Source organism: Panonychus citri, unplaced genomic scaffold (genome assembly GCF_014898815.1).
Source record: "Panonychus citri isolate SS breed McGregor unplaced genomic scaffold, ASM1489881v1 Contig00141, whole genome shotgun sequence".
NCBI lineage: Eukaryota > Metazoa > Arthropoda > Arachnida > Trombidiformes > Tetranychidae > Panonychus > Panonychus citri.
Genome location: NW_026515546.1, coordinates 800,292 through 872,380, shown reverse-complemented (window position 1 = coordinate 872,380; position 72,089 = coordinate 800,292). Strand labels below are relative to the sequence as shown.

Sequence of the window (72,089 nt, the reverse complement as noted above, 5' to 3'; positions counted from 1 at the left end):
ATATCTGTATGTGTTTATGATGATAAAATTGGCTTTTTGTTAACTCAACTTGATAATCTCATCTATTGATATCTTATTGACGAAACAAGAGTCAACTCTTTTTGTGCCCTCTTGTCTATTAAATCTCATGGGAAATGAAATATTCTGAGGTTCAGTTTCAATTTTATCACTTATCTCATGAGGCTCATCATGAAAGCTTAAAAGCATCTCTCTGATTATCTTTACTCTTTTACTGTTCACCAAAATTCAATAGAAATGACATTTACATGATGATCAGTGTGAAAGATGAAATTGAAAGCTCATTTATTCAGATTTTTCACCATGATAATCAGTATTCAAATTCTAATCAATAACCTCAACAAAACCTTTATTAATTAACCACATCGATTAATCATTTCGTTCAATTTTTAATTGTTCATTGATAACAAAATAAATTCTCATATCTAATCAAGTTGATATTTCACTTTAATCACAAAACTATCATTAGATTACATCAAGAATCTGAATTCATTGTAATAAATAATCAGATCAAAGAAACGATCATGAGGATTAAATTTTTTTCAGTTAAAAGTTTGATCTAATCAATTACTACAATGTGTACGTTTTCAATGAGCAATTTAATTAAGATTAATATGGGAAGGATTATCATGAATGATTTAAAGACTTGGATGATGGAACTGGTTCTGATTGAATCATGATCACAATTAGAATCCTCTGAGTATCGTCAAGGTTACAGGATTGATAAAAATTATCTCGAATATCAATTAGTGTAGGTTAACCTTTTTTTCATATCAAATATTAAGTGTTATGTTGAGAGTGCTATTAGTTAAGATGATGACAAAAAAGACAGTGAAGATGGTAAGGAAGATGATGAAGAGTGAAATTGAAAGGTAAACAATTGAGGGTTAAATTGGATAAGTGGTTATGAAATTGTTACCAAATTGATTGACGGGCTTGAGGGTCTCTCTTGCTATCTCTTCTAGTTATGAAGATGATTATGATGATAATGATGATATTAGAAAATAGAAGAAGAAGAAGAAGAAGAAGAAGAGAGAAAGAGAAGAGGAACTTTATGGGATGAGAAGTGATGATGTGCTTGGGGCAATAATATCATCATCTTGATCATCATTTTCTCCATGATAATGAAGTAAGCAGATGCTAGTGTCACATAGTCTAATGGATGCTGAAGCACATGAGATGTGAGATGAAGAGGATAATGTGGAGGAGGAAAATTATAAGAGATGAGATAGAGCAAAGGTATGTGAAGATAAGAGAGTGAGAGAGAGAGGTAGAAGATGAGAATAAGCCTAAGGTGATTAATGTTTTCCCCCATTCTCTCTCTCTCTTTCCATTTGCATCTTCATCATCTTGGAAAACCTTAACCTTCAAGCTCCAATGAACCTTGATTAACCCTTTCTTTTGTCATCCTATCCCTAATTTCATCATCCCAATTAATCTTTTCATCATCTCGGCTCTGCCATTACCTTTACTCTTCTTCAACATCTACACATGTACATCCTCCATTCATCTCATTGTCTTCATCTAATTCAAAAGTAATACATTTACATGATCATGTGGGGGAAAATTTGAGATGATGAGGTTTAGATGATCAATTAGATCGATGGATTAAGGTTGAGACGAAACTCAGATTGATTGAGATGAAACTCGGATGGATTGAGATGAAACTCAGATTAAGTCTTTAGGCTTGGAAGGAAACAGAAGATTTTCGGTCCCACAAATTTGAATACAAGATTCTTTTAGGATTGTGTCACTTCACTTTACTTACTGATCTATTGATCTCAATGTTAGCACTTGCATTTAAACTCGATAATTCTTTAAATTCAAGGTAACAATTAAACATTAACTGTTAAAGATTTAGATGGAACTTAATTGAAAATTTTTAATAAGAGTACGTTGTAGAGAAAATAAGATCAACTTGAATAGTTGGGAAAATCACAACGACTAAAGAACAAAGGGGAAAATTAGTTCTTTTTTAGAATAAAGAACAAGGGGGTAACAATTTAAAGGGGAATCAATTAATGATGAGGAAGGGGTAACAATTAAATTGGGGGAACACAATTAAATCAAATTAACCAAATTAATCACATTAGTGATGAGGTTAAACAATTGTTACAAAGTAACTTTTTTGTCTTATGTCTCGACAATGATGAAAAATATGGTTAACCGAAATGGTTAAGATAAAGATGAACTAAAGATAAGCTTGTAGGCTTAACAATACATCTTCCTAAAAACAAAAAGTAAAAGAAAGATAGAGAAAGAAAATCGGGTCTCTTACTTTTGTAACCAATTTTGGTCATCTTAAGATGAAGAGATTTAGTTAATACAATTAAGAAAATTAGTTAATTGTGTTAAACTAATTCCATCTATAATTATATCTTGAGATATAGATTAAGATTTTTGATTAATTATTATTGGTTAATTAAGTTGGGATATTATAATCTCTTAATTATTTAGATCAATTAATTAGGATTCTAATCAATTTGATTTGTTGAGGTTAACAATTAAGGAAATTATAACTATAGTTATGGGAGTGGGTTAACCAATTTAACAATAGAAATTTTAAATGAAAAAATTAAAAAGCACAACAATTAACTAATTGTTGAGAGTGAGAATTAAAATTAGAAAAGTTTTTAAATTGTTTCCAAATCATAATAGTGATGAAAAGGAAAGACTGAGGATTTCATGTTTTTCTACCCTTCAGTCCCCAGCACTTTGATGAAGATACTTCTTCAGGGTTTCCTTTGGAATCCTATTTTGATTTGGTGGTGATGGATTCGGGGACGGGGTAATGAACCGGTGGGTGTGTAATGGAAGAAGTCGGAGTAGTCGGGCTTGGTGGGATTTTTCCTTGGATCTTGTGAGCTGTTGAGAGAACCAAAGGTTGAAGGTGGATCAGAGATTAATGAACTAATTTGAAAGTTCTTGTCTAGGGCTGAATTCGGAGAAGATGATGATGAAGATGAGATTGAAGGAATTTTCGGTGAGGGACTTTTCATTTCCTTGGTTGAAACCAATGAATAAATTTTCTTATCATTTCCGAGCTGATAGGCTACGGGGTTTTGGTTTCCTTTCCTTGGTTGATTCGGAGGGTCTACGATTTTGAATAGGGTGAAATGGGATTTTGGTTCATCGATTGATGAAGTTGATGATGAAGATGATGATGATGATGATGGAAGAGGTGATGGAGCGGGAGAGACGCAAGTGAATTCTGAGTACTCAGGGGATTCTCGGTGATGTTGGAAATAACTCCAATCGATTGGCCAACGGGCTTTCCGAGCTTTGACTAGATCACTTAGTTTTCGGTGGAGATATGAAACTTTATCGTTTCTCACATAATGTTGAATGGATTCATTATGATTTCGTCCAGTCTCCAGAACTTTTCTTCAATGTCTTGCCAGAAAAACATATACATTCTCATGGCGGTGAGAGCTTCGATGGCGGGTGAATGAGGTTGAGCTCTAATGGTGTAGCCTGAAAAGAAATGAAGGCTAGGAGAGATATGAAGCGGGTGAAGTTCTGTAGGGAGAGAAGTAAATAGTGACATCTCGCATCTTTGGTCGAAGAATGTCAATTTCGTCGGGGGTAAGGTTAAGACTTTTGAAGAGGGTTATAAGACCAGCACCAATGATTCTTCGGGCACAGGCGAGATAACAGAGAACTTGATCTCTAACTGAGGAAAGATGCTTAGCAAATTTCAAGTCTTCCTTTTTGAGTCCATGATAATAAGTATCCATGGAATGAACGTCTTTGTAATGAACAAATGTTTCATAAACGGTTTCACAATTTCCGTCAATTATTGTGATCCATACTGGCTGATGAACGAGTTTTCGAACTCCTTCTGGACTGAATCTGTAGATTCTTACGTAGGCAGCATTAATGGAATAGACGTTGGATGGATCAGGGTGGTCACGAATTTGTTTGGTCAAAAGTTCTTGTTGACCAGGGTTAAGGTCTTCAACTTGTTGTTCCACTAGGGAATGAAGATCACGGCCGCTTTATTTTCCTGTTGACTCTGTACTCGAGTCGGGCAGGTTGGATGTATTAGAGTCTTGGGTGAAGGTGACCAATTCTCGAAGAGATGGAAACCATTCTTTGATTTTATTTTTAATTTCTTTTGCTCTTCCTGGTTAATCTAGAAAGAGGGTCAATTGTGGTGTGGGGTGATTGGATGACCAGCATCAGGGGAAGTTCTGATGGGTGAACAAGGCAGATCGCGTTTTGCCTTTCCTTCTCGTAACTTTAACCATTCTTCTGAGTCGGTGAGAAGGTAATGAGGGATTGGATTTTTCTTGGTTGACCAAGTAGTTCGAGGTCGGGATGCAGCGGGTGCATAAGAGAGAACGGGAGGGAAGCCTACTGAACGGACGAATTCTTCATTTTCGGATAGGGGAAGAGTGGGGTCTTTTCTTTTATTAAAAGTTTCCCAAAAACCTAATCTAAGATTCGCATGAGAACGAATGTTAGTGTCCGATAAGAGAGGGTCATTTGGATTTTCTTCCTTGTTTACTAGTAAACAAGCGTACAACTCGAATTTCTTTTCGAAATCAAACTCATGAGTTGAGTACGAGATTTTAGGTTGAGGTGCTAACTTAACATGAGGAGGGATGAAACTAATTAAACGCTTGGGAGTGATGTTGGAAAGTTCTTGTACTGAAGAACCATGATGAAAAGTGGGATAGCGTTGAGATCTACTTCTCTCTGAATAATCCTAACCTGCATCAGGTTCATGGGCTTCGAATAAGTTTGGACTGAGCTGGCTAGTACAGAGGTGTATCGGCAATTGAATTGCAACTTCGATAATTAACATAAGTTTGAGAATAACAAACGAATCCATAAGTAGGGTAATCATCTAATGATGCGAAATTCTTGAGACAATTGGGAATAGACAGATGAATTTGGTTGGATGATTTGGAGGTGATAGTTTAAGGTTGCAATTAAATTTTGGATGAACATGATACATCTAGTGCAATACCAATGATTGCAGAAATTGCATTCGAGGAGTGAGAGCGATTTGTTCATAAAAGTAACGAACTTCATCGATGAAGGTGTCTAAATTCTCATGGGTGATTGAATTTCTTGAAATACCTTTAGGTATCTTTGGTAGAGGAATAGAATAAATTGATTCATCTTGATAAAGATTCAAATAAATCTTTTCACGAATCATTCCTTCGAACTTTTCTTTAATTGTTTTAAAAGTTTCATTTTTCATTTGAACCGAGGCTTTAATTTTCATGAATTTTTCAATCGAAGCATGAGAGGGAAGTTCTAACGGAAGAGGAGCAGGAATTTCATTACTGTAAGTTATTGGGTATTCAAAGGGTTTCGGATATTTATTAGGAAAATCAGAAGAAGAAGAAGAAGAAGGTTCAGCATGAGAAGTACTTGGCAAAGAAACGACCTTACCTTTATTTTCTTCCTCCATTGGATTCCTGAGAGTGATTTTCTTTAATTGTTTGGGGTGAGATGAGGCGATTGAATCCAAAGATTCTACGGAAATCGAACGTTTTAATTGGGGTCGATGATGAACAAGTGGAGAACGGAAGGAAACAACTTTGAGATCGATCTTTTTTCTGGGTGGAGAGTCAAGGTTAACAAGAGGAAATTCTGGTTGAGGTGTATTGTCTATTGGGCCTGGAACATACCAACAATCTGGATCACTTTCGTAACCACAATTAGGAATCACTGATCTAAGGAGATGAGAGTTGGCACGTTGATTGTTGAAGGAAGCGGATACACTAGAAGGTGTGGGTGGTGAATTAGAATTGTTGTCCATTTTTATCACGAGATTAATTAACGTTTTAAAGCTAAGATGAGATGGATGATTAATTAGAGTTTGATGGAGATGATTAAATTGGTTGAAGTGGAGGAAACACTTTGAGTCAATTGACCGAAACACTTAACAACACTGATGAAGGGCGATTGATTGTTTTGGTAGATGAAGAGATGAAAATTTTGATTGAAACAATTAACTGAACTAATTAATTTTCACAATTAAAAATTTAGGTGAGATGAAGAGATGAAAACTAAATAAATCTAAAGATTTGATCAAATCAGACGATGAACAATTTTCAATGTTGAAAAGAAAAATGAAATCAAGTGAAGAGATGTTAACTCGATGTGACCAATGGGTTGACTGAGATAAGAACAAAGAGGAAGGCGGGTAAAGGTAATTAGCGAAACTAACGCCTTCGGTGGAGATGGTTAACTTAAAAAAGAAAAGGTTTTTCTTTCCCACAGATGTTGATCTAATTTCGAATTTCGAAAAATTAAAATCATTAAAGTGATTGGGTTGATCAAAATTAATTTTCTGAGAAAATTTTTGATTTTTATCATTATAATGATTAGATTGGGAACAACAATTAAGATTAATTAGAAAAATATTTTCATTATCTTCTTCTAACAATGACAATTTAAACAATACAAAAACTTTTTTGTTTTTTTTTTGTAATTGTTGTCGAGTTAAGATTTTTTCTTGATTGTTAACAATTAACTTTGGCTGATCAATAATCTGTTGATCAGATGTTCGGTACTTTCTTTTTGGTTTCTTGAAATTATCGATTAATATATCACCAGAGTGATCATTAATCAACTGATTGTTACAATTTGAATTGTTAATTAGGGAAAATTGGTCATTTGGTTGAGGAGAGTTTTGGATTAGTTCATTTAGATTTTCATCTTCATTAGGGTTAATTGAGTTGTTTAAATCTTCATTTGAAAGAAAATCTGGTTCTTGATTTTCATCTTGATCATAATTATTATCACTGAGTGATTGAAATTGGTTATTGGTAATTAACTCAATTTCTGGGGAATTGAAATTTTCATTTTCTAAAATGAGTCAGGATTAAAGAAATTATCTGAGGTTAATCATTGCTGTGGTTAGTTTACCTGAATATTTCTTAGTGTTAGAAACATTAGCAATGAAGAGATTAAAGCTTAAGGTATCTAAGAGCATTAGTGCACCTTTCTTTAGACCACAAACTAAGTATGGACCATGATAGCGATTACGGGTTTTTGGAAACTGATGAATCCTGAGATTCATTTTTACTAACAGATAATCTCCAATAGCATAAGGAGAGTGAGGATGAAGGTTTAGTTCTGTTAACTTGGTAGAGTTGTTGAGAATTAAGCCGTGCATAAGCAATTTTCGAGCTTCATTTACGGTCACTGGGAATTGTGGTTGATGGATAAGTAATTGTCAAGGGGTTTGTTTGGCTCATGACCAAAAACAAGAAAATAGGGGCTGAAGCAGTGATTTTGTGGATGGATGAGTTAATTGCATATAAAGATGCTTGGAGGCGGATTAAATTTTTTTGTTCCTGAGTACAAACATATGTACAGAAGTCTTTCGGCAATAGTCCTATTACTCCTTTCGACTATTCCTTGGGATTGAGGGTGGTACGGGTACTTGTATCATGAATTATTCCGTGTTTATCCATGAACTTTTGAATTCATCTGAGGTGAAATTAGTACCTAAGTCGGTTTGTATGGTGGGGAAAACCGAAGAGATGAAAGAAGGAGAGAAAGTTAATTACAGTTGAAGCTGTTTGATTGGTGGTTAATTTCGCGTATACGAATCGCGATAAAACATCGACAATGACGAGGATGTATTTCTTTTGATTTCCAATGGTGATTGGCCCTTGAACGTCGAGTTCAAAGCGGGTGAAGATTTGTTGAGGGATTGGTTTGATGGAGGGATCAACATAGATGATGTTGGAGGGTTTCGATAGATTGCAGACTAAACAATTTTCGCATAACTTTTTAACTTCATCATATAAGAATTTACACCAGAATCTTCGGGCTATATTCAGATATGTTTTCTCGGTGGCGAAATGTCCACCTAATGTTGATTCGTGCTCTAATTTAAATATCTCTTTTAAGATCTCGGGGTCGATTACAAGTCGAGTACCAAAGGGGTTCGAGAGTCTTTTCGATAGAAGATTGTCTTTGAACATATCGTTTAGAGACGATTGAATTTGGATTGGAGTTGAGAGATGATTGATTGAATATCAGGTTATTTTTCTGAGAAGTTCTAACTTTTCTTTCCATAAGGAAAATTCTTGAGGAGATGATTTTGATTGAGGTTGAAGATGAGCGATTTCTGAAGAGATGGAATAAAGAATGAGAGGAGGTTCTTTGATTTGTTCGTAATCAAGGAGGTGATTCGAACGATAGATTGATGAGATTTAATCCAATATCATGATAGTGATGATCGGATGGGTCTTCGATGTATTCATTAAGAAAAACTTTATCTAAAAATTCTTCCTCGGGGTCAATTGTTTTTCTGTGGTCCCATTCGGACTGATAACGGGAGAAACAGTCAGGGGGATGGGTTAGACCTTTTTTGTAGATCACCTTAAAATTATAAGATGAGAGCATAATAGACCATCTTTGAAGACGAGAGTTTTTGAAGTTAATTTTTGGAAGCTGACACAGGGCATGGTGGTCAGTCTCAATTAGAAAATTTTCACCATCAAGATAGTGACTGTACTTGTACACACCGACAAGAATTGCTAAAAGTTCTTTTTCTGAAACACTGTAATGTAGTTGGTGTTTCAATAATTTTGAAAAAGAATGAAATTGGGAGCCAATGGCTTACGGTTTCGATGGGATTTTCAGGTTGAAGTCTTCGGAATTTTCGTCTTCCTGTAATAGGATTCCACCAACGGCAACATCAGATGCGTCAACGGAGATTTTTCGACGGAGTTTGGGATTGAAATGTACCAAGAGAGTGGTATTGATGAGAGATGATTTGAGAGAATCGAGTGCTTGTTTATCAGCAGGGAGAATTTTGAATTTTCTTTCTTTGGAGATTAGACGGTAGAGAGGGGCAGCGATTGATGAATAATTTTTGATGTACCTGGAGAAGTAGTTATAACATCCTAAGAGGTTGGAGTTCACGAACAGTTTTAGGGTAACGGAGATTCACTAAGGCTTGAACCTTTTCGGATCGGGACGAATTCCTCGCCTGAGACGAGATGACCTAATAATAAATTTCGGTTTCACCGAAGTGGCACTTTTCTGGTTTAACCTTTAGGTTATATTTTCTTAATCGATCTAATACCAATTTAGTATTATTGATGAGATCGTAAAAAGTTACACCAACAACAGGGATATCGTCAAAGTATCCAATACAATTGACGTACTGAAGTCCTTCCAGAACTTTATTCATGAAGCGTTGGAAGATAAAGGGAGCACCGGCAAGTCCCATAGGGAGTCGCTTATATTGGTACTTACCATCGGGTGTTACAAAAGCGGTTTTCTCTCGTTCGGAGGGAGGAAGTTCAATTTGATGGTAACCTTGTGCCAGGTCAAAAAGGTTGAAAAATTTACCACCGCGGACGACTTCAAGACAATCGTCTATTCGGGGCATACCTTTGGGATTTTAGTGAGTCTATTGAGTAACCGGTAGTCGGTCACCATTCGATGGGTACCATCTGATCGAGGAACCAATAATGAAGGGGCACCTCCGAGAGCATCAGAGGGTTCGATCAGATCATGTTCGATCATGTCATTAATGATCTCACGGAAAACTCCACGACGATGGATATTACAGTTGTACGGTTTTGGTACGGATGATTTGATCTTCGAGATCAATTTTAACTGGGCAAACAGTTGAAGACAAATCCAAGATCATTTTATGTTGAGAGAAAATGTCTTGATAACTTTCGAAAAGTTTTAAAGTTCATCTTGTTGAGAGGGATTGAGATTTGGATTGATTCTCGACTTAATTTTGTCAAGAAGAGGTTGAATTTTAGATTCGTTAAGTTCAGATTCACTAGTTAGCATACACCGCGCAATTAGTGATTGTTGAGGAAAGTTTTGAATTTTGATTATCAGGGTGAATGTTAATTGTTGTTAGATTTGGATGATGATTGGAGGAGGATTAATTGTTGAAGCCGAATGAGATGAGGGAACTGGATTAGAATCAAGATGTAATCAAACAGCATTACCAGTAACTTTAATAGAAGTTTCGATGATGAAGTCAGTTTCATCGGGAGTACAGAATCGGAAGTAAAAATCGGGATTGGTTAATTCGGGAGAATTGGGGTTTTCTTTCACTGAAATGTTATATTCATTTCCATCTGAATTTAGTGTCATATAAAAAACATGAAGAAAAGCATTTCCTAATAAGAAGACAGGCTCAAATTTGTCACAAATTTGGAACTTGATGATTCTTGATTCATCCATTCCGTCATGCTTAAAGATAGCGTAAGAAAAACCAAAAGAGTCTACATAAACTCCGGATGCAATTCCTTTTAGAGTTCGATTTACTCGAATAACATGAGCTTGAAGGTAAGAAGCTAAACCAGCATCAATCACACAAGCAGAAGCGCCAGTATCAACTAGAACTTTACCTTCTTGAACTCGGGATTTATCGGGGAGACAGAGAGTGAGATTAACTTGGGGCATGTGGGCAATTGCGGTATTACCGAGTTGTGAGATTTGCTTGATATCCTTAGATATGGCAAATCCAACATTACCACGGAGTCCACTTTGCATTGGTTCGGGAGGAGAGGGAGGACGGTAATCAAACTGAATTGGGTTAGTAAGATTTTGGGGAACGGTAACCATTGTATTAATCGGTTGAGGAGGAAGTTGTACCTGAGGAGTTGGTTGATCTTGACCTACTAGGGTAGCGAGATTAGTTTGAGTAACGGTGGGATTGAATTGTTGACGGGGGTAATTCTGATCTTTTCTTTGGTAAGGGGGTTTAATTCCTGCAGCTTCTTGAGCTTTTCGGTAGGCTAATTTAGAGCAAACATCAATAGTGTGGTCATCACCTTTACAATAGTTGCAAAACTTTGCATCTTTAGGTGCGGATGATGAACTGTTTTGGGCTCTTTTATAATTAGAGTTAGAGTTAGAGTAATGGGGATTGTTAGTTTTTAACATTCGAGCAACTGAAGATTTTCATTCGATTGATTTGAGTTGGGATTTTCGAGGGATTGATTTCTGAACTTTTGGCGATTTTGATTATTTTGTAATCAAAATGGATGCGAGTTAAATGATTATAAATTCTTGTTTTATCATCATTTATGAAATATAAATATCATCTCTGATATTTCGAGGATGTGTTGGAGAACAAGATTGAGAAAGAGGGAATCGTTGGTTGGACCAAACGCTTTGGTTACCAACCTTCGCATGTCTGAGAAGAATTTTTCAGGGTGAAATTCGGGATTGTAGCGACAATTTCTTAATTCGAAGTCCGCTGAATATTGGCTTTCAGGGGTCTTTAGCTTTTCGAAGAGGGCATCAACGTATTCCTGGTAATTGGTAATATCGTCTAAACCAGTGGCACTTGTTTTTATCTCATGGGCCATAGACTTTTGGAGAAGTCGTAATCGGGTTTCGTCATCCACGTTTTCTTTGGATAAACGATCTTTAGTTTTGACCAACCATGAATAGGGGTCTTCACCAGAACGGAATTCGGGTACATGAGGATCCGTTTTCAACTGCTTCATTAACTCGAAGAAAGTTGAAGGTGTTAGATTGTCATTTGAATTGACAGATGGAGAGATTGATGGAGGTGATGGATCGGTAATATTTGCACCGAGTGAATTTAAAATGTTTTTTATTTTTAAGAGAACACCAAGAGAGAGAGGGAGAGCATAAAGTTCTGAGTGGGAGAGATTGAAAATAATTTCGTTTTCTCTTCCAATGTTTTTTATGAAATTTTGGATCTCTGGCTCAGAGAGATTTTGAATACGGAATTCAGTTAACCAATTTGGGAGGTTTTGGCTTTTTATTTCCTCAATAGGAAGAGATTGAATTTCTTCGGAAGTGAGATTTTCTCCAAGAAGAAGAAAATTAGTTGACACAATGTCAGTAAGTCGTTTCATGGCAAGAGAACGAATTGGAATTGGAACATTCCAAAGACGGAAAAGTTCGAGAATCTCGTTGAATGTGAGATCTCTGAGAGATTTGGGTTTGGAAATTATCGTAGAAACACAGTGGGTGGTCGAGGTTGACCGGGGTTTGAATATCATTAAAAGATGGAGGTGATGGGATGAGAGTTTCATCCTCAGAAAGTTCAGGTTCGGGTGTAGTAGTAACACGACGAGTAGCTTTCGCAGCTTTAGCAGCACGAGCAGCAGCAACACGAGTAATAGCAGCGATTCTTGAACGCTTAGGAGGCATTTTGATTGAAAGATGGATGGATGGATTAATTGAAATTAATTCAATAGAATTTTGGTTAAGAGTTAGATGGAAAGATGGATGGATGGATGGAGATAATTCAGTAGAATTTTATTTAAAATTTAGATGGATGGATTTGTTGAAATTTAGATGGATGGATTGAATTTAATTCCGTAGAATTTTTGATTGAGAGTTAGATGGATGGATGGATGGAGATAATTCAAAGAATTTTGGATGAGCAGAAAACACAAACACAAAACACTGAAACAACGTTTTCACGCTGAGTAAATCAAGAGAATAAGCAAAGGGGAGAAATGAACACAATCCTGCCTGGGTCGCCAATTTGTGGGGGAAAATTTGAGATGATGAGGTTTAGATGATCAATTAGATCGATGGATTAAGGTTGAGACGAAACTCAGATTGATTGAGATGAAACTCGGATGGATTGAGATGAAACTCAGATTAAGTCTTTAGGCTTGGAAGGGAAACAGAAGATTTTCGGTCCCACAAAATTTACCGAATACAAGATTCTTTTAGGATTGTGTCACTTCACTTTACTTACTGATCTATTGATCTCAATGTTAAGCACTTGCATTTAAACTCGATAATTCTTTAGAATTCAAGGTAACAATTAAACATTAACTGTTAAAGATTTAGATGGAACTTAATTGAAAATTTTTAATAAGAGTACGTTGTAGAGAAAATAAGATCAACTTGAATAGTTGGGAAAATCACAACGACTAAAGAACAAAGGGGAAAATTAGTTCTTTTTTAGAATAAAGAACAAGGGGGTAACAATTTAAAGGGGAATCAATTAATGATGAGGAAGGGGTAACAATTAAATTGGGGGAACACAATTAAATCAAATTAACCAAATTAATCACATTAGTGATGAGGTTAAACAATTGTTACAAAGTAACTTTTTTGTCTTATGTCTCGACAATGATGAAAAATATGGTTAACCGAAATGGTTAAGATAAAGATGAACTAAAGATAAGCTTGTAGGCTTAACAATACATCTTCCTAAAAAACAAAAGAAAGTAAAAAGAAAGATAGAGAGAAAGAGAAAATCGGGTCTCTTACTTTTGTAACCAATTTTTGGTCATCTTAAGATGAAGAGATTTAGGTTAATACAATTAAGAAAATTAGTTAATTGTGTTAAACTAATTCCATCTATAATTATATCTTGAGATATAGATTAAGATTTTTGATTAATTATTATTGGTTAATTAAGTTGGGATATTATAATCTCTTAATTATTTAGATCAATTAATTAGGATTCTAATCAATTTGATTTGTTGAGGTTAACAATTAAGGAAATTATAATTATAGTTATGGGAGTGGGTTAACCAATTTAACAATAGAAATTTTTAAATGAAAAGAAATTAAGAAAGCACAACAATTAACTAATTGTTGAGTGAAATTAAAATTAGAAAAGTTTTAAATTGTTTCCAAATCATAATAGTGATGAAAAGGAAAGACTGAGGATTTCATGTTTTCCTTCAGTCCCCAGCACTTTGATGAAGATACTTCTTGGGTTTCCTTTGGAATCCTATTTTGATTTGGTGGTGATGATTCAACGGGTAATGAACCTGTGGAAGAAGTAGATGAGTCGGGCTTGGTGGGTTTTTCCTGGATCTTGTGAGCTGTTGAGAGAACCAAAGGTTGAAGGTGGATCAGAGATTAATGAACTAATTTGAAAGTTCTTGTCTAGGGCTGAATTCGGAGAAGATGATGAAGATGAGATTGAAGGAATTTTGGTGAGGACTTTTCATTTCCTTGGAAACCAATGAATAAATTTTCTTATCATTTCCGAGCTGATAGGCTACAGGGTTTTCCTTTCCTTGGTTGATTCGGAGGGTCTACGATTTTGAATAGGGTGAAATGGGATTTTGGTTCATCGATTGATGAAGTTGATGATGAAGATGATGATGATGATGATGGAAGAGTGATGGAGCAGGAGAGCAAGTGAATTCTGAGTACTCAGGGATTCTCGATGTTGGAAATAACTCCAATCGATTGGCCAACGGGCTTTCGAGCTTTGACTAGATCACTTAGTTTTCGGTGGAGATATGAAACTTTATCGTTTCTCACATAATGTTGAATGGATTCATTATGAATTCCACGTCCAGTCTCCAGAACTTTTTCTTCAATGTCTTGCCAGAAAAACATATACATTCTCATGGCGGTGAGAGCTTCGATGGCGGGTGAATGAGGTTGAGCTCTAATGGTGTAGCCTGAAAAGAGAATGAAGGCTAGGAGAGATAATGAAGCGGGTGAAGTTCTGTAGGGAGAGAAGTAAATAGTGACATCTCGCATCTTTGGTCGAAGAATGTCAATTTCGTCGGGGGTAAGGTTAAGACTTTTGAAGAGGGTTATAAGACCAGCACCAATGATTCTTCGGGCACAGGCGAGATAACAGAGAACTTGATCTCTAACTGAGGAAAGATGCTTAGCAAATTTCAAGTCTTCCTTTTTGAGTCCATGATAATAAGTATCCATGGAATGAACGTCTTTGTAATGAACAAATGTTTCATAAACGGTTTCACAATTTCCGTCAATTATTGTGATCCATACTGGCTGATGAACGAGTTTTCGAACTCCTTCTGGACTGAATCTGTAGATTCTTACGTAGGCAGCATTAATGGAATAGACGTTGGATGGATCAGGGTGGTCACGAATTTGTTTGGTCAAAAGTTCTTGTTGACCAGGGTTAAGGTCTTCAACTTGTTGTTCCACTAGGGAATTGAAGATCACGGCCGCTTTATTTTTCCTGTTGACTCTGTACTCGAGTCGGAGCGGGTTGGATGTATTAGAGTCTTGGGTGAAGGTGACCAATTCTCGAAGAGATGGAAACCATTCTTTGATTTTATTTTTAATTTCTTTTTGCTCTTCCTGGGTTAATCTAGAAAGAGGGTCAATTGTGGTGTAGGGAGTGATTGGATGACCAGCATCAGGGGAAGTTCTGATGGGTGAACAAGGCAGATCGCGTTTTGCCTTTCCTTCTCGTAACTTTAACCATTCTTCTGAGTCGGTGAGAAGGTAATGAGGGATTGGATTTTTCTTGGTTGACCAAGTAGTTCGAGGTCGGGATGCAGCGGGTGCATAAGAGAGAACGGGAGGGAAGCCTACTGAACGGACGAATTCTTCATTTTCGGATAGGGGAAGAGTGGGGTCTTTTCTTTTATTAAAAGTTTCCCAAAAACCTAATCTAAGATTCGCATGAGAACGAATGTTAGTGTCCGATAAGAGAGGGTCATTTGGATTTTCTTCCTTGTTTACTAGTAAACAAGCGTACAACTCAATTTCTTTTCGAAATCAAACTCATGAGTTGAGTACGAGATTTTAGGTTGAGGTGCTAACTTAACATGAGGAGGATGAAACTAATTAAACGCTTGGGAGTGATGTTGGAAAGTTCTTGTACTGAAGAACCATGATGAGAGTGGGATAGCGTTGAGATCTACTTCCTCTGAATAATCCTAACCTGCATCGGGTTCATGGGCTTCGAATAAGTTTGGACTGAGCTGGCTAGTACAGAGGTGTATCGGCAATTGAATTTGCCTTCGATAATTAACATAAGTTTGAGAATAACAAACGAATCCATAAGTAGGGTAATCATCTAATGATGCGAAATTCTTGAGACAATTGGGAATAGACAGATGAATTTGGTTGGATGATTTGGGTGATAGTTTAAGGTTGCAATTAAATTTTGGATGAACATGATACATCTAGTGCAATACCAATGATTGCAGAAATTGCATTCGAGGGGAGTGAGCGATTTGTTCATAAAAAGCAACGAACTTCATCGATGAAGGTGTCTAAATTCTCATGGGTGATTGAATTTCTTGAAATACCTTTAGGTATCTTTGGTAGAGGAATAGAATAAATTGATTCATCTTGATAAAGATTCAAATAAATCTTTTCACGAATCATTCCTTCGAACTTTTCTTTAATTGTTTTAAAAGTTTCATTTTCATTTGAACCGAGCTTTAATTTTCATGAATTTTCAATCGAAGCATGAGAGGAAGTTCTAACGGAAGAGGAGGAATTTCATTACTGTAAGTTATTGGGTATTCAAAGGGTTTCGGATATTTATTAGGAAAATCAGAAGAAGAAGAAGAAGAAGGTTCAGCAAGTAGCAAAGAAACGACCTTACCTTTATTTTCTTCCTCCATTGGATTCCTGAGAGTGATTTTCTTTAATTGTTTGGGGTGAGATGAGGCGATTGAATCCAAAGATTCTACGGAAATCGAACGTTTTAATTGGGGTCGATGATGAACAAGTGGAGAACGGAAGGAAACAACTTTGAGATCGATCTTTTTTCTGGGTGGAGAGTCAAGGTTAACAAGAGGAAATTCTGGTTGAGGTGTATTGTCTATTGGGCCTGGAACATACCAACAATCTGGATCACTTTCGTAACCACAATTAGGAATCACTGATCTAAGGAGATGAGAGTTGGCACGTTGATTGTTGAAGGAAGCGGATACACTAGAAGGTGTGGGTGGTGAATTAGAATTGTCCATTTTATCACGAGATTAATTAACGTTTTAAAGCTAAGATGAGATGGATGATTAATTAGAGTTTGATGGAGATGATTAAATTGGTTGAAGTGGAGGGAAACACTTTGAGTCAATTGACCGGAAACACTTAACTTAACACTGATGAAGAGGGCGATTGATTGTTTTTGGTAGATGAAGAGATGAAAATTTTGATTGAAACAATTAACTGAACTAATTAATTTTTCACAATTAAGGAAATTTAGGTGAGATGAAGAGATGAGAAAACTAAATAAATCTAAAGATTTGATCAAATCAGACGATGAACAATTTTCAATGTTGAAAAGAAAATGAAATCAAGTGAAGAGATGTTAACTCGATGTGACCAATGGGTTGACTGAGATAAGAACAAAGAGGAAGGCGGGTAAAGGTAATTGCGAAACTAACGCCTTCGGTGGAGATGGTTAACTTAAAAAGAAAAGGTTTTCTTTCCCAGATGTTGATCTAATTTCGAATTTCGAAAATTAAAATCATTAAAGTGATTGGGTTGATCAAAATTAATTTTCTGAGAAAATTTTGATTTTATCATTATAATGATTAGATTGGGAACAACAATTAAGATTAATTAGAAAATATTTTCATTATCTTCTTCTAACAATGACAATTTAAACAATACAAAAACTTTTTGTTTTTTTGTAATTGTTGTCGAGTTAAGATTTTTCTTGATTGTTAACAATTAACTTTGGCTGATCAATAATCTGTTGATCAGATGTTCGGTACTTTCTTTTGGTTTCTTGAAATTATCGATTAATATATCACCAGAGTGATCATTAATCAACTGATTGTTACAATTTGAATTGTTAATTAGGAAAATTGGTCATTTGGTTGAGGAGTTTTGGATTAGTTCATTTAGATTTTCATCTTCATTAGGGTTAATTGAGTTGTTTAAATCTTCATTTGAAAGAAAATCTGGTTCTTGATTTTCATCTTGATCATAATTATTATCACTGAGTGATTGAAATTGGTTATTGGTAATTAACTCAATTTCTGGGGAATTGAAATTTTCATTTTCTAAAATGAGTCAGGATTAAAGAAATTATCTCTGAGGTTAATCATTGCTGTGGTTAGTTACCTGAATATTTCTTAGTGTTAGAAACATTAGCAATGAAGAGATTAAAGCTTAAGGTATCTAAGAGCATTAGTGCACCTTTCTTTAGACCACAAACTAAGTATGGGCCATGATAGCGATTACGGAGTTTTTTGGAAACTGATGAATCCTGAGATTCATTTTTTACTAACAGATAATCTCCAATAGCATAAGGAGAGTGAGGATGAAGGGATTTAGTTCTGTTAACTTGGTAGAGTTGTTGAGAATTAAGCCGTGCATAAGCAATTTTTCGAGCTTCATTTACGGTCACTGGGGAATTGTGGTTGATGGATAAGTAATTGTCAAGGGGTTTGTTTGGCTCGCGACCAAAAACAAGAAAATAGGGGCTGAAGCGAGTGATTTTGTGGATGGATGAGTTAATTGCATATAAAGATGCTTGGAGAGCGGAAATTAAATTTTTTGTTCCTTGAGTACAAACATATGTACGAAGTCTTTCGGCAATAGTCCTATTACTCCTTTCGACTATTCCTTGGGATTGAGGGTGGTACGGGGTACTTGTATCATGAATTATTCCGTGTTTATCCATGAACTTTTTGAATTCATCTGAGGTGAAATTAGTACCTAAGTCGGTTTGTATGTGAGTGGGAAAACCGAAGAGATGAAAGAAGGGAGAGAGAAAGTTAATTACAGTTGAAGCTGTTTGATTGGTGGTTAATTTCGCGTATACGAATCGCGATAAAACATCGACAATGACGAGGATGTATTTCTTTTGATTTCAATGGTGATTGGCCTTGAACGTCGAGTTCAAAGCGGGTGAAGATTTGTTGAGGATTGGTTTGATGGAGGATCAACATAGATGATGTTGGAGGGTTTCGATAGATTGCAGACTAAACAATTTTCATAACTTTTAACTTCATCATATAGAATTTACACCAGAATCTTCGGGCTATATTCAGATATGTTTTCTCGGTGGCGAAATGTCCACCTAATGTTGATTCGTGCTCTAATTTAAATATCTCTTTTAAGATCTCGGGGTCGATTACAAGTCGAGTACCAAAGGGGGTTCGAGAGTCTTTTCGATAGAGAAGATTGTCTTTGAGAACATATCGTTTAGAGACGATTGAATTTGGATTGGAGAGTTGAGAGATGATTGATTGAATATCAGGGTTATTTTTCTGAGAAGTTCTAACTTTTTCTTTCCATAAGGAAAATTCTTGAGGAGATGATTTTGATTGAGGTTGAAGATGAGCGATTTCTGAAGAGATGGAATAAAGAATGAGAGGAGGTTCTTTGATTTGTTCGTAATCAAGGAGAGGTGATTCGAACGATAGATTGATGAGATTTAATCCAATATCATGATAGTGATGATCGGATGGGTCTTCGATGTATTCATTAAGAAAAACTTTATCTAAAAATTCTTCCTCGGGGTCAATTGTTTTTCTGTGGTCCCATTCGGACTGATAACGGGAGAAACAGTCAGGGGGATGGGTTAGACCTTTTTTGTAGATCACCTTAAAATTATAAGATGAGAGCATAATAGACCATCTTTGAAGACGAGAGTTTTTGAAGTTAATTTTTGGAAGCTGACACAGGGCATGGTGGTCAGTCTCAATTAGAAAATTTTCACCATCAAGATAGTGACTGTACTTGTACACACCGACAAGAATTGCTAAAAGTTCTTTTTCTGAAACACTGTAATGTAGTTGGTGTTTCAATAATTTTTGAGAAAAGAATGAAATTGGGAGCCAATGGCTTACGGTTTCGATGGGATTTTCCGGGTTGAAGTCTTCGGAATTTTCGTCTTCCTGTAATAGGATTCCACCAACGGCAACATCAGATGCGTCAACGGAGATTTTTCGACGGAGTTTGGGATTGAAATGTACCAAGAGAGTGGTATTGATGAGAGATGATTTGAGAGAATCGAGTGCTTGTTTATCAGCAGGGAGAATTTTGAATTTTCTTTCTTTGGAGATTAGACGGTAGAGAGGGGCAGCGATTGATGAATAATTTTTGATGTACCTGGAGAAGTAGTTATAACATCCTAAGAGGGATTGGAGTTCACGAACAGTTTTAGGGTAACGGAGATTCACTAAGGCTTGAACCTTTTTCGGATCGGGACGAATTCCTTCGCCTGAGACGAGATGACCTAATAATAGAATTTCGGTTTCACCGAAGTGGCACTTTTCTGGTTTAACCTTTAGGTTATATTTTCTTAATCGATCTAATACCAATTTAGTATTATTGATGAGATCGTAAAAAGTTACACCAACAACAGGGATATCGTCAAAGTATCCAATACAATTGACGTACTGAAGTCCTTCCAGAACTTTATTCATGAAGCGTTGGAAGATAAAGGGAGCACCGGCAAGTCCCATAGGGAGTCGCTTATATTGGTACTTACCATCGGGTGTTACAAAAGCGGTTTTCTCTCGTTCGGAGGGAGGAAGTTCAATTTGATGGTAACCTTGTGCCAGGTCAAAAAGGTTGAAAAATTTACCACCGCGGACGACTTCAAGACAATCGTCTATTCGGGGCATCGGGTACCTTGGGATTTTAGTGAGTCTATTGAGTAACCGGTAGTCGGTCACCATTCGATGGGTACCATCTGATCGAGGAACCAATAATGAAGGGGCACCTCCGAGAGCATCAGAGGGTTCGATCAGATCATGTTCGATCATGTCATTAATGATCTCACGGAAAACTCCACGACGATGGATATTACAGTTGTACGGTTTTGGTACGGGATGATTTGATCTTCGAGATCAATTTTAACTGGGCAAACAGTTGAAGAGACAAATCAAGATCATTTTATGTTGAGAGAAAATGTCTTGATAACTTTCAAAAGTTTTAAAGTTCATCTTGTTGAGAGGATTGAGATTTGGATTGATTCTCGACTTAATTTTGTCAAGAAGAGGTTGAATTTTAGATTCGTTAAGTTCAGATTCACTAGTTAGCATACACGCGCAATTAGTGATTGTTGAGGAAAGTTTTGAATTTTGATTATCAGGGTGAATGTTAATTGTTGTTAGATTTGGATGATGATTGGAGGGATTAATTGTTGAAGCCGAATGAGATGAGGAACTGGATTAGAATCCAAGATGTAATCAGAAGCAGCATTACCAGTAACTTTAATAGAAGTTTCGATGATGAAGTCAGTTTCATCAGGAGTACAGAATCGGAAGTAAAATCGGGATTGGTTAATTCAGGAGAATGGGGTTTTCTTTCACTGAAATGTTATATTCATTTCCATCTGAATTTAGTGTCATATAAAAACATGAAGAAGCATTTCCTAATAAGAAGACAGGCTCAAATTTGTCACAAATTTGGAACTTGATGATTCTTGATTCATCCATTCCGTCATGCTTAAAGATAGCGTAAGAAAAACCAAAGAGTCTACATAAACTCGGATGCAATTCTTTTAGAGTTCGATTTACTCGAATAACATGAGCTTGAAGGTAAGCTAAACCAGCATCAATCACACAAGCAGAAGCGCCAGTATCAACTAGAACTTTACCTTCTTGAACTCGGATTTATCGGGGAGACAGAGAGTGAGATTAACTTGGGGCATGTGGGCAATTGCGGTATTACCGAGTTGTGAGATTTGCTTGATATCCTTAGATATGGCAAATCCAACATTACCACGGAGTCCACTTTGCATTGGTTCGGGAGGAGAGGGAGGACGGTAATCAAACTGAATTGGGTTAGTAAGATTTTGGGGAACGGTAACCATTGTATTAATCGGTTGAGGAGGAAGTTGTACCTGAGGAGTTGGTTGATCTTGACCTACTAGGGTAGCGAGATTAGTTTGAGTAACGGTGGGATTGAATTGTTGACGGGGGTAATTCTGATCTTTTCTTTGGTAAGGGGGTTTAATTCCTGCAGCTTCTTGAGCTTTTCGGTAGGCTAATTTAGAGCAAACATCAATAGTGTGGTCATCACCTTTACAATAGTTGCAAAACTTTGCATCTTTAGGTGCGGATGATGAACTGTTTTGGGCTCTTTTATAATTAGAGTTAGAGTTAGAGTAATGGGGATTGTTAGTTTTAACATTCGAGCAACTGAAGATTTTCATTCGATTGATTTGAGTTGGGATTTTCGATTGATTTCTGAACTTTTTGGCGATTTTGATTATTTTTGTAATCAAAATGGATGCGAGTTAAATGATTATAAATTCTTGTTTTATCATCATTTATGCCGAGAGTATAAATATCATCTCTGATATTTCGAGGGATGTGTTGGAGAACAAGATTGAGAAAGAGGGAATCGTTGGTTGGACCAAACGCTTTGGTTACCAACCTTCGCATGTCTGAGAAGAATTTTTCAGGGTGAAATTCGGGATTGTAGCGACAATTTCTTAATTCGAAGTCCGCTGAATATTGGCTTTCAGGGGTCTTTAGCTTTTCGAAGAGGGCATCAACGTATTCCTGGTAATTGGTAATATCGTCTAAACCAGTGGCACTTGTTTTCTCATGGGCCATAGACTTTTGAGAAGTCGTAATCGGGTTTCGTCATCCACGTTTTCTTGGATAAACGATCTTTAGTTTTGACCAACCATGAATAGGGGTCTTCACCAGAACGGAATTCGGGTACATGAGGATCCGTTTTCAACTGCTTCATTAACTCGAAGAAAGTTGAAGGTGTTAGATTGTCATTTGAATTGACAGATGGAGAGATTGATGGAGGTGATGGATCGGTAATATTTGCACAGAGTGAATTTAAAATGTTTTTATTTTAAAGAACACCAAGAGAGAGGAGAGCATAAAGTTCTGAGTGGGAGATTGAAAATAATTTCGTTTTCTCTTCCAATGTTTTTATGAAATGGATCTCTGGCTCAGAGATTTTGAATACGGAATTCAGTTAACCAATTTGGGAGGTTTTGGCTTTTTATTTCCTCAATAGGAAGAGATTGAATTTCTTCGGAAGTGAGATTTCTCCAAGAAGAAGAAAATTAGTTGACACAATGTCAGTAAGTCGTTTCATGGCAAGAGAACGAATTGGAATTGGAACATTCCAAAGACGGAAAAGTTCGAGAATCTCGTTGAATGTGAGATCTCTGAGAGATTTGGGTTTGGAAATTATCGTAGAAACACGAGTGGGTGGTCGAGGGTTGACCGGGGTTTGAATATCATTAAAGATGGAGGTGATGGATGAGAGTTTCATCCTCAGAAAGTTCAGGTTCGGTGTAGTAGTAACGACGAGTAGCTTTCGCAGCTTAGCAGACAGCAGCAACACGAGTAATAGCAGCGATTCTTGAACGCTTAGGAGGCATTTTGATTGAAAGATGGATGGATGGATTAATTGAAATTAATTCAATAGAATTTTGATTAGATGGAAAGATGGATGGATGGATGGAGATAATTCAGTAGAATTTTATTTAAAATTTAGATGGATGGATTTGTTGAAATTTAGATGGATGGATTGAATTTAATTCCGTAGAATTTTGATTGAGAGTTAGATGGATGGATGGATGGAGATAATTCAAAAATTTTTGGATGAGCAGAAAACACAAACACAAAACACTGGAAACAACGTTTTCACGCTGAGTAAATCAAGAGAATAAGCAAAGGGGAGAAATGAACACAATCCTGCCTGGGTCGCCAATTTGTGGGGGAAAATTTGAGATGATGAGGTTTAGATGATCAATTAGATCGATGGATTAAGGTTGAGACGAAACTCAGATTGATTGAGATGAAACTCGGATGGATTGAGATGAAACTCAGATTAAGTCTTTAGGCTTGGAAGGGAAACAGAAGATTTTCGGTCCCACAAAATTTACCGAATACAAGATTCTTTTAGTTGTTGTCACTTCACTTTACTTACTGATCTATTGATCTCAATGTTAAGCACTTGCATTTAAACTCGATAATTCTTTAGAATTCAAGGTAACAATTAAACATTAACTGTTAAAGATTTAGATGGAACTTAATTGAAAATTTTTAATAAGAGTACGTTGTAGAGAAAATAAGATCAACTTGAATAGTTGGGAAAATCACAACGACTAAAGAACAAAGGGGAAAATTAGTTCTTTTTTAGAATAAAGAACAAGGGGGTAACAATTTAAAGGGGAATCAATTAATGATGAGGAAGGGGTAACAATTAAATTGGGGGAACACAATTAAATCAAATTAACCAAATTAATCACATTAGTGATGAGGTTAAACAATTGTTACAAAGTAACTTTTCTTATGTCTCGACAATGATGAAAAATATGGTTAACCGAAATGGTTAAGATAAAGATGAACTAAAGATAAGCTTGGGCTTAACAATACATCTTCCTAAAAAAAAAAGAAAGTAAAAAGAAAGATAGAGAGAAAGAGAAAATCGGGTCTCTTACTTTTGTAACCAATTTTTGGTCATCTTAAGATGAAGAGATTTAGGTTAATACAATTAAGAAAATTAGTTAATTGTGTTAAACTAATTCCATCTATAATTATATCTTGAGATATAGATTAAGATTTTTGATTAATTATTATTGGTTAATTAAGTTGGGATATTATAATCTTTAATTATTTAGATCAATTAATTAGGATTCTAATCAATTTGATTTGTTGAGGTTAACAATTAAGGAAATTATAATTATAGTTATGGGTGGTTAACCAATTTAACAATAGAAATTTTTAAATGAAAAGAAATTAAGAACAACAATTAACTAATTGTTGAGAGTGAGAATTAAAATTAGAAAAGTTTTTAAATTGTTTCCAAATCATAATAGTGATGAAAAGGAAAGACTGAGGATTTCATGTTTTTCTACCCTTCAATCACCATGATACATAAAAGCAATTACATTTGTTAACTTGTTAATGTTGTTATCATTTTCCCTGAAATAAACAACATAGACAAATTAATCTCTCTCTCTCTCTCTCTCTCTCTCTCTCTCTCTCTCTCTCTCTCTCTCTCGTTCTCCCTGACCAACCAAACTTTGTATCAAACAAGAGGCTATTTTCACGGTCAAATCCATTATCACTTCCTCATCCTCCTCCAATGGTCAACTAATTTATCTCAACTGAAGGAAGCAAAAAGCAAATGACCAATTCAGTTGTACCAACAAAAAGACCTTAAATTTTTTGGGTTAACAAGATTAATGTTGTTACTAAAAAACCTTACCAAGAAAAGAAATAAAAAAAAAACCTGATAATTCATTCACAGCCTATTATTCAGTCCACAATTAACTAATTATCCTAAAGATTATCCCTCATAACCATTAATCAGTCAAACTCATAACACAATGAAGGCGAAAAAAAAACATATTCAACATTAGATGATAATAATAACTTGTAACAATAATCACAAGATTTTCACCCTTAGGCCATTAAGATGCAAATATAATAAATTGCAAATCTCAACACAATAAGTTGACAATAAATGTGAGTACATGTAATCACAAATTAATATAACTTTTTCTTAATACTTTATACTAATCAAGTTAAATTGTTTACACTAATTTAACACGGGAAAAAATGAAAAAGTCACCTTTTAATGTGATATTAACATGCAAACTGACTGATTACCTTTTGTACACCTTGATTTGAATAGGGAGACCAAGACGAGAAACAATGTTATCATCTTTATCCTCATCATCATAATCTTAATCATGATGAAAACATATTAATCCAAAGTAATAATTATGAAAATTAACTAATGATCAAAAGTGTACAGTGGTTTGTACAATATAAACATACATGTAAAACCAAGTTGATACAGTTTATCATCTTCATCCGCTGTGAGTCATTATCTTCATCTTCTCACCTTCATCTCATCTTTTATCCTTAATCTTAATCATTATCTTCATCACCATGAAGATGCTTCTTGTATTTACCCTTCAGGTAAGTGGTTAAATTGACCGTTGATGGTTCTTGTATCTCTTTTTTCATTTTGTTTCAACGAAAATGCGTGAACTCGACCTGTTAAAGAGCAAAATTATATTCTAAGACATGATGATAATGATGATAATCATCATCTTCATCCTCATCATCTATTAAAAGATGAATTAAAAACCAAGCCCACAGATTTTAAAGGTTAAAGATTACATATGATTGTTATTATTGCCAAAGTAAGAAAAGCAAAAATTTAAGTTAATTCAGTAATTAATTTGAATGCAAATTATAGTTAAGAGATGATGATGATGATGATGAAGATGACGATGATGATGATGATAATGGTGATAAAATAAAAGCGATACAATAACAAACATAAGCCCATTGAATGTGCACCCTATCATTACAATTATCATTAGTGAGAAAAAAAAAAGTATCATCAGAATTTTTTTATCATCTCTTAATAATTTTTTAGTACTTACTCCATCCTTATCATCATCTTCATCATCATTTTTAATCATCTTCCTTATTACACCTTAACTTGTTTATCACTTTTTCTTTGAAAATTCCTTTTATCATTCACATCATCATCTTCATCATCCTCATCATCATTTGTCTCGTTATCATTTCTGATTATCATCATCTTCATCTCTTCACTAATATTATCATTATCATCTTTGGTCCGCATCACCATGATAATCAGGTTGACAACAAGTTCACAATTAATTTGATTATTACAATTTGTTATTGATCATTATGATTATCATTGAATGGGCAAAGCATTAAATTAAAAGATGATATTTAATTGTATGTCTGTGCGGTTGTTAATCAACAATTAACTTTTGCAAATCGATTTGAAAGTCGTTTCAATAAAATGAATTTACATTTGTCAACCTGAATTTCAACTTCTCAAGCGGATCTTACCTGTTTATTTTTGTTACTGTCAACAGAACGTGTTGAAAATTATCAACGTGCTAATACATTTCATGATAATTATTATAATTATCATGTTTAAATTGTGCTAATAGTAAATGGTTAATTCCATGATGAAATTTGTAGAGACTCATTGATGTGCTATTACAATAGTGAGATACATTATGAGATATTCACTGTAGATCCTTTTCTTTGTGGGAACTTATCATTAAGATATATTTACCTGTATAAAGATACAGGCTGGTCCAGGTATTGAAATTAGTTTCACCTTGAAAATGAAGAAGCTAAAATTATGATTATATTAATTTAAATAACATTTATCAGGTTAGATAATCAAATGAGATAAAAACAAATTTGATTATAATTGTTAATCAGCTAACCTTGTTATCCCATCAGGTTACACCTATTTGTCCTTTCAATTAGCACAATTAATTAGCTAAATATCATAATAATCATAATAATGATTGATTATGTTAATTGATACACTTTTCTTTGCCTCAGACAATTTCATTTATCATTCCCACATGAAACTATCTCATTTTAAACAATTCTAACCAAAGGTAAATGAACGAACTGAGGAAAAAAAAACTTTTGCTTTTCTCTTTCAAGAAAACAAACTAAATGTTAATCATCAGCATCTTCCGGTTATCATATTTGTGTCAAATTCTGACATGTTGATGTTTATTTGCATCTACATGGGGAGAAAAATGATTTAACTCTGTTTGTCTTTTGTGTGTGTGAAAACATGATGATAATTGAAATAAATATTCACATGAATTTGTATCCGATATAATTAAAATTCTGACAAGAGAGAGAAAAACATTTCTAATAATATTTTTTCCTAAATTATATTATTTACTTTTCTATGGCTAAATTAGTCTCTCTCTCTCTCTCTCTCTCTCTCTCTCTCTCTCTCTCTCCTGTGTATAAAGTTATCAACATGATAATGAATTAATCTTGATTATGTAAAGATTAACAATTAGAGTGAAATAATTAAAATTACCTGAAACAATTTTCTCCACTAAATTGTTAATACAGTCGAAATGGTTTACCACAATCAACCTCACACTTTAAACCTTTCATCAAGTATTATCATTTACGATCAAGTTGATTGTTGTTGTTGTTGCATCTTAATCAGAATTAGACAGTTTAATCACTTTCAGATATTGTTATCAAATTGATTATACTAAACAGTTAACCCCTTTTGTTGATTATTTCCTCTCGATTTAGTTAATGGTGATAATTACAATTCCCATTTTTGAAACACTCTAATCAATGGGTTCACATATATTCATTGGTCTCTTTGATTGATTAGTTTAACTGCCATTGATTAGTGATCATCTTAATTCTGATTAAAAAGGTGTGTGTATCTATTTACATCCAAGATGATGATGATGATTCACTCCTTTTTCTGTCTTCCATTCTAATATGTTCATCATCTTCATGTTTATACTGATTAACGTTGGAACCTGTTAATTTAATTTACTCTAAATCATCTCTCCCTTTTTAATCATCAAGATATTTATCATCGTAAACCTTTCATCCTCATCTTCATCTTCATCCTCCTCCTCTTCCTCTTTTGTTCATTGAGGCTGAGGTAACAAATGATAAATATCATGTTCATGGAGTAGGAACTTTTTTTTCTGCTACATTAATGATTAAGATGAAACTAATGATAATAATTATAATCACTGATTATCATAGATCAATGTTTCATTATAATCAACGATAATTCATTAACACGAAAAATTCAAGGTGTGACTTGAACTTAATCATTGATTTTTAAACTTGTACAGTTAAGTTAATTATTTTTTTAATTCTTCCCCAGCATTTTATCAGCTTATCCAGTTGATTATCATTTTGATTATCATTTAAAGAATTCATTGATAATATTAGTTAATTTTTCTTTTCTTCTTTCTTTTCTTTCATTGATCTTTTTTTTTCCTGATCGTTCATAAAGATTGTATTATGAATGAAATGTTGTTATTTTTCCCCTGAGCTTTTGTTGACTAAGTTGAAGAGTCACATGCAATTGTCATTCATTTCAATTCATATTGCATTGACAACGATTCTGATTGTTCATGATTCAGTCTTACAACATATAAATAGACTTACATCCTTATGCTGATCAACAAATGTAATGTCCAACTCGATGGATCCTTTGTTTACCCGATGCTGACCAGTTTCATGATTCCATTCAACATTCAAGAGCCAATATAATATCATATTACTTCATATATATATGAAGTAATATGATAATAATATCATCAATTCAGTTGAGATCAGCATAATTTGTTTATCATTCATATTATTATCAAATAGTTGATCATCATCATCTTAATATTGATTTTGATACATGATAATGAACCTATCTCATGGATTCCTGATAATCTTTCATGGTAAAATAACCAATATAAGTTAATGGTATTAATGATAACATGTAATACCAGAAATCATTTCATTTTGAATTCAATCAAATTCAAATCTACTTGAAAATTAGTTTTAAAAGTTAAATTAATTTTGTGATTCTCTTTTTCTAACTTTACAATTGAAATTATCCAATTCTCAACAATTACAATAAAATTTATCAAAGATAATCAACTCATCATGTTTATCCATTCACAGGTTGTATCTATAAAGATGAAAGATTTTCTAATGATAATCAAATTGTGAGTGTGAATAATGTTACACTTACATGTGAATATAATGATTACCTCTCAAGGTAATTGTAAGAGATGAAGATTATCAATCAAAGGTAAATGATGGAAACCATCAGTGTGAATGTGGAACCACAGTTTCTAACCTATGGGTATTTACAACGGAAAATGCAAACGCTGCAAGTGAAAAAAATTTAATTAACATCAAGGTAGATTGAGATGATATAAATTCAGCAGAGCAACGACATGAAAATCTCCATTATCAACAAAGGTAACAAGATTTTCATGTTTCCCATCATTTTCATCCTTTTCCTTAATTTTTTCCTCCCGCATCCATAGCATCCTCATCCTCATCCTCATCACTTTCATGTTGGAAATAAAACTTCATCATCATTGATGGTTTCTTATTACACCTCCACTTTCTTATCTTCATCTTCATAATCATCACAACCATTAACGTAAAGAAAACATAATCAATATGATCTCAGCCTAATTGAGTTTAACTTAATTTAGTTGAGTAGAAATTTTTTTTTCTTTTTCCAGGTAAATTGTTAAAAAAGAAGATAAATTAATTTAATTCAATTAAACTGTTAAAAGAAAAGTTTTTTCTTCTTCTTCTTCTTCACCTGATTAATGACAATGACGAGCAAACAAGAAACAATGTTTCCAAATTAGTTGAAGTAACTTGTACCATGGAACCTGAAATTCACCATGAACATGAAATTCAAATCTTATCGGAACTTTTTTTTTACTTCCATTTCCAATCTATGATTCAATTCATTATTAATTACAATTTTCAGGCGAAAATGAAAAAAGTTTAACCATCAGCATCGTTAATAATGATTAAGTATTATTGTGTTGCTCATTGATTGATATGCTATAAATTGTGACAATTTAAATTGTTAAACATTCAAATGGAATAAAAAAAATTAAAATGATTAAATGAACTAATCAAAAACCACATAACCAACAGTTAAAAATGGTAATAAGTTGATAACTTCAAGCCAAATTGTGATGATAATTATTGATAGGAATAGTTAATTGTTTTGATATTTGCAACATGAAATGATAAAATTAATGATTAACCGATAACTAATAACTTTTATTTATCATTTAATCATAACAACAAAACAATAACAATCAGCAACAAATGATAAATCAAATTGTTGATTGTAATAATAATAATTTAAACTGTCCCACAAGTTAATCAGACCCACACAAATGATAGTAAATAGAAACCATCATCAAAATGATTATCACAATTTATTATCAAACAAATTGTAATCAATGAATCAACATTTGATAATTACTTGTCGTTTAATTTTAAGATTGTAAAATGTACTTGATTCAATATAAGATATTGCTAATTGTTTTAATTGTTAGCATAGGTTAACCATTAAGGAATTAATTTCTCGTAATGAGGCCTAAATGATAATAATAATCAAGAGCAATAAAATTGCAATCAAAATTAATGACAGTTTGTACTCGAGACAATTGAAGTTTACAGGAAAAAAAAGGCTTGGCCCATGACATTGGTTGGTAATAATGATGCGGATGAGGATGGAGGCCTTACAATTGTGAATGTGACTAAAATCAAATGACAATTTTATGCAAAATAAGAGGAGTATGATGATGATGATGCTGATAATGATAATATTCATCAACGAAAAATATTTTTCTAGCTTCTGAATTTATCTCATCAATTCATTAATTTGCTATACAATGTGGGATTATAATTGAATTTTGACTGATCAGATTAGAGAATTGAAAATTTTTGTTTGTTGTAAAATTTTTTGTTACATTTTCATTTTAATACCAATTAGTTTTCATGGCGATGGAAATGATCATCTTCATGAAGATGATGATGATGATGATGATTAGATACTTTGAGTTGCTTTTTCTTTAATGGGGCCTACAAGGTGTTACACTCCTACGGAAGAGATGACAGAAGTAAGAGGATGAAGATGATAATAATAAAGGAAAGAGAGAGAGAAAAAAAAGAGAGACATTGAAAGAAAATTTGAAACAGAAAATCATTTGAGGTTAATTAATGGTTTGCCCATAAAATTGTATTGGATAACATTAATAATGATGATACACTAAAAGGCATTGGAATCATTTTTAGGATGATAATCATTTTGCTGATGAGGACAAATACGAGGTAAAAGAAAACACCATAATGAAGAAAGCCCTTAAGAAAAACCTCTTTTCTTGATACTTGAAGGTTTAATTTAATGATTAGATTAGATAAACGGATCGTAATGAGCTAATATCAGTAAAAAATACGCTAAACGTAAAGGAAATTGCAAAGTAAGAATCGAAATGATTATCAACGTACAAGTAGTAAGTTGGATATGTTATATAAAGTTTACACATATTCGACTGATTTTTTTTCCCTCAATAACTAACGAATCATCGAGCATGTTATTAAAACTTTGAGAATTGCACTGGATCCTAATATTTGATATCAAAGTCAAGGTTATCGAGGTCATTCACAGTTGGCCATCCGAATTTCAATATACAGTAATTTGTGACAGTCAGTGTTGATAAAAAACACCCTGTAATTCAGTGGCATTTAGGTTAGGTTAGAATTAAGTTCTTTTGCTGAATAAATCAGGAAATAAAATTCTCAGTTCAATTCTCTAAGTTTTCAAACTTGTAACCTAAAATTTATCTGGATCCTTACGGATTTATTGAAATGTCTGTTTTACAGATAATTCAGTTAATGTTTGACTAGGGAGTGATGATAGATAATATCAATATGGTTAGGGTAAAGTTCTGTAAGGTTCATGATAGTTGCATTCTGTGAAAAAATTTCCTCACACGGAATGATGAGTAATAATTTTTTACATAATACGATTTGGGAGGTACAAATAACAATGAATTTATCATCTCATGGGGTGTGACCCGAATAGCATGATGATTATAATGATAACCATGAATAAGGCTCATTAAGATGAAAGTGTTGGAGATTGAAGTATAGTCAACGAATTCAGAAGGTATTTTCATATATATGGTTCAAAATGATGAACCAGATATAAGAAGAGATAAAATTGTGAAGACTGAAAGATGATGACGAGAAGAAAAAATTGAATGTAATCTAAAGTTTCATCATGTTTACTGAGCAAATTTCATGGATGAGATGATCGAACAGACAAAATCATAGGCTTAGAGATTAACTGACTTGTGATATACCTTTGAAAATATAATATGAAACAATGAGATATTTATGTTTGTCAAATGTTGAATATCAATTTAATGAGATTACTTAGCAAAAGAAAATGTTTATTATAGTAAATTTTTATCTTTAATATAATAGTAATCAGAGTTACCATGAGAATGAGGAGAAAAGTTCATTCATTTCCATGTTATTTCATTATTCTAACCCACTTTGATACATAAAATGATATTTTACTTGTAACTTTCTGAATAACATGATGATAATTTATTCATGGATTGAAAGTAAATGCTAATCTAATTTGATAATGATGATAATTTAAAGGTAAATATTTCATGAGCTAAAGACTCGTTATCCTTTATTGAAAAGGATTAAGGTGGTTAGTTAGCAACAGAATTTGAAATAATTAGGAAGCGAAAAGAAAGAAATGAGATTAGCTTAATTTGAATCGAGAAAATTAGATCTCTCTTAACATCTAACTGAATACAATGAACAGAATAATGAAAAAAAGGCTGAATAATGATTACAATCAAGGTAAGATAATTAAGTACAATGTAAACAAAGCTTAACAAGGATCCTGATTAACTTTATATTCAACGTGAACTTATGGTGAAAATAAGAGTCATATTGAATAGAAAGTTATTATTACCTATTCATGATCAATTCATTGGTTACTGGTTCATTTTTCATGGTGAATTTTTAGCGAACTGATATTTAAAGACATTCTTTTGTCGCTTTTTCGTCCTTGGACATTTAGTCTCATAAAGGGTCACCTCGATTTACTCGATGGTATAATTTGAGCTCATCCTACGGTTTCACCTTTGGATTTTCCCGAAATCTTTGGCCAATTCTCATTCTTTTTCCAGCTTATCATGAATTCAACTGCGGATCAAGTGTTTGAAAATTCTTGTTCATTGTCTCATAGATTTTTCATCATGATACTATATCTTTAATGTCACTATATGATTGTAATCTTTGAAATTGATTATTTCAGTGTTCAAAAATCTCATTTGATTTAGTCATGATAATAATTCTGATCAGATTGAATTCAATTCTTCAATCACTGAATATGATTCCATTCATTTAAGATTATTTCTGATGTCAACAATTTCAATCTGATTTTGTTTATCAATTGTATTTCATCTTTGATCAATTGACTTTTTGTCTATTTTGTATTCATTGTATCATCATGATTATTTTTTATCATCATGTTACATTCTTATACGTTGAAATCTTTAAATTGTTATTTGCAGGATTAAAAGATCCCAGTAGTTAGTTTGATAAGGATAAACTAATCAGATTCAATAACAAGTTGAAATGATTGATTAGATTCAATTAAAATTTTACTTTTTTTTGTTTTCTTTTTGTTTTCATCTCCAATTGATTTTATCATGACAGTTTTTTTTATATAATCATGATGATGATTATTTTACTTTTTCATCATCTTCTTAAATTTCAACTCAATCTTCATCTTGATGATGATAAAAAAATATTTCAACGCGTTAAAAGTAAATCATGTTAATAATCATTTGATTGAGAAGTCAAATTATCAGCAATTAATCAAACATAATAACAATCAACTCAGCAAATTTTGAGATTTCTTATCATGAAATCAATATATAATCTAAGGTGGATAACTAATATTTCTTTCACCAATCCTTAGTTAATCATTAAGATTTCTGATTAATTTTCAATTGAGTAAAAGATTTCAAAAAAAGAGAAGGAGAAAAAAATAACTGACCCATGGTCAGACGTCAATGGATAAATATTGAACCCTCAGGGGGTGATATTCATGTTATCCGATAATCTGAAAAGTTCAGCAAAGTTTTTTCTTTCAACATCTTTACTCAACTTTACAGGGTAAAGGAGAAGAAGAAGAAGAAGAATAAGAAGTTAGAAAAATTATTCTTCCATCGTCATAATAACATTATATCAGAATTTATCATGTTACAGAGAAAATATTGAGAAGAAAATGAGATAAAAAAAATTCTATTTGTAGAAAATACTTTTTATCACAATTTTATATCTTAAATTTTTTTCTCTTTCTCCATCATCATCATCATCATGCAAGGTAAATATTAAGAATCTTTGAAATTGGGGATAAAAGTTCAGCAACTGATTCAAGTGTAAAGGCTAAAAATGATTTTCATCCAATTATTGAACCATGATATTCATCATCATAAAGGAAATCAAAGTTTCAATTCAGTCTATTTGTCGGAATTTGTTTTTTTTCATCCTGATTTTTATTAGAATAAAATATTTTCATGATAATATCAGATTTTTACTACACTTTCATCTTCATCATTTTACTAACCATGTTATTTATGAACCCATGGTACTTGGCAGGGATTAAATGTTTACCTTTCATCAGGTGAAAGGTAATCAAAGTTAGATTGGAAATTTAATCTCTTATTAACATGATTATCTGACCAGAATTTAATATCAGTTTCTATTGAATTTCAGAACTTTATCTTGATTCAAATTACCAATCATTTCGATTGGTAAATAAATCAAATTCAGGATTCAAATCTGAGCAAATTGATTGGTAACAATTAACTTAAGTTCATTTCATTAGATTTTTTCAATTCTTGGTCAATAGTTTCATTGATTAACGATGATTAGTGTTAATTACAGTTACACATCCTAATTGTTACCATTAATTTAAATGGGTTGATTTCATGTAACCTGGACAATTAATTATTAAAAGTGATGTATAAAATTTGAGCCAAACAATTAAATTAAAAGCTGATGCTTTTTTTTACTGTAGCAAAAATTTTCAATTAAAGTCTTAATAATCATCAGTAATTAATTAATTACTGAAAGTTTATTGGATGCAATGGAAGTTACTAATCAAAATTAACTTTACAGTTAATCAATTAATTATCATGATCATTAATTGAAACAAAACAGAAAACGATAGATTTAGATTAACGTGATTAAGTTAATTATTATATATTGATGATGATTGTGATTAAATTTTGTAGCAAGACCAGAGTTAAATAAGCTTTGAACACTTAAGTGTAATTAATTGATAGTAATTGATTTAATTGTACAGTTTTTTGATTGTCGAAGAGAAAATTTCCCTCAATCCAAATGGACAATGGTCAATTATACAGTTTCTCTAGGTACAAATTGAATTCATCTAATTGTTTGATTGATAAACTTTGATGATTGATGTTTTCAATTAATTAAATCGACCAATAATTAACAGAAAAAAAAAATTATTTTGTTGGGAAAAAATTTTACCAATAGGTTAATATTAATAGATGAAGATTGGACTTGAAATAAAAAATTAACGATAATTATTAACTTGTTGTGTGTCCATCAGCTTATGGATGAAGCATCAGGAAAGTTTAATTAGTAGATGATGATGAAGATGAGGATGATAATGATGATGATAAGGGAAGCGTAAAGTTTGCGTGTATTCATAAGGCATGAACACGCACATTTCACTTTTGCATCATTCACGCAAATAGACATGGCAGAGAGAGAGAGAGAGAGAGAGAGAGAGATGAATATCATCCTCATCTTTTAGCATCACCATCTAAGTGTTCAATAAGTTCAACTGACTTTATGCTTTTACTGATCTCACTTTATAATATATCTCTTAATAACATGGCTGTCTGATGATATATATTTAATATCAATAAATAAAATACAGGCCAGTGGTCATCGTCTGACCTATGAAACTGATTGAAAGAGATAAATTTAGTGAGAGAGACTTTGAGATGGAGATGCTTTTGCGTGAATCATTCGCATGTTTACTTTCTCATCTAAAGTGATGAGGATGATTAGTGAATATGATAGGAATATGAGATTCCAATATTGGTGATAATGTTTCCTTACTCTTGACCAATACTCTGTTTCTCAATTTTCATCAGTATAATTTGATTACTTCTAAACTCTTGTTGTTGTTGTTATTAGTTCGAGTTGTTTTTTTTATCATCCGCTTATCTCTTAAACATAAATGGTCATTTTTTAGTACCATTATGACCATAGTTGTCCAGTATCTTTATCTTGTCTTTTCCAATAAAAAGTAAGACTTTTCGTCCTGAGAAAGACATCTATTAGTATTATGAGGATGGAGAGTAAATAACAAAATGATGAGGATGGATAAAAGAAAAGAGGATTAAAAAATTAATTTAGTTTCATTATCGGTGATACTAGGATGTGTCCAAGAAAGAGATGAGTTCAATGAAGATAAAAGAGAAGATGAAATGAAAATGATGAAGATAAAGATGAAAATGACTTCTCTCTTCTTTCTAGATCTTGACTTGTCTTCATCTTCTAATATTAAAAAGACATTTAAAAGTAATCTGTATCTTCTTGATGACAACCATTTTCTCCATCACTTCTCTCCCTCTCTCTCTCTCTCTCTCACTTATTTCTCTTTACTATATATTTCTGATTCTCCAATCATCATGATGAGTTAAGAGAAAAAAATTCTTGATAAAATAATTTTTCTCTTCTTAATTTCATCTTCTTCACTCTCTGCATGTAGTGATAATCCATTTGGATGATAATCTTCACAAAGGTTAATCTTTTGCTAGGGGTATGACATATTGCACTTAACTTTTACAAAGATTGCATTTTGATGATGATGATAATGAAGATAAAGATTAAGATGATGATCATGTTGAATATCAGTTCAACAGTTGAAAACTATCATCACTTTTATCATCATCATCATCTTTAATCTCAAGAGGCTCATCAGTCAAGTAAAGAAAAAGCAAAAAGAAAAACATTATTTATGTTTTTTCTAAAAATTCGTATTTCAAATTTTAATCATGAAGAGAAAAACTAATGAATCTTTAATCCTTCAGAAGAAACTTATCCCAATCAATAGAGAAAAATATTTCGGATACCATGATGATCGTTATGATTAATATAAGCATCAAATCAAATACGAATGTTACATGTACTTATTAGATTGACAATTTTTCTTACCAGGGTAGAGGTGAATTCACTGTGACAAGTAAAGACAAAGAGAGTGAGAGAAAAGAAAAACTTTTCTCAGAACTTTTTTTTTTCATTCTCTTATAACTTTTCATCAGATCATCAAAAAAACATCTTTTAGTTACAATGAATTCCATTGATTTCCCATGTAGTAATAATTTCCACCAGAAAGAGATACTTTATCACCTAAAATATATAATATATAAGAATTTGAACCCGTTCATCCATTGGAAATGTTGGGTTTCGTATCCAGAGAGAGAGAGAGAGAGAGAGAGAGAGAGAGAGAGAGAGAGTAAAACTCGTAGAAAAACATCAATAATTTTCTTCATCTTTTCTCATCAATTTCATCTTCTCAGCCTCATGGAATTTGAAGGATTTCCAATTTTCCAATAACTACTTATGACAGAGAAGAAAAAATGTCAACTTCATCTTCATCTTCTTCTCATCATCATCATCTTAAAAAACTCTTCTCTCTCCTTCTATCTTCATTATATAACTTCCCCATCACTTGACAACAAAATATCTTGATAATAACATTATATACTTATCACTCCCACCCGATCTTCCTCATCACTTCCTACACCCTCATCCAATATCACACCATTTTCCTCCTCTCCATCACCATCACCACCAACACCAACACCACCTCATCCTCCTTGACAAACTAATAATATGAAAAACACCCTAAAAACTTACAATGAAATTTCAATGGAAAGAAAAAACAAAATCTACTCAAGAAAAGCTTATTATGTTTCTATGTAAAAGAAAATGAAAATTTCCTCTATTGAAATATTATCATTATTATCATTATTATTTTCACATCTTCATCATCTCATATTTTTTTTTAATAACTCACAACTTCAATCGTGATTATAATTGATTACCAACACCATTGTTGTTAATTATAATAGACATTCACATTCACACCAATATACATAAGCATCCAGACACAAGTGATTAAACAATATCATCAGTGTGTGAGTGTGTATGATTAACAATACATAACAATGATTATAAACGATTATGATTAAGTTATCATCACCATCATCATCATCTTCATCTTCATTATCATCTTGGCTTACACCCAACACAACAAACCTAATCTTTAATTGAAAATTATGAATGAACTTTTTTTCCCTTCCTCATCAGCAACTTTACACTTAATCTCATCAGGAATCTACTCATTGTATTTTCAATTTCATCTTGTTCATGGTGATGATGAGTTAATGACAATCTCATTTCAATCATGGAAAACACTAATACTATTATTATCATTTCTGATTTTCCCATCAAACAACAACATTTGATTAAATTGTCTCTCAATAGATTTGATTATCTAAATTCATTCAATTATCATCATCAACTTTATCCTGATAATAAATTTCCATATTCATATAAACTTATCCAACACTTTGAGTTAACTTTTCATGATAAATTCAAGCTCATCACTGATTTATTTCATTCATCTGAATTTCATTAATGATGATCATTAATCAATGTTAATCAATTGACCAACAATTAAATTGACTTTCCAGTCATTTGATTAGATTCTTGTTAGTCTAAATTGTTATCTAGCTAATCCTCTTCTTTAATCATTGATTAATGATTAGTGTTAATCACATTTACTTGATAATTGTTATACTACACATTTGATTAAAATTGACCTTAAACAATCAATTATAATGATAACAACAAACGGTAACAATTAACAAGTTAAATTAATCAATTTTTTGATCACTTTAAATAATAATTATCAAACTTTTGTCCATAATATTTATACCATTTTAATCATAATCACAGCAATTAATTAATTGCTGAGCTAAAAGTGTTCCCTTATAATGTTAAACTTGTTAAAACAAAAAATTAACTTTACTGTTAATCAATTAATTATCATCATCATTTAATGAGTAAAAAAAAAGTTAAACACTGAGAATCGATTAAGATTAAGATCAACTTGATTAAGTTAATTTTTCATTGATATTAAATCATAATAATCAACAATCAGCTAACAACTAATCAGCTTTAAACTATTAATATTTGTATCCTTCTCAATATATATACGCTATCATTATCACTAATTCAATCAATAATCAACTTCTAACAATTATAATTAACAGTAATAGTCAATTAACGTCAAACAATCATAACTTTTTGCCTTTCAAATAGTTAATTTAATGTGATTTAATTGATTGCGAAAAACTATTTTCTTTTCCTTCTCAAATATATAAATTAATCAAAAGTAAAACTAATCAAAAAGTTTTTTTATCCTTTGCAATTGAGTTTTGAACGAGAAAAAAAAATACTTATATTAAAGTTCAGGTAAATCTTGTAGTAGAAAATTTTGTATTTGCCCTCAGGGTGATAAACAATTTTCAATGTCTAATCAGTAAATGAAATTAATGACAAACAACTTGAATCAGCAATTTAATATTTATCATTTGATTTAAATCAATTTAGTTTTAACCTCATGTCTAATGTTGATTGGATTGAATGACCATTAGAACTTTATTAATAGATGAAAGAAAAGTTAACCAAGTTAAAAGTTTTCGATCTTTTTTTTCTCGACCAATTCCAAGAGATTTTGAGTTCGAAGATCGCCTGTATTTTTGGTCGAGTTTCAACTATGGTTATGTTATTGTTTTTTCGAATTGTTATCAAATGTTAATAGAATTTGTCGAAGAATTTTTTCCCCATCGAACTTGACAAGAGAAACAAAAAAAACAAGAGAGAGAGAGAGAGAGAGAGAGAGAAAACTCGAAATCATCATAAAGTTCAGTTCGATGAACACTCGTTGGTTCTATTATTAATATATTACAAGTTTTTTCTTATTCTCTCTCATTCGAATATAAATCAAATATAAATTATTATATTCCCGCTTCCCTGGTCTCATAAATTCTGGCCTACAATCAAAACTCATGGTGGTTTCATGAGTTGATTCTTGTATCATTTTCTCAATCATATCCAGCATAAGTATTACCCTGGTAATAGTAATAATAACATCAATGTATTACCATGAATTTCCCATATAAATGTATTTCAATTCTTATAGTGAATATCATAGAAATAGCTCAGAGAATTGGAAGAAAAAAAACATTTAAAGTTAATTTCAAATTCGATTGAACCATAAGAACTTTTCGAAATTAAGTAAAGGAAATCAAATGATTAGACTCAATTCGAATCAATATAAAAGTTTCATCTCTCACTCATTTTTTTCCTTTCTTTCAAAATTCATTCTCAAAATTTATCGATTATCATCGTGATGAACAATCAAATTTATCCACTGTCTTCAACGATTCATGTGAATAGATAGCTTAGAAAAAAGAACCATGTAAAACTCAATCATATTTTGGCAGAACTTTCAATGAACCGAGAACTTGAAATAATAATAAGAATCAAAGTTGAATTGTAATTAGTGTTTTCTTTTTATTATATTAAATTTGTCAAAAAGAGAGAGAGAGAAAAGTGAGAACGACTAGGTTTTTATAATACAAATTATTGGAGTAAATTTTTATTACAATTAGAGTAATCAATGTATTTTCCAATGTTTCAATTGTTGATTCTGAGGCTGTCCATGTTTCTCAGGGCGACTTCAGAGGATTTTCATGTGCGAGTCTCCATGTTTTTCATTTGTTATACAAAAATAGTATCAAATTGTTTTCCATTCATGAGAAAAAAAAATTAGATTTACAATTATTACATCTCAATATTGTCTCTTTGTCACTTTAGTGCCTTTTTTCATCAATTTTTTACATCTCCATGATATATCTGAGTGAGATACAATGTAGATTCAGTATTAATTTATCGTTTCCAGATGCACTCAAGGTGAAATTTGTTTACGATCAGAATAATAAATTGGTGATCTGAATGATAAATAAAAGGTAAAAATAAATTGATTAGTGATTGGGATTGTTAATATTAAAACTTTCGATAACTTTTCATCATTTTCTATGTATATAATAATAATTCATATTTACCTTGTGGTATGATAATAATATGAGTTTGTTGGTTCACCGACTCGAGGTTGTCCAATGAATGAATAACTTTCGGTGGCCAAATTTGATGAGATATCTTCATATTCATGTAAATATATTGGAACCGGTGGTGCGTATGGACTCACTTCCGGTATGTGTCTCGGTAAACCACCGAGAACTCCAACACCACCACCACCACCACCCAATGTAAGAGAGGGATGATGAAGTGAAAGTGTCTCTTGTGAAGCTCGTAAAGTATTATTTGAATTTGCATCATTCAGTGAACGGATAAATTGCTGTTGATGATGAAGATTATGTTGTTGTTGCTGTTGTTGTTGTTGTTGACCATGATGATGATGATGCTGTAATCGATTAATAGTATTGTTAACAGTATTGATACCATGAAGACGTGAAGATGAGCAATTGGAAAGAGATGAGGTTAACTTAATAATTGGACTTGGTGGTGACATTAAATGTGAAGGGTCAAGAGAATAGAAACAAGCGGTCATCGGTGCTGCTCCATTTGAACCAAGATTATGACCTGATGAAAGTGGACCTGTTGTACCTGATGGTCCAATATTGGATGAACCGTTAAACCTTAAACACGAGGGTAACCATTTAACTGTCGTCAACCATTTACGTACATTATGTCTTGCCCGTCGATTACGGACAAATGTAATGGTACAAAGTCCCGCCGCTGAGATGACATTAAGTAAACTGAAAATAATGGTCACCGTTAGATTGGTTATCGATGTGGTCAGGTAAATGTTAAACATTAACCAGAAACAACATTCTAATAGTAATAAATAAAGTGTGGGCTGCCAATTGTTTTCAAATTGACGACGATGGTGATGATGATGATGATGATGATGATGCCGATGATTATTATTATGGTTACGGTGTCGATGACGATGACCTGAATTATGGCGATTACCTGTTGTTGGTACAGTCCTTTGTTGAGTATTATTACCATTGTAACCTGATTGTTGAATTATTGATACAGATGATGAATCAGTTACATTTAAACCAGTCTTATAATCAATTAAATTGTTTGATTGATTTTGAGAGGCTTGTTGTTGATTATAATGGGAATGAGCACTTCCATATATTGGTAATCCTGATGATGGTGGTGGTTGAAGGTTTAAAGGTGGAGGTACAATGGATGAACCTATTTCTTGGATTGATGGTGGTGGTGGTGGTTGTGGGGATGATGATGATGATGATGGGCTCATTTTAGCATAAATTGTCAGCAAAATTAGAAGGGCAGTGAAAAAGATTGATAAAAAGGTTGGTAAAAATACCCAGAGTGATGTTTGAAAGAAATGATTTGATGTTGATGAAAACCAACATAAAGTGATTAATAAACTATTGGAAGATGAGGATGATGATGATGTTAATCCACCAGCTGATCCTGGTGTTAATCCACGATAAACTAAAGTTGGATCGATTAGAAAACTTGTTCCTATTGTGATAACAGGTAAACCATAGGTAACAAGGTAAAGGGTTACCGATTCTTTTGATATTAAACTAAGAGCTGATTGAATGGTTGTGGTTGTGGGGGTTGATTGTTTACCGTTAGTTGTTGATATTGAGGTGGGCTGATTGTGGTTTACTGTTGATGATAAAGTTGATGATGGTGAGTCAATTTGTTTATTATTATCACAGTCAAGGTGAGATGAGAAGGCGGTTGTTGATGATGAGGATGCTGAAGATGCGGCTGAAGGTGATGAGGATGAGAAAGAGGTTGAAGATGTTGCTGATGAGTTTGATGAAGTTGATGAAGTTGATGATGTGGTATTGTTATTATTATTAATATTGTTGTTGTTATTGTTATTATAACATGAATTTGAGCTTGAGCATGAAGAGGTCAATGATGATGATCCAGGTAAAGGTGAACCTGAGCAGCAGTAAACCCGAATTGAGTCAATAAAGATTAAATTGAAAATCGCTTGAACAAGAAAGTGAAGACAAATTCCTATGGTATTACATATGGATGATGTTGATTCTGTCCAAGGTTCAAGGCTTATGATTGAAAGGATAACACTTGATAAGATTAATATAAAACAGATATTCTTATGGATAATCTGCCGATGATTGGTAATCCTGAAGAAAAATATTGGATAAGAAAAGAGAGAAAAAAATATTCCAATCAAAAATCATATCGAAACATTTTCATGATGAAATTACTTTACAATCTAATTGCAAATTGAAAGATAAATTGTGTCTAAATTGTTTCAATGAAATTGAAACTTTTCTGTTCAAATAGTTATTAGCATGGATCAAATTTATGCAAATTCAATGTTTACATGTTTAATTTTTTTTCTGGTTCAATGAAATTGTGTCAAGTTTTTAATCATAATTACGATGATTAATTGATTGTTTTTCTTACCTTGAAATGATTAACAGTAATAATGTTATACTATAGATGATGATGGCAATTATTGATGAGATTAATACGATGATCAATAAATTAGTTGTTCGGGAACGATTGATACGAGAATTGTCTGAGCTTGATGATGAAGGTAATTTGGAAGCACTTGCATTGATATTTGGTGAAAAACTCCAAATGGAACCGGAAGGATAACCAGAATAATGTGAATCACTATCTGATGAAGATGTTGATTGGGAAAATGAATCATGAATATCATGATGATCATCACCAGCTGATTGTGTTCCAGAATTGGGAGGTAATCGGGCTTTCAACCAAGGGAATATTGTTGTTGCTCGTTTCAAGCCATCACCTTCATATGAAGGTGCTAATGTTGTTGTTGTAGTCGATGATGATGATGATGATGATGCCATTGATCCTAATGATTGGTGCTTATTGTTGATTGCTGATGATACAATCAATGTATTTGGCAATATTGTTGAATGATAATTTGGCATTGGTGTTGGTTGTTGTTTTCCATTTGTTATCTTAACCTTAGTTGATTTCCAAGGGGTTGATGTTGAAATGGTTACTGCTTGGTTGATGGCATCATTTCCGTTTCCACCATTGGTATTCCAATGATGAAATTGGTTTGCTATTGAAGGTGCTTTTGTTGTTGATGATGATGATGTTGGTGGAGGAGGAGGAGGAGATGGGAAATTATCACTTGATTGTTTCCATACTGTTGATGGTGGAAACATTGTTGATGTAAATGTACGTAAATTAATTGAACCACCACCAAGTGATAATCCTGATGATGATGGTGAAACCACCGGTGGAGGTGGTGATGTTGTACTAGCACGAGTAGTACTTGTTATTGGCACTATGATGGGCGGACGAGAGGTTGGTGATAATGGATGAGAAACATCATCATGTCTCAATGAGGAAGATGATGATAAACCTGAATTTCCAGGTTTCAATTTATGCGTTGATAACCAAGATTTACTATCAACTGTTGATTCTAAAGGTGAAAAAACAAACAAACAATTAATAAATTGTGATGAATTTAATTATAAGTGTTCGATTATTTTATATAACTCATTTGATTGTAGACAATTATCTTCAAATCTTTGAAGCCTGAAAAATATTTAATCATAAAAAAGTGGAAAAATCTGATGATGGAAACTCATCATTTCCGTTTCCAGTTTTTTCCCTCTAATGTCAACAATTTATTTCTACCTCTCTTGGCAAAAATAACGGAAATAAGAAAAAAAAATGATTCAGATGATGACAAACTCATCATGATTTCAACTCTAACAACATTCACTACACCTTGATAATAATCAGATTGTGAGTAATCATCATGATGAAATTGAACTTTTTTTCCACTTTGATTGTTTCCCTTTGGTAAAAAATAATAATGATAACCTTTATAAAGTGAATGCAATTGTTGGGAGTAAACAAGGTTAGTATTGCTGGTCAGTAGTGATAAATGGTTTCTCTTTGCCCAATTTACAACCATATTGACCCGATAATAGGGATGAGGAGATGGAGGAAAAGGAAGAGGGTGGAAAGTCATCCCAGTTATATTTGGAGCAAACAATTGCACAGAGAACAAAATATGTATCAAATTCTATTGGATTAGATTCACTTGGTTACTAATAATCTTACCAAAGAGAGAAAATGAGAGAGAGAGAGAGAGAGAAAATATCATCATCATGATAGAAAGTGTTTGTTATTGCAGATAAAGTAAAAAAAATGAATTGCGATTGATTGGAAATCTATTGGCAATAGTTATTATCCAATCGGTTTACAATCAATTGTAACTTTACACTTTCATATTTCTACCAATAGGATGATAAATGTTGTCAGCATTTAGTTGATCATTTTCATTTCATCTCGACAAATTATATTATCATTACATTTGCATCAATATTTTCATTTCATGATCAACTTTTCAATTGATAAAAATATTACGTTAATCATATTTGTTCATTTCGATAGTTTCATCAGTTTCTCTCATTGAATCTTATTATTCAAACAATCAGAGTTTCCTTTTACCCTGTAATCAGTATTTCATGAATTTCCAGCATTGTTATCATGTGTATTCCAAAAAATTGGATTTTCCTATTCATATTATCTCAAGAAGTAATGAAAAGTAATCGTATCATCAATGAACTTTTTTTTTCTTTTACTTATTGGTTTGTATATATATTCACTAGGAATTAATGAATGAGTCAGAATGATTTAGTTATTATGTTTGTTTGTAATTTGATGAGTCAGAAATTGATACTACTATTATTATTATCATTGTAACATCATCATTATCATTATAATCATTAACATGATATTCTCATGATAAAAACATATTGATTTATTTAATCATTATACGGATAATTTGATAATCATTTTTGTTTGGTTACTGGTTACAATCATAATGATAATACAATGAAAGGTGTACACACACAATCAAGTATTAATGATTAATAATGATTAAAATGAGATTAATCAACAGACAATTTGGATTAATTTAAAGAGCAGGAGAAACAAGCAAATTGAGGTTAATAAATTGTTGGTGAAAAGTTTCATCATTAGACATTAGGGATGAGGATGGAGATGAGATGAAGGAGGATGAGGAGGAGAGGATAAAGATTATCATATGAAAATTTTATCATCACAATGAAAAAGTTGTGATCATGTGAATGGAAACCCGGAAATTAGAGTAAAGTGTTTCCATAAGGTAATCTCATAGTTTATTCAGTATTTTCCATCTCCCTTTTCCTCATCTTCATCATTTTAACCCTTTTTTCCTTTTAGTGAATCATTATCATTCTAGTAGTTATCAAGGTTAAGATGATGATCATCTCATCAGTTGTAATTTAATTCAAGTGAAAGAGGTAAAAAAAAAGACTCGAACCTCAAATGAGATTTACTACTGATGGAGAAAGTGATGCGGTGTCGATGGTGATGAAGAGGAAGAGTAAACAAAGATAACTTTGCCACAATTTTTTTCTTCTTCATCTTCATCCTTGTTGTTCAATCAAAGTTCTCTCCCTTTCTTATCCTGTTTTCTCATTTCTTATTCATCTAAATTTCCCTTATGAGTCTAAGAGATGATACAGTCTCTCATAAACATGATGCAAAAAGGTAGCAACAACAAAAGATTGGGAAAAAAGCAAATCAGTTGCACTATGAAATATTAACAAGGTAAAGGAGGAGAGAGAGAGAGATGAAAAAAATATAATCTAATATTAGTAAAGATCAATGGAAAATGTTTCAATCTATATGAGGATGATGCAGATCGAGATGAAGATGAAAGTTTTGAAAGGTAATACATACAAGGAATAGACTTACAAAGCTCCACTCGAACACATTCAATTAACTTGTTCACCACCCACTCCACCTTCACCTAAATCACTCCTTCAATTTGCCTAAGGACTTATACATGGCCAGCACAATAAATAAAGAGAGAGAGAGAGAGAGAGAGAGACATAACAATAACAATATCAACCCATTGCCAGGGAGTTTGTATCACTCCCTGAGCGTTAGATGGATTCATGGAAATCGACATATACACACAATGGTAACCTTTTCATCTGAACAAATTGTAATATAAATGAAGGGAGCAAAAAAATTACTTGGTGAGTGTGCATCATGTTGCAATTGATGATCAAGAAGATAATAAGATAATAATAATTGTCCATAGGCAGATAAACAGACAACAATGATAATCAGTAAGATTTCAAGTGAATGTGTGTGTGTGTGTCTATGTTTATTATCCAATCAATGTCAATGGTGATGACTTGAAATCCAATATAAAATAATATCAATAAGGAAAGTAAATTGAAGATGAGCAATAGGAGGAAAAGATGAAGATGAAATAATAAAAAGATGTTGATATTACAGATTGATACAAATAGATTGATATTAAATGTGCAACAATGATGACGATAATATTTGAAAGAGTGAGTGAGTGAGTGAGTGAGTGAGTGAGTGAGAGAGAGAGAGAGGCAATGAAAGAGATGAAAAGATCAGTAGACAAAAGATAAAAGATGCGGATGAAGAGAATATTTTTTCTTTTTCATCTTCACGGTTCTTTTTTTATATTTATTAATATTAATATCTTATTGTTGTTTCGATAAAGATACAATAACAATCAACAGGCTCTTGAAATATAAGAAGATCAACTTTGAGAGAGAGAGAGAGAGAGTAAGTTGTAATTGAAGATGCAGGGATGATGAGAGAGAGAAATGTTGAGATTGGAATTGATTCAGAAATTATTCTGGGATTAAGGTTAGAAGATGATGAAAAGTAGACGAATTTGTGTGAATATGTGAGTCAAGAGGGAGGGAGAGAGAGAGAGAGAGAGAGAGAAAGAATATCGTGGAAGAGAAAAACAAACTAATCCCGATTTTTACTAGAGGATTAAGCATTAGCATCTTCATTATTATCTTCAGGAAGATGAGAAAGAAAAAAAGATTTTGTTATGAAAATGAGACTGAGAAAAAGGTAACATCCAAAGGAGATAATATTTTCATCAATGTTTATCTTTATCTTCATCAATTGTATCATTTATTATTAATAGTATTTGCTCTTGTTGTTGTTGTTGATGATGATGAGAGATTCAAACGTTTCTGATTAATCTGATTGGTAAGAGATGAAGGATGAAGGATAACCTCCATCACCATGGTAATGGAGTAAATTTATCACAGCCAATTGTACTGATAAAACTAAAGAGAGGAAATATTTTGATAAATTATCATCATCTTTGTCTATAAATTGAGATGATGTCACAAATGAGATAATCTTCATCTCACTGACAACTTTGTATCAACTTAATCATCGTCAATGTTTATCTCACTTCCTGAATAATATTTCTCATTTATTGTCATTGTCTCACCTCCAGAACTTATTGTTCAGGTTACAGTTTCATTAACCTGATCACCAGATTTAATTGTTCAAAGATTGATTCATGTTCAATATAATCATGATTAAAGTGAATCAAATATTTGTCTCAAAATTTAGGAAATAATCACACAATTAAAGACCAAGAAAAAAAAATTCACAACAATCAAAACCTAAAAACACACTAAACTAAATTGCAATTGATTAAAATGGCAACACAAATAAACTTTTTCACTAACAACAATTAACTTTTCAAATCAAGAAAATATCAGACAATTTGACAAACTGTGTTCATCTTAAACAATTAACTTACTATTGATGAGACTTGAACAATTATAACCTGATTCAATCAATGGATAAGTTTAACTTAAATTAATGGGTTAAAAATGTTATTTCCAGCAATTAATTAATGATAAAACTGATTAAAAGGTCACAAAATAATTAGCAAAAGTTTTTCCAATCATTTTGATGCAATTTTAAGTTCAACAATCAGCTAATTACTTACAACCTCCTGATTCCTTAATGAAGCTCAACCGGAAATTAGCTAAGCATCATAATTAGAATGATATATAAAAATCCAAAATTAACCAGTAACAATTAACGAAATTATATAAATCGAAAAGTTATCACAATGGAAATAAAAAAGTTCTATTAATTAGAGTTCGATATTCTGGTTCTAATGTTCAACCATTGATTTGATTGTAAAGAGAAAAGTAACTCAAAGTATTTGAAGTTGAGGGAAAAATTTCCTAATCCGATTGATAAAAAAGGTGACATATTAAGTTAATTCATTGCAATTGATTAATTGATTTCCAACCTCACAATTTGATGACAACACATTCATCAAGATGATTGAGAAACTTTTAGATTGATTAACAAACTTGAGGCTAAGAATTGAATGTCTGTTGATTTAAAGATGATGATAAGATGACCAAACCCATTAACTCATCATGATGGTAAAAAAATATCCTAAAATTTGATTCATGTTGGTCAGTTAATTTCGGAATTTGTCATCATCATTTCAACTATCATGGAGGTAAATTGTTCATTGGTCACTCCTGAATTTCCACCCTCTTAACATGGTATTTGATGAGAATCAATGATAGAATTGCTCATCATTAATAATTCTTTCAACGAATATAAAGATAACCGTTAGATGGCGATGTTAAAATGTCTCCAGGGCATTTTCATTGTTGTTGTTGTTGTTGTTGTTGTTGTTGAATGTTGATCATGATGAAGAGAGAAAAACAAAATCAACTTATTCGATATCAGATTTCATGGAAATGTAATCATTTTTCAGGAATCAGGATAAATCTTCCTCTGTGTGTTTGTCTGTTATCATCTTGATCATCATCATCATCAACATGATTCAATTTCCAGTGAATCAAAACTCAATCTCTTAATCTTCTTTCATTTTTAGCTCTTTATATTTAACCATCATGAACTTTTCTATGAAACATGAAACCCTTGACATGACTTGATTTTCTGAAAAACGTGTTCATCCAATTCAATAGAATACAAGTTTCTCTCTCTCATAAAATCTAATTCAATGAATGAAAGTAATAATAAATGAATGAATCACAATCCCAATTGATAAAAGTTTTGGAAACAAAATCACTCAGAGATTAACTAATCTCATTGAGAAGAGGAGAAAAACAAAATCTATGAGATAATAATAGATGTTAATCCGTTAATCTTAATCTGTCATTCCTTGTTAAGTATGATGAGATAATTAAATATTCTGATTCATTATTCAAATCGAAACATTTGAAATGATTGAATAACATCATGTTTACCTTTACATTGATAATGAACTTCAAGATATTTAAATGTAACTGGACAAGGGTCATCAAAGATTTTACTGGAAGCTTCAACTCGACAATAGTTTTTCTGACCACATCTGATTGTCGATCAATTTGAAAGGTTAGTTAATTAATTGATTAAAGTGATTGGCAAGAATAGAAGGTGGAAAAAGAAAGAAGAAATTAAATTTGATTAGTTTCAATTAGTTAATTAGTTAGTAGGTAAAGTTAATGATATTGACCATTTCCAAAGTTTAATTGATTACCAAATGATTAAACATTTAAATGAAACGTGATGACCAGCAATCAATGGATATTGAGAGGATTAGGATAAGATAATTAACTAATTAAATCAAAATACATTCCAAACAATTAGAGTAACAATCAAAAGTAATTGGATGCAAGTTATGTGTTCAAATTCATGTGAAATTAAAAAGATGCAGAAAAATTAAGACAAACGAAAAGTTAATTGTTGTCAACAATCAAATGAATTAAATAATCAAAATGATAAAATGAACATAACAAAATGATACAAACCTAAATTCTGGATAACTTTTGGTAGACAATCATATTGCACCTCCAGGTACTTGTAGGTACCTGGACAATGATCTTGAAATATATTGCTAGAAACGGTGATGTTGCAATCTCTCATAGAATGGCATCTGATTAGAACCAATTTTAATACGTGTTTGGTACGTGTTCGTGTGATGAACAACATGCAAATAAATAAATAAAGAAAAATAAAATAAAAATCATGCAAATGAAGCAAAAAAAACGTTCAAAAAAAGTCTGGTCTTGATGTTGGTTAATCAACTTAGATTTTGTGTGATTTGGTTTGTGTATCAATTGATTGTTGATCAATTTTATCAATTATAATGTGATAGTAATTGAAAGTTGATGGATTGTAAATTTTGCACACTTACATACACTTAAATCTCAATTTCAATATTCACTCATTCGCGCAGAGAGAGAGAGAGAGATATAGAGGGAGCGAGATGTTTATTAATATTTAGAATCCCTTGAGTGGCAAAAAATGGCTTCAAGATTTTTATAATATATACATTAGGATGGAAACTCATTCACTTTCATGTTAATATCAATTTCATGTTGCTTTTTTGTGCTTCATCCTGTTGATCAGCACCATTAAACACCAATAGCAAATAAGCTGCAAGGTAAATGCATAAGAAGGTAAACACACAAGGGATGATGATGATGATGATGAGAGAGAAAGAGAGATGCATAAAGTATTGGCTCGATTTTTTTTCGCTTCTCACTTTGTATCCTCATCTTCATTATGCATAAAGACTCATGAATATTATCATCATTATCATCCTCTTGTAGATATCTCTTTTTTGCTCTTTCATCAGCAACAACACGATGAAAGATGGAAAAGAATGAGAAAGAGAGAGAGAGAGAGAGAAGATGAAAAAGTTACCCTTTTTGTAGTATTATCATCATTATTTGCTATCAAATCATCAGGGACTCTTCTCAAAGCTCAACTGTTTTCATCATTTTCATTGCAAAAAAAAAACAACTACTCACATAGTGAGCGAGTGGGTGGCAAGGGGGTGAGAGAGAGACTTAAAATAATAATAACACAACGGATAAAATGTAAACATTGGGATGAGAGGATGAAAAGATATTATCATGATAATAATGATATTAATTTTTTAGGTTACAAACATTTTATATATAAAATCTCAGGGGTGTTCAGGTTCGTATCACCATTATCATCATCCCTGATAATTTAAAGGCTCAAACCCATTGGAATGAGAAGATGAAGGAGAGAAAAAAAAATCTAAATTCGAAGGCAAAAAAACTACTCTCTTCATGATTTTCTCCTCATCGATATCATGTAATACATCAAAAAGAAAACCAAAAGTAGAAATTTACTTCATCTTCATAAACATCACCAATTCTCTCATTTTTTCACCCAAATTTCCAACTCAGAATTTTTGATAATCTATAAGAATTTCAAACTAAAGTGAAACAAGTTAAATTAACAAGAAACAATTTAGATTTTCAAGAAAATCGCTCCATTGAATCCAACCAAGTATAATATTAAACTGACACAAATTGAATCAATATGATAATCCAATGTTCAATATCAAAGTTATTATTAATAAAAAGAAATTATAATAAACAAGATTAATCAACTAATATAAATCCGTTACTTTCCTCCGCATCAACCACCCACTTTTGCATCATTATCTTAACCCACTGGGAGTGAGAGTGTGATATGGATACTCTTATGCTTATTATTATTATCAATTGCAAAGTGTTTATTTCAATTTAAAATGTAGCTTCATTATCAATTATATTTATTGAATCTAATGTATATGCTAATAGAATTGATAATAATAATATAACCGGAATGTTGCAAACAATGAAAAAACATCAACAGTTACTATGGAAAATGTTTCTCCCTCTCTCTGGCTAAATGTCAGAATCTAAACTAATATCATGTTATTAAGCATATCATATATAATATATATATATATACGAGAGTGTGTGATATTTGACTTATATAATCTGAAGCAAATGTCACAGACTAAATGTTAAGGGGAAATATAATATTACCTTTATTTTGCAAATGCTCCAATTTTTATCCAATGTCAGGGCTAAAAAACAGGGCGTGATATTAATCAAATAAGTCTCTTAATACCACTCCCTATGATATTAGCTCTCTGGTAATATAATAGTATGTTATTTAAACATTTAATTGTTTCCCTGTGAATACTTAAAGATTTAATCAACAACAATCAGGGGTAAAAAAGTATCACTCTAGCAATTATCCATTTATTGTGATCAAATATAAAACCCGAGGAAATGAAAGTAATGTTGATTGATTGATTTACATTTCTAATGTTACATATAAATATAATTTTTTTTTCTAGCATTCTATTGATAAATGATTGGACAATTTGAGTTTATCGATAATGAGATGATTATTTATCATGAGTTCTGAGAAATGTAAAAAACAGATTAATCCGAAACCAATGATACAAGATTATCAGTTATGTGATTTGTAGTTTCTTTTTATAATCATCATCATGCTAAACAGTTGTCATCATCATCATCATCATCATCATTGGCTATCATTATCTTCATCAATGTATTATTATTACAAATGATCAATGATGATGATGAGAAGTAAATTTCTAGCCTGATTGTAGCTTCTGGATCATTAAATTTCAATGGATTTCTCAAGATTTATAAGATTTTCATTTGTCATTGGGAAAGAAAATTTAACAAAAAAAAAAGTAGTCAAGATTATCCCAAGATGATGATAGTGATGCTGGTGGGGATATAATGTTAATAATAGTGATGCTGATGATGAAGATACTGATGAGACGAGTCTCACATTGACTTGAGATTCTGTACCAGCATTAAAAGTAACACGTTCACTTATATATATATATCATCTTATCATGACTACAAATACTTATGATGAATATAAATGAACTTTTAATGCAGTCATTGTTAGTACCTTTTACATCATTCCTCCTTATCATCCTCATCCTCATCCTCATCATCTTCACTTGAATGAACTTTATCCAAGTTTATATGTATTCACTTTAAATTGAGTTTACCGTTTGCACCCTCAGATGATAATGATGACAAAAAAAGAAGAGAAAAAGTTGATCATTAAAAGTCTACTCTCATTTATCTTAAGCTTATCCCTTGTACATTATCATTATCATCATTATCTTCTTCATCATCTCATTGAATTGGTTAATAACAAGTTAGATGATGATGATGACGATGATGATATGGATGCTAAAGAGAATAACAGAAAAAATTGTTTTCTTCCATTCAGCAGAATCCTTTTTTCTTCATAATCACAGTTATCATTTAGCTCTTGTAACAATACAAAGAGTTTCAACTAGATTTCCAGAGTCTAATTAGTCAACTAACTCCCACTTATTATCACTCCCTCATGTATCTTCATCATCATCATCAAAATGAGACATTTTCAATTCAATTTAAATGAAGATGAAAAAAAATCTCCATTGATATCATTATACATTCAGTTACATTTTGTTCATTTTCATTCAGCATCCGAATCATCATCATGATAATTTATATAAATGTCTCAACATCTCATACTCATTAGTCAAGCATTCAAGGAGAGAAAAGAGAGAAAAGAAAGAGATTTAATTAGGGAAACCAAAGAAATTCTGATTTCCATGGTAACCTTTACTAGTTCTCATTTTCTTATCTCAACACTTTCATGTGTCTATGAATATTATATTAATTAAAGAATAAAGCAAATCAATAAACTAATATTCTCAAGAAAAAATTATTATTCTTCTCTTGTTATCCTCCATTTTTCAACATCTTCTTTCAATTTAACTCATTATTATCCTTTCCATAGTTAATCCTACTTGCCATCATCTCTCTCTCTCTCTCTCCTCAATTCACATTAATAATCTTATCTTAATCTTTTTCATCTTCATCATCATCATCATCATCATCTCAAAGATCAGAACATAAAGTTAATCAACATTCATCATCCATACAATATCATCTTAGTAATACATTTAATAGTTACACCTTGAGCTTTTCAATCAGCAAGATATTTTTTGTTTGATAGATTAAGTTGAATATCATCATCATCATTATCATCAACAGCATCATTTGACAATCATCACAAAAGTATTAATTGTTTATCGTGTTAAACAGGAAAAAAATGTAATCAGGAAGATTTTTTTTTTCTAATCCAAAGAGATGAAAAATTAAGAGACATGTTAGTTTGATTAGTTGACCCTTGAAGTTTTAATTTCATCATCGGCACTTCATCATCATGGTATAAGCATCACGCAGAGACAGAGAATTCACTACTCATCATCATCATCTTCTTCTTCTTCTTCATCCTCATCGTAATCATCATTTTCCACCTCTTCACTTTTTCCAACATATTAATGAGAATGATGAATAAATATAAATGCAAAAAGAAAATTGTTGTCATCAAAACGCAATTAGGAAAAAAAGAGAAACAATTTCAATATAATTCAGACTGAGAATAAGAAGTGAAAAAGTTAATTAATCAATTGGAATGGAATTTTTTTTTCTTCTCTTCATAAATCTAACCGGAAGCTATTCAGTAGTAGGAATATTCAATTATCGTCAAAAATTAAGATACAAATGAGAAGAGAATGAAAAATTTTCTATTCCAATGTTTAATCTTAATCTAAATCTATTGTCGCTTCAAGTTGGACGTTTGAGGGATAAGATGAGGTCATTAGTAAATTAAGGTAACAATTAAAATTGATTATAATTTGTGTCCAATTATCTACAAGTAGAACAGGTTATCATTCAAGTTAATTAAACAATATCAACCGATAATAGTAACTGCATAATCATCAATCGTTGATTGTTATACTTTAGTTAAAGATAATATTAGGTTAACAGTTGTTAAAATAAAGTAGTTGATGATAATGATGATGATGAGAGAGTCATGTTCATTAGGATGACAATTGATCATTTGAGAGAGAGAATGAGAGAGAGCAGTAAAAATCACAGAATGATAAATGATTAAAACTTGTCAAATAATATGATAATGATGATAATGATGATGATGAAAAGATACAAAGGTAAAAGGTAAGATAAAGATGAAGATGAAGATGAAAATAAAGGATGATGTTGCTAGAGTCTAGTAATGGTCTTAAGTTCCGGTTAAAAAGGCCAGTCACTATTAAGACCGGGAGCCACACCTTAATGACTTTCCATTAGATTCGGTAATTAGTGGCATATCATGGGAAAAGATAGCTCAGAGGGATCAGAGTGAAATGATGCTCGAGAGAGAGAGAGAGAGAGAGAGAGAGAGAGAGAGAGAGAATCTCTTTCTCTCTCTACTTCATCAGTCAAATCTAATAATAAATATTATATAATAAAAAAGGGAATTAGAGGCTTGGTAGAAATTTTTTTTCTTTTCAAAGATAACTTATAATTTTACAGTATCTGTTTTTCTGGTTTCACTTGGTGAGGTGATGAGGATGGAGATGATGAAGAGAAAAATACTCACGGGCTTGGTCCTTTTTTTTATTCTTTTTTTTATTCTTTCATGTACTCTTTCATACTACTAAGACTACTACTGATATCACATTAGCACTTTGGGTAATGAAGTATTATCAATGTGCTAAAATTTTTGTGATCTTTTTGTTTTTTTTTCTTGCTTCTGAATTTTGAGCTTCTTTTAAAGGTTAGTTCTCTTCATGAGCTTTCATGATGTTTGCTGAACTTTTTCTACCCTTGAAAATGTTTTTTTGCTTCTTTTCTTTTTGCTTTTTCTTTTTTTACCTGTAACCGGATAAATTTTAGTGGACAAATTGATGATGATGATAAGATGAAAAATAAAGAAAAGGGTTTGAATGATGAGAAGATGATACATGATTATGGAATTTTCTTCTTTCTAAATCATCTTATATCCATTTTCAAGGTAAAATTAATTAAAAGATTGAGAGAGAGAGAGAGAGAGAGAAAAGGTTACATGTAAAACAAATGAATATAATCTCAGCATCTATCATGGTGAGTTAGATATTGAATGAATGTCATGAGAGAGGTTGAAACATGATGATTTCAGTATATTAATAATCAACAATCAAACAATTTAAAGGGTCAATGAGCAATAGGAAGCAGCTAAAAAAACTTGGGTTAAGATGCTGGTTGTTTACAAGATGAGAATGATGATAATGATGAATTCTCAATGAGAAATGAGAAAAACAAACAATAAATTAAGCGAAAGATCAAAGTTAAGAAATGAAGAGATGAAAAAAAGTTCATTTAGAATGAGAATGTGATGATGAAGAAGAAGATGAAACTTAAAAGCGATTCATTGTGATGTCAGACTTTTGGTGATGATTCTGATGACATGATGTGTATTTGAAATGTTGCAAATTCAAAAGTGATGAAAAAAAACATGAAAATCCTCAGACAACTATCATGAAATAAGAATTGTGAATGTTTACTCTAAATCAAGTGGAAGAAAATGAGAAAAAAAAATCGTTTTCCAAAATGTTCCAAGGGTAAAAAATGAACACAAATCAACAATACTAACCGATCAACCTACAATCAAGAAGCATTAACCATGAACAAAGAAATAAAAAGTTCAGAACTTTTTTCTGAAACAATTGCATCATCAACCAATATAAATGCCTGTTTATTGTTGGTGTTTATTTATTTCCCAGGGAGAGAGAGAGGGAAGGAGGGAGAAACTGAGAAATATGTGAAGATTCAGATTATATCAGAATAATCATCAATCATTGATCAGATGGTGAAATGATGATGGTAGAGGAAAAGTAGGCGAAGAGTTCACAGAAAACGAAATTCAATCGATTCCAAATCATCATGATAAATATTATACACCATGGGGTTAGTTTTGTAAGTGTCCCATGTGAAATAATATCAACGTGTGTAAATAACATTACATGAGGGTAGAGAGAGAGAGAGAGATAGTAGTATGATAGATAAGAATATGAAAAATTGTTCAGTTGATTCAGAAACGTTTTACCTTTTCCATCATCTAGAACTGAACTTTGAGTTCCTTTCATGGTGATGAAAAACCGTCTATGAATTATGAACATTATCAACATACATAAAATTCTACAACGTTTTCATTTTGAATTTCATGATAATATTAATGAACATCTCAAAATTTAGATGTGTAGAAAATATTAGAGAAAAAATTGAGATGAATTATGAATCGAAAGTTTTTTCAGAACTTTTTATCCTCTTCCGCTATTGTCGTAAATGAATTCACAAGTTCAACATCCTTTTTTTTCATCTTCATCATTTTGCTTCTTTTCATTATCATCATCATGTTATCTTCATCTCTCACCATTATTTCTCGCCTTTCTTTATCTCTTCATCTCTAACTGTCTCTTCTCGGTGAACATCATCACAGTTTTCTCATCCTCATCTTCTTTATCGTCAACATCTCTCTCTCCCTCACTCTTTCTCCTACATGGATGATATAAAGATGATTTATTACTGAGCTAATAAAGTGTTTTCTATGTAATAATAATAGGAAGAGAAACGATATTCTTATAAGAGCGAGAGAGAGAGAGAGAGAGAGAGAAAGAAAGAGAGAGAGAGAGAATCATGATAAAGATGAGAAACAAGAATAAATTGTCTTCCACTGAATAAAATGATCAATAACTCATGATAAACATCCTAGAAATGATTACCATTATCATGTTTTATTATTATTCCAATATGAGAATGTGAAAAATATCATCATGATAATTTCATCAATTGATTAATATTAATTATGATTCGTTCTGGGAGCAAAAACTTTCAAATTAAACTGGTAAAAAAAGAGTTCGAAACAAAAAAGTTTTAATCTAAATCTGAGAATAAATTATTGATCAATTAAATGGATCTTCATGTAATCAACTTTAATGATTATCACATGAATGTTTTCACCATGGAAACTATTAAATTATGGTTAACCATGATAAAGAGAATCCAGAAAAAGTTATCACTGAATAAACTATTATCGTTATTTTTTCTTCTTCTTCTTCATTTATTCAATTTCATTTCGAATATCATTTTATATTAAGATCATCATCATGTAATTTACAAGTTCTCCTTATCTTCTTTTCCTCTCTTCTCTCATCATCATCAATTCTCCGGAATTCATGGTGAATAAGATGAAAAGTAGGAAAAGAGAGGCGAAAATGAAAGAATAAGAAAAAAAAGAGAGAAAAGAATATAAAAGAACATTGAAAACAGAACTTTCATCTCAAGTATTCATTTATATTCTTTTCCTTAGTAATCATCATTGTCATCATCATCATCAGACTCCTTATCATCATCTTCTTCTTCATCATCGTCATCTTCAGTTCCATCGACCCAGTCAAGTTTTCAATTGCAATTTTCTCTCTCATCATCTTTCTCATAACTTCCGACTCCCCACCCACAATCTCCAATACTCGATATATAAAAAAGTTCGAAATAGTCTCACAATGAGATAAAAGGATTTTCTTTTACTTCTTTTTTTTCTCCTGTATCATAAACCCACCAAGCTCATGGTGTAGAATTGAGTATAACCTTAATGATTAGATTTTTTTCCTCAGATTTTCCTTCATCTTTCTTCAGCTTGATCTTCATCAAGATTTTTTTTCTCTCTCTTTATTCCTTAATGATAATGAAATGAAACTCGTTAAATTTAATTGTCACCCTTTTCTCTTAACCTTTATTATCCCACCGACCAGAATTATAATCATTGAGAATCAATTGATTGCTTTGGATTTAATGAAATCCTTTGTAATGGTAAAAAAGGCAAAGGTGAAATGAGAGAGCAAGAGAGAGAGAGAGAGAGAGAGAGAGAGAGAGAGAGAGAGAGAGATCTTTTTCTCTATCTCTACTTCATAAGTCAAATCTAACAATGGATATTATAAAAAATGGGTTAGAATTTTTTTCTTTTCTTAAAGATAACTTATCACATGAATGTTTTCACCATGGAAACTATTGAATTATTTCATTTCATTTCGAATATCATTCTATTAATATGTTAAGATCATCATCTTATAATTAACAAGTTTGAAATTCACTGAAAATGTGATGACAAGATTTTCTTTCACCTCTTTTTTTTCCTCTTGTTTGGATAAACTCATGAAGCTCATGGTGTAGAAATGAGTATAACCTCAATAATTGTAGATTTTTCCTCAGCTTAATCTTCATCTACAAAGTTTTCTCAATCAACAACAATGAAACTACATTAATTTTTTAATCTTCTTTTCTTTTGTCCATCCTCATCATTTTGTTATTTACTCACCATACTCATACAATATGTAATACTAATAAATGTCTTTCTCTGAACATAAAGTTTCCTTTTCATCAATTAAGACAAGACGGAAAATACTGGACAACTTATGAACATAATGGAACTAAAAAAATGATCATTTATGTTTAAAAAAACAAGAGAATGATAAAAAAACAGCCGAGACTAATTAGAAGAGCTTAGAATTAATCAAATTTTACTGATGAGAAACAGAGTATTGGTCAAAAAAACACTAATCAACATTGGAATTCCATATGCTGATCACTTATTATTGAATACTCAGATGGTGATGGTAAAAGATGAGGATGATATTGGTCCATCTCTTTCTCTCTCTATCTATCTCTCTCTCTCTCTCTCTCTCTCTCTCTGAAAAGTTCTGATGAAATGTTATCCTCTCAAGGCAAATAACTTTAGATTCAAATGATGAATATATTATTCATCACCTTTGACTTATCAATAGTTTTAAACCTTGATCTTCATCTCCTAATCCTTACATAAGAAGATGAAGATTACCATTTAATATAATCTTAACTTCAATCACCTTCATCAAAAAAAATTACAATCTTATTGTTGACAAATCAGATTTTCAGCTTCTTGATTATTTTCCTAATCAAATTGATACATAAATTGTTGTCACACAAAACCAACGATAAAATTACAATCTAATTCAAGTTGATTAACCAAACATTTTACATTTTATCAATATGATAAACTTATTTGGAAAGAAAAATTCGGAAACGGAAATGATGCTGATTACCTTTTACTGATAACCTCATATGAATGAGGGGAAGTACAATCAACTTTCCAGTCAAGGTTTCCATGGTCATTACAAATTGAAATACTGTATCGTCCATAATTAGCACGGATTAAGTGGATTAGATAACCTTCTTCACAAATAATCTCCAACACTTTACCCTCACAGGCATAGACTGTCTTATAACGAGCAATATGATTAACAGTCTGTTGACTATGATTAGATGATGAGGTTATTTGTTCCAAGGTATTGAGAGACACAACTGAATTTAAATTGGTGAAAACAATTAAACACAAAGAGATTAAGATGATCCTTGATCTTAATCTGTGTAGAAGGACACAGAAACCACCGAACACTGGTAAAATCATATTCATCGTTGTCGCTGTCGATTTGTTGATAAGATTATCAACATTTTCTTCAAATTTTTCTCTTCTGCTGTAACACAAACACACTGATTGTTATTAAGTCCAATTGGATTCACAATGTTCGATGAAGATAAATTAGATCAAAATTCGGGAGAAAGAAACAAAACTGTTCAACTTTTTTTTCTAAAGTTACCATAACCGGTGCGAGAATTGAACTAAAGTTAAACTTGATTCAGTGATTCTCTCACTGAGTGAGACTCACTCTCTCTCTCTCTCTCTCTTTCTCTCACTCTTTATCTCTCTCTTTATCTCTCTCTTTCTCTCTCTTACTCACTCATTCATTTGTCTTTTTTTCTGAAAACTAGCTCCATCTAGGAATGAACGGAAAAGATACAAAAATCAAAGCAAATTGATTGATCTTCAAGAAAATCAAACTTGGTAACAAAAACTTTCCACCAAAAGTTCATTATGATGATGATAAACAATAATTTTATCGTAAAAGAAAAAAATCAAGATAATCAATGAAAATATATTCAAACAGAAGCTGAGAGAGAGAGAGAGATGAAGATGATGGTGACAATGATGATGAAGAAATGGGTTTGTTGGTCTCTCTCAGTTTCTCTTGAAGGTGGAAAAGTCAAATTCATAGAAGAGAAGAAAAAAAAGTAAATTCTTTTTACCTGTTTACCTGTTTTCTATTGTTTGATTAACGTTACTTTTTATCATCTATTTGATGCTCTTGATGTATTATCATCATCCAAATGATGAAGATGAAGTAAGATTAAATAATCAAATCTCCTGGAGATAATGATCATCAATTGATCATCAAAAGTTTTACAATTTGTTACTTTTGCTGAATAATCAATAACCAATAAGTTATGCTTGTTAATCAATTGCAACAATTAAAATTTCATTTGAAAAATTTACTCAAATTCAAATGATGCAATCAAAGTGTTACAATTGTTACAAGCTTGTAAATGTTATTATAACATCATCATAAGAAAAGAAACCTAATCAATTGGTCAATTGTGTTTAATCAATGGTCAAAATAATGAATTAAAATTGAATTACCTGTAACCCAGATAATTGATCATTTACCTCACAGGAACAGAATGAGAAAAAAAATGATTCAGTCAACAATCAAGGTAAGCAAAAAGTGTAACATTGATTGTTTATTGTTTATTGAATGATGTGTGATGATATTGAGCATGAAATGGAAAATATTATCATCATGATGATACGAAAAAGATGAGAAAAAAAATTTCCATTCTTATTATTCATTTATTATCGTTTTTCCCTCTCTTTTTACACTTGAGATGAATGTTTATTAACTGTTTCTCTCTCTCTCAGTCAATGGTCAGTGTATTTAATGGTCCATTTAGATGATGGAAAAAAATTCATCATCATCAACATAATAGTAAAAGTAATAATTTGCAAACAATCAGCAACCATCACCTTGGGAGGTTAAACATTTCAAATTCAATTCAATTCAATTCAATGGGTCATCTTATCATCATCCACCCACAATTACTTAAAAAATCATCAGCTGATTAACCCGGAAACACCAGGATATAATTTGCTCAAAGATTAGAGATTTAATCTTGATGAGATTATCGTTTTTTTTTCTTAATGGATTTACATTTAATCTTTTGTCATGATTAGTATTGTTTCTTGTTTGATGACAGAGTTTTTTTCCCTGGGTTTTGTTACTTTTTTCATGGTCAGCTAAGTTTTCACTTTGATGATAATCATGTTTATCCTCATCACTCCCACCACACCAACCCAAATGATGATGATGATAATGATGATTATTGTTGTTGTTGTTACTATCATCTTTTTTTTCATCATCATCATTACAGGTAAAAAAATTTCCTTTTCATCAGTTGTTACCTTTAATGTTGATGAACATTTAACTTGTTTACTTTTTCATGTTATTACTAACCTACCTTTCATTTGTTTCTCTTGTTGATTTGATAATCATCATCTTCATCATCTTTTTAATCCTTAAGGCTTCACCACCACAACCAATACAATATCCTCTAGGTAAGTGTTTACCTTTGGTTGATTGTGTTGTTTATGCTTTTGCCTTTCAAGATGAAGATGATAAACTAAAAGTGCCAAAGAAACATCATCAACAGCTCATCATTATCATCGTTATCATTGAAACAGTGAAAGATGAAAAAGTGATGATGATAAAAATGAAAACATTAGCACTATGATGATGATGATGATGAAAAAAAACTTGGTCATTGATGGTACACTGAACAGAAAGAATGAAAATTCAGTGAGGCGAAAATGTAAGAGAATGGAAAGAGTGACCCGGTTGACTGACCATTAGTACTTAGAGTAAGATGAAAAAATCTCCATCTTCAGTTAAAGTATAACAATAACACCAAATGAAAGAGAAAATATCAATATATATGAAAAAGTAGGTAAAATTTTTGTTCTCTTTTTGTGTTAAGTTGGAAGAGAACAAAAAAAAACTTCTGAATTTATTAATATATTTCTCCTTCTTAATATTTTGATATTACTACAAGTAGAAGATGAAACAGCAACAATTAAGTTAACCTAATACAAGATGAAAGTTCATTAAGTTGTTTGAGTCCCGCTAAGATGACATGGGGTCGATCAATCATCAAATTTGACAAATTTTTTGGTAACATTGAGATGATGATTAGGGAACCAGAATAAAGATGAAGGCTAAAAAAAATTGGTAACCACTAGAAATCCTATTGGAATATGAAACAGGTAAAGGTCAGTTATGGATGACCAGTAACAATAAGAGGTAACAAATGCATTTGAATTAATATATTATAATGTACTTACTAAGTGTAAGAGTCAAGGTAAGCTTAAAAATTGGTTTTCTTTTGCATCATCTTTGAGAAGAAGAGAAAAGTTTTTTTATCTTCTTGTAATAGAACGATTTTCAACAGGTAAAACTTTTCTCTAACCTACTAAAAGCCTTGGTATTCACAGCTTGATGTATGGTCAAGAGAGAGAAAGCCAAAGGTAACATTAGCCAAATGTCGGAATTTAACCTGTAAAAGGCCACCACTAGGTGGTAGGCCTAAGGTTGAGGTCAGTGGAGTCAAAGTCTCGCCAAGAAGGGATAAGATTTGCAAAGAAAAAGGAAATGACTCTAAACCTCCAACTCTCTCCACCGACTATGTGATTCTTTTTCTTAATGACCTTGGGTCAAACCATTTTAGAACATTTTTGCTACTTTCTCTCTCTCTCTCTCTCTCGCTACCTTTCTTATTCTCCCAAAAGAATAAATTGTAATGAAGGATAAACGATGAAGATAATCATCATCATTATGATCTTGTTTATTCATCTTTTTAAATTAAATCTTCCATTTTGAATAGAAAATTTTTTCTCCATCCTTATCCTCATCAGCTTAATGAATTATTTAATCTTCCCATTGTCAATCACCTCATACAATAGATGGATACAAATATCATCTTCTTTACAATAATTTGCAAAACTATCAGTTAATAATTGATATCTAATTACAATCTTGTATAATAATCAGTATTGATAACATTGATCAACAAAAAAATGTGAAAATTAATCTCTAATCAGAGGTAAATATTTTCTACCTTTACATTAATACAGGGCGTTTTTTATCCACCGGCTATTTCAATAAAATCGTAGCATTAATCGAGTGGTGCAATTCTGTTCAGTCCTCTGGTCAAGTTTGGCATTCATATGACTTTTAGTTCTTGAGATATTTAGTGAAATAGCCGTGGTGGATAAAAAAACGCCCTGTAAAAGAGGAAGCATTTAAATCTCATACTTTGACAGTTTTCAGCTCGTATCATATTATAAAAAAATCACATCGAAAACCTCTAGATGGCTATTGTAACCTTACGACGACGAGAATGTTTATTTTATTTCGTTTTGACAGATCAGTCAAATGCCAGAAAAACACGTTAATTTATACCTTGGAATATCATCTTTCCCCATGTTAATCATAATACTGAATAATAGGTAATCACAGGTTCGAGTATAACTATTGAATGAATGGTTATTTGGTTACCTGTCAGTGTGTGTGTGAGAGAGAGAGAGAGAGACGAGATCTGAAAGTGATATGAGTAAATGATGAGGAGGATAAGGATGAGGATGAAGATGGAAAAAGTAAAGTAGGAAACAGTTTAAATTGATGTGTGAGAAGGAAGCAAAACATTACCTGTCATCCTCATCATCGTCGCAATAGTAAAATACTTTGTGAACATTTACCTTTGACCTGTATCCTCAAAAGCTGACCAACGGCTACTACTACTACGATTACCTGTAATATAATTTTTACAGAAGTAAAAAAAAACACAAACTCAAAGATGTATAATATTAGTTATTATCAATAGATATCAAGATGAATGAAATTGTACCCACCGTGTCATTGGTGTGCTTTAATTTTCTTGACAGTGGCAAACTATTATGATGTTAATTGCAATCAATTGGTCAAGACGAGGTAATTTAAGTTATTGGTTGAGTGTCCACTTTCAAATTTACAGCAATCAAAAAGCAACAACAATCAGCTCAATGACTTTAACAACACCAACATTGAGCTGACCATTGAGTAGCCCATTGAGTACCTGTTGATTGTAAAAATTTCAACCGAAAGCAAAAAAAAACAAAACAAAACAATTGAAATTTTGTTTATTTGTTCATCGATATTAATTGTTGCAATTAAAGTTAATTGCTGTTGACTTTAAATGAAACAACAGCAACAAACATTATCCCAATCGTATTATTATCAATCAATGTAATAATTATCAAGGTAAGATATTAATAGATTTACATTAATCTGGGTTTCCCTTTGGGTGGATGCAAATTATTTACAAGGGCTACAATCAACTGATTAACTTTGAGTGATATTGATTTAATTGTTTGTAATTAAGTTAACCAAAATGTGAAACAAAAAGGTGTATGATGATTACCTTGTGTGTTAATGGTGCTTCTTGTTAAGGGTTGGTTCTTGTTGTTTTATTATGATTAGAGATTAAAAAAAAGGTGATGATAATTAAGGTGCTGATATAATGAGATTACCTGGATTATCTGGGTTCTGGTTAAAAGATTAGATATTAATCATAATTTAATATTACAATTTGATTTAGTATAATTTAAGATAATGATAATAACAGGATTGGATTAATTTACCTGTTCTATTATTGATATTAGAAAACTTTTCTATGTTTATATTTAAAGGTAAAGTGTTTATGAGGTGTATTTTTTTGCTTCTATTGAATCTAATTAGACTTAACTATCATTACAATTGCTGTTATCATCATTAAGATAAAGATGATGATAATGATGAAGAAGATGAGGATGAGGATGATGTAGAAGAAGTTAAATTGTCTGGTGTAAATAATAACAATCATATTAATAATGGAAACAGGTTCTTACCTGACCACTGCCCAGGTTCATCTTCAATTTCCTCTTCTCTCTCTTTCATCCTCATCCTCGTCTTCATCTTACTTACTTACTAACTTACCTTTTTTTTTGTTCTCTTTCTTTTCTGTCTTATCATCATCATCACTATCATCTCTTTCTTCAATCCTGATTTTATTGCTTTTCTATCCGTTGCCACTCCTTGGATTCATCTCATCACGATTTTTGCCTCTGAAGTAGTTGATATGTTTTTCTTGTTGTTGATGATGAAGATAAAGATGATAATTCATCCTCCATGGTGTGTGTGTAGTTAGTTATCTTTTCCTCTCTCTCTCTTTCTCTCTGATGTGAGAGATGATGATGATGATAATCAAGGTAGAAAAAAAACAAGAGAAGATGAGAAATCGACGACAAGGATGAAAGATGATGGGAAGGAAAAAGATTAAATCATTACGATTATCAAGTTGGAAAACAAAAAGTTATTAAATTGTCTCAAGCCTTAGAATACACAGAATCTTAAGATACTGACCACTCCTTGGTATCTTTTTCCTTTGTTTCTTCTGATTCAACTGATTAATTCCCGACCTTCATCAACATGATCACTCAGAGTAACATGTTGATGATGGTGATGATGATGAGAGTCAACAACAGCTAAGTGCTGGTGTTATTACCTGGAAAATTAGCTCAACACAAAATTAAAGGAAAAAGTTTCAACTCTTCTAATTAACAATTGTATCTAATTGTTCATCTTCATCATCATCATCATCATCTAAGTTTAACTTGGTAATGGTCAAGGAAGATGGACCCAAAACAATTAGACAAATTAAATTGTTACCATTTAGGAGTTTGCTGTTAACAAATTGGATTTAAACAACTACTATAATTTAAATTACAAGTTAATTGTTTTTTTTTTGCTTCCAACTTTTTGTTTACTTGGTTCAATTGGTTGTTACCTGTTGTTTACCTTAAACATTTAATTGTCAACTTAATTTAGTTTGCAAATTATTCACTCTATCACAATTTAAGATTCAATTATTATTTCATCAGTTGACAACGTTGATAGTAATTAGAAATAATTAACATTCATTTTGCTGTCTTCTCTTTTTCTTTAAATATATAAATCATTTTGAAACTGAACTTTGAAATCAAATTTCATGAATTCAATGTCTCATGATTATTACAAGAACTTTGTTCTTATGAAAATCTAAAGATGAAGAATACAAAAAGACGATGAGAGAGACATTTTTCATCTTCTATTGTTTTTCATACAACCGTTTTTTTCTTCCTGAACTGACCATAACCTTTTCTTGGGTCCATTGATGACCAGACATCAATGAAGAAATATAAATGTAAAAGATAAGAAGATGATGAATATTGTGTTTATACTATTATCTTCAGTAGGTCGTTCGTTTTCATGGTCAAATGAATGGTCAATTTGTAAGAGGTAAGCAATCAACTGTTAGATGAAAAAATCGAAAGAAACTTTTTTCTGATCCATTGAAATTCATGGAAAGAGAAAGATACAAAATCAAAGGAGCAACTGAACATTGGAAGACGTGAAATCGAAACTCATTCATTTCTCTCTCTCTCTCTCTCTCTCTCTCTCTCTCTCTCTCATCTTAACCACACCCGAACTCATTAAGTTTCATGTCTACAACTATTACTACGTGGTTTGTAAAAAAGATAAGAAATGAAATGTGACCAGAATGACCAACACCAAGCATTACATTATCTTATTACAATACTGACCAATGAAGAGCATAAAGTTTGTTAGACTTTAATTTTTTTCCACTTGCATGTGTCCAGTTTATTTCTGTTTATCAAATTGTCGTTATCATCAAATAGATTTGTACTCAAGTTCATTATAATCATCATGAAGATCATGATAACCATCAGAATACTCAACTTGATTCCCGGCAATTATCAAGAAGAAAAAAAGAAAAGAAAAAGTAAAACAATGAAACAATTAATCTTATTAATATTAATAATATCAATAATTCAATTCCTAAGCTAATGCAATTATCATCACCATCATAGAATCATAATAATTGATCAAGAAATAAAATTCTGTGCCTTTTGATTACTCAAAGATGATGAACAATTAATCTTTAAATACAAATAGGTAGATATTCAAAAACAGCAATTAAGGTTAATCCAGTTAACTTGTTTATTGTAATAGTTATAAACTTTTTATATCTGATAATTAACCAAATCTAAATTGATAATAAAACCAGATCTTCAGCTCTTGCTGTTAGTTAATGATGGTAATTTACTTGATTAAATCATCAATTGTAAATCGTTAATTAAACTTTCACTTTTCCTAAATTCATTTAAATACATAAATAATTGTTAACATCACCTTGTTATTGGCAACAATTCAATGATAATAATGAAAACAGGAAAGAAAAAGTTTTAAATGCAATCAGTTAATTGTAATGATTTACTTTTCAAACAATTTATTGCTCATCAAATTTATTGAGAGAAAAAAAAATCAACTATTACAATCAAATGAAAACTAATTAAACTGTAATTGTAAAAACACTGAGACACAAAAGGTTAGGTCATAAAAGGTAAACGAAAGGTAGAGAAGCAACAAAAACAATATCATGTTACCTTTATGTTGACAATGCTAAAGAAAAACAAAACATTAAGATGATGAGGATGAGGATGAAGATCAATTAACCTGCTGTTGAATGTGAATGTTACCTGTGCAAACGACATGATGATGATGAGGCTCAGTTGGAATGTTGAATTTGGACAGAAAAAAAGTAAAAGGAACCATTTTGGTAACCACAAATTTCTAGTTCTAATTTAGTTTTTTAGTTAGTTTTTGACTGACAAGAAATTGAAGTGATGCTCAAGGGCAAGTGACCATGGGCTAGTTAAGATCATCATTATCATCTTGAAGAAGAAGAAAAAAATGGAAAATTAGTGAAACCCTAATGAAGATAATGATGTTCATCAACATCTTCTCTCCATCATTATTGGCAGAGAGAGAGAGAGAGAGAGAGAGAGAGAGAGAGAGAGAGAGAGAGAGAAGTTTGAATAATTATTATAAGAAACTGAAAAGGCCTAAAGCTTATTAGATGAAAGTTAACAGACAGTTAACAGACTCAAAATTCTGACACTTAACTATCATGATGATGAATTTTCATGATGACGATGATATTTTACCATTCAAGAAACGTTCATCTAAAAGTTCATTTAAATCTAATGTACAAATCAACATTCACCATGTTCATACATTCAGTTGTTTCACTTGGTTGAAGTTTTTCTTGAAAATGATAATATAACCAACATTCAATTCTGATAATAAAATGCTGATGTTATTTTAATGATGGTAAAAATATCCAACCTCTAATAACATTATTAACAATAGTAATTAAGTGAACAATTTACTTTCATTTAATTGTTTGACAGTTGAACATCATATGTTGTACATGTATAAACATGTACTTATAGAGAGAGACTTTGGTTAATTATCATTTGTGGAAAACCGTTAATTACATTTGAATTTGATTGTATTTAGTTAAGTCAAGTTGATCATTTTGATGGAATTTTTTTGCTCTCTATCAGTTCAAGAAACTTGATCACAAGCAATTTGATTAATTACGAGGTAAATTTGACAGAAAAACAGGTAGATAATAGAAAAGAAGAAGAAGAAAAAAACAAAATTCTATTGGTGGTCATCGACTGGTCAGTCTAATGTCATTCTCGTCAAATGGTAAACTAACTTTGTGGTCCATTGACTTTCCATCATATGATTGGTAATTTAATTACATGTAATATCCTAAGACAAGAGGATTTAAATCATCTAATCAAAAGAAAAAGGGAAACCATGTAATCATCTTAAAAGATTACAATCAATTGATTGTTAACAATCAAGTGCTATTAAACTTTTGTATCTATTTGGTTAATTGAACCTTTTGTCAAGTTTATGTTAATTTTTTTTCCAGGTAAAAAATTATCATCATACATAGGGAGACGATGATGAGGATAAGGATGAGGATGAGGATGATAATGATACACTTTAATCAATGGATAGATTTTGATTGGGATTAACTTTGATTTTAAAGGTTAGGCTTCAATATTTTGATCATCAAATGTCAAGATTAAAACTAATGATACAATTTTCAATTGCTGATAATGAAGATAATGATGCAAATGTACAGGTATAGATGATGATGATTATTACTTTCTCTTCTTGCTGTAATTATCGTTGATAATTATATCATTTTACCATTTTTTTTTACTTACCTGATGAGGTTGTAAGAAACTTGTTCAGATTAACATGATATTCATTATCATCATGAACATTAACATGTTTACCTGATTGACTGTTAATCATTTCTTAATGATAAGCTTTTACTTTCTGATTTACCTGGAAAGTGAAAAAAGTTTTTTCCATTCATATGAATACAAATATTCAGTTGAAAGTTTTTTCTTTTGCTTCTTCTATCACTGATTGGTGATAATCGATGAATCTTGAGATGACTGAACTTTTTTCCCTCAATCGTATGATTATTATTATTATTGACAATTTGTCACTTTGATTCACTTGATTTACTAATTGTCGCTAATTATCAATATCAATCAGACTGATTTAGTTTATCGCAAAGTGTTGATTCTAAAAATAAATTTTCGTTTGTTTTTCTCTCATTTTTTTTACTTCACCTCGAATTCATGAAGTGGACAGAATGAAAAAAGTTCTGAAACTTTGTCTTCTCTCAACTTCGAACCTCGAACTTTGTATTAATGGTTCAAGTTTCAAGCTGATTTACTTTATTAGTTCACAATTATTGTTTTCTTATCGTTAATTTAATTTAATTGGATTAGAAAATTATAATCAAATTGGTTAACCTAATTCTTGGTTATATGATTAGGATAAAATAATTTCCTGACAAAAAGGATTCAGGAGTCATTTTGATCTTGAATCTTCAAGCAATTAACTTAATCATTTTGTTAGTCTTTCGGCAATAATTAACAATTCAACTTTTAAATTGAACAGTTAATTGCTATTGATTTGATTATCTTCAATTTGAATTAAGCGACAATCATTTTATTATTTGGATTTTTTTTTGTTAATTTTATTTGAATTTCATGTGATTACCTGATTAATAGTTGGTTATATTAATTACCTGGAGAGTTAATTGTAACAATTATCATGAACATTATTGTTTGGTTAACAGTGGGAACATTTAATTGTGAACAATTAATTTGTATATATATGTAAGCCAAATGATTAACTTGTCATCAAATTGTTAGGAAATAATTGAAACAAAATTGGTTCAAATTATCCCAAGAATTATTTGATTATCAGTTTCCTGGTTAAATTGAACTGAATCAAAATTGATTGTAATCATCACCATCATGTTGATTGTTTACATTTGTTTGGGAAAATTTGTTGATTGTTATATTGATAATTACGTTGATCATTTTTTATTTACC

General features: G+C 31.7%; 1 protein-coding gene across 1 annotated transcript; it reads right to left on the bottom strand.

Annotated features, from left to right (window-relative positions):
• Window positions 1-40,696: 40,696 nt before the first annotated feature.
• Window positions 40,697-61,482, bottom strand: LOC128395193 (serine-rich adhesin for platelets-like). Its single transcript, XM_053355598.1, has 6 exons — window positions 60,889-61,482; window positions 50,882-51,006; window positions 43,659-44,658; window positions 43,130-43,372; window positions 41,273-43,063; window positions 40,697-41,158 (listed from the first exon to the last, which is right to left on the bottom strand). The coding sequence occupies exons 1-6, from the start codon at window positions 61,257-61,259 to the stop codon at window positions 41,116-41,118; spliced, it is 3,573 nt and encodes a 1,190-aa protein (XP_053211573.1). The 5' UTR covers window positions 61,260-61,482; the 3' UTR covers window positions 40,697-41,115.
• Window positions 61,483-72,089: the final 10,607 nt, after the last annotated feature.

Coding starts and splice junctions, on each gene's coding strand:
- LOC128395193 (XM_053355598.1), bottom strand. CDS start 61,259: ATGAATATGATTTTACCAGTGTTCGGTGGTTTCTGTGTCCTTCTACAC. Junction 51,007..60,888: donor TATGAGGTTATCAGTAAAAG/GTAATCAGCATC, acceptor GGTTCTAATCAG/ATGCCATTCTATGAGAGATT. Junction 43,064..43,129: donor TCATCATCATTGACCTCTTC/ATGCTCAAGCTC, acceptor TAATAACAATAC/CACATCATCAACTTCATCAA.